This window comes from Delphinapterus leucas, chromosome 17 (assembly GCF_059928025.1).
Source record: "Delphinapterus leucas isolate spDelLeu-1000000601 "Yukka" chromosome 17, BTC_Dleu_Yukka2, whole genome shotgun sequence".
NCBI lineage: Eukaryota > Metazoa > Chordata > Mammalia > Artiodactyla > Monodontidae > Delphinapterus > Delphinapterus leucas.
The window spans coordinates 2,335,895-2,405,477 of NC_143145.1; the positions used below are offsets into that span (position 1 = coordinate 2,335,895).

The following is a 69,583-nucleotide window of genomic DNA, read 5'->3' on the forward strand; positions in this document are numbered from 1 at the left end:
CAGCCTCCACCACCCTGTGTCCCAGAGCTCAGAGTTCACGTTGAACCAACCTCCGCAGTGACAGTAAATGCTATGGGAGCCCAGAGGAATCAGGGATGGTGTCACAGAGGAGGTGACCTGAGCTGGGGGTCTCCAAGGGTGAATAGGAAAGGGCGAGGAGTTTCTTTAGGAAAGCAGGGCGGGGGGGGGGGGGGGGCGGGCTGACACTGTTTGAAGATGGTATGGCAGACTTATTCAAGGGTGGTTATCACTACAGGTGCAGGGACCACAGTGATGGGGGTGTACGGGGGAGAGACCGGGCTCAGCTCTGAATACGGCAGGGGCAGTGGGGACTTACGGCCGAGGAGAAGGATGGGGTGTGGGCGGGGGGGCGGGGGCCGGTCAATAGATGGAAAATTACTAAGAGGAAATATCAGGAGAAGGGGGATTCTAGCTAAATCGATGCACCAGGGTTCTCACTGCAGGCAGGCCAGGTGCTCACGCCTCACCTGGGGGAGGGTGGAGGATGAGAAACCTGATCAGACGCAGAGGGGAGGGCAGGGGACAGCGGCGGGGGGAGGTTCTTGCTGGAACAGTATTTTATGAGGAAGTGCACAGATGGGCCCAGGAGAAGGTTCTGGAACCCAAGAATCTTTGTCAAGGGCATTCCAGGAGGAAGGCACTGCACAAGCCTCAGAGGGCCGACCTGGCTGCAGCTGGGAACTGAGTTGCTGTGGAGGGGAGGGGGGCAGAGAGACAGGGGCTGGGTAGCAGGGCAGGGGCTGGTCTGCTGGGCCCCGGGTCAGGCCCCCTCCTCTCTGGGGTTAGTAACAGCAGCCTCCTGTCAGGTTTCCGGCATGAGCCGGAGCTGGAGGGAGCCCAGGAGGGGGAGGGGCCTGTGCAAAGGCTCGGAGGTGGGAGTGAGCCGACACTCTACCCAAAGCTGCCGTCTCCCAGGGGGTAGCGGGGTCACACCCCCAGGTGTGCCAGGTGCCTGGGCGGTGGGATGCCAGGGCCCCCTCCCCACGACCTGCTGCCTGGGCTCGGGAGGGCTGCGGAGAGGGAAAGAGCCCATCACTGCAGGAACGTCTCTTGCGCCCTCCCCTTGTGTCCCTCCGCTTCGGGTCCTGCCTGGGCCCGCAGCGCCATCTGCCGGCGGAACAGGGAGGCGCTGGCGGGAGCAGCCTCGAGGCCCCTGTGAGCTCTGCTCTGGGGAGGGCCTGGTACCCTGGGGAGGCGTGTGTGACATGGTCTGTGGGCACCATGCTCACCCTGAACTGAGGTTTGAGGGCCTGAATTTGAACCTGGCTCTACCACCGACTGCTGTGTGACCTCCAGTCAGTTCCCGACCCTCTCTTAGCATCATCCCAATCCCAGGGTGGTGAGCAATCTGGCTCCCAGGTTGCTGTGAAAAGTGGCCACCAGGCTGGGAGCCCACATCCAGCAGAGGTGGTTCCCCCAGTGCTGAAGGTGCTCCCCAATTCCTGAGAGGTTCGTGGGGGAAGCAGGCATGCGGCATGACCCAGCCAGGGACCTGCAACCCTGACATCTACCATTTTCAGACGTGGTGAGGGGTAGTGGGAGATGGACACGGGTCAGATCCCAGGTCTCAACAGGTGTCTCTCCCCGTGTCCCCTGGGGCTGATGTCAGTCCACAGAGGAGACTCATCCACTCCCACCCGCACCCCCTATGTAATGCTCAAATCCCCCCACCCCCCAACATCCGGCCTCCCTGGAACCCTGCAGAGATACGAGTGCACTCCCTCTAAGGCAGCTCATTCATTACCTGTCCAGGGCTTGTTGGAAAGTTCTCCTGTGGAAATGAGATTGCAGAAAACCTGCCTCACCGTAATCCAGGTGCATTCCGAGAGCCCAGAAGGCCCAAGGGGAAGGTCTGGGGCCAGGACCCACGAAATCCCCTGAGCTCGTCCCTCGAGCTCATCCCCCTTGGGGCCCAGCCTCTCTCTGTACCCCACTTTCTCCTCCCTTCTGCCTGGAACCCTCTATGGGCAGCCATAGAAGACCCCAACCTCAATGCCTCACTCTTGGCCCCAATTCCAAATTCCTAAGGGGGGGAAATGGTTGGCCCACCTTGCCCAGTCAGCCTGGTCGATGTCCAACAATGACTTGCCAAAAAGAAAAAAAAAGAAAGAAAGAAATCAAAGGCCCTGACTGGCACTGTTGCCCATGGCCCTGGTGTAAATGCTCCCACCACAGCTGATCTCCCTCTGCCACTGTGATGGCACAGCACGCGGAGTCTGGCAGAGATGCACAGTACCTCACCATATATAGACACAGATACAGCTATAAATTATCTCTAGGACATAGGTGACAGTGAAATATAGTCCAATAAGCAGGAAGTGATGAGTTTGGGGTACTTACTACCTCTGTTTCTAACAGAGTCCATTGAATTGTAAGCTTCTACGGCAGTATTTAACAACCAACTCTCAAAATCGCTGAGAATTTAAGCCCCAGTCACGCAAGCCTGTTGGCCACCAGGCAGAGAGGCTGCAGGTGGCACACCCTGGAGGCATGGGGGCACAGCTCTCAGAGAAGGGGCACAACCAAATGCCTGTTCTGGCCGGTGCAAGGGATCGGGCCTCCCAGGGACCCTCCTTCACAGATGGATTTATGGACCCAGTTTTCCACAGTCCCCTTCATGGTGCCGGAAGGATGGGAGAGCGCAAACTGGGCTACGTGCAGGGACCACCCCACCCCCAGTTACAGTGACCTGAGCAAACAGCTTGGAGAAAGTCCCAGCTCCCAGCTCCTGGGTGCGCGGTGAGGTGAAGACTCCAGGGGCCCTGGCGAGGCCTCCAGAAACCTGCCCTCCTGCTTACTTCGCCCTCGCCCCTCCCAGCCTCGGTCTCCTCCCCACCACGGGGTGTGAGCCCACGATGCGCATCTCACGGAAGGTCGTGAAGTTCAGTCGCATTTAGACCTGGTGAGGCCGCCCAGGAAGTCCGGCAGCTCTGCTGCACTGGGCGTCTGTCTCGTGCCAAGCACCTCTCAGGGAAAAGTGATTTAAGTCTCAGAACTAGCTGTGGAGGGAGTATTGTCAGCCCCTGTTTCTTTCTTTTTTTTTTTTAATAAATTTATTTTTGGCCACGTTGGGTCTTCGTTGCTGCGCAAGGGCTTTCTCTAGTTGCAGCGAGCAGGGACCCCTCCTCATCGTGGTGCGCGGGCCTCTCACTGTCACGGCCTTTCTTTTGCGGAGTACAGGCTCCAGACGTGCAGGCTCAGCAGTTGTGGCTCACGGGCCTAGTTGCTCCGCAGCATGTGGGATCTTCCCAGACCAGGGCTCAAACCTGTGTCCCCTGCAGTGGCAGGCAGATTCTCAACCACCACACCACCAGGGAAGCCCCAACCCCTGTTTCTAAAGGGGTCATGGCCTCCGAAAGGTCATCTGGCCAGCAGAACCAGAACTGGGGTCTGAACCCTGGGCCAGCTCCGGAGCCCCCAAGGCCTCGGCGGTGGGCAGTGGCCACCCGTTTTCTCTGTGGTTTCCCCCATGGTGGCCCATGTCCCCTCATGACTATCTCCAGGACGCAGGGGCTGCGGGCACAGCGTGGCTGCAAGGACTCCTCGAGATCGGGGTTGGCTGGGCAGAGGGAGATGCCCGTGGCCCCGGAGCAAGCTGGCCCAGCAGCAGGTCCAGGCACCAGCAGTCCATGGGCCCTGGGGCGTCCTCAATGGTAGGGCCTCCAATAGCCAAGTGAGGTGACAGGGGTCCATGCTGAGAGTCCCGGTCTGCCTCCTGGACCCAGCTTCCCCTGCAGCCATGGAACTGGACCAGGGGCCACAAGCGGGAACTCCACTCCAGAACCGCCCAGAGACAGCTTCTGCTGGGAGGCCATACAGAGTCCCAGCTCTGCCGCTTCTTCCCTGGCACGGGGCATGCATTACTTATGTATCGCTATGGAACAAATGACCCCAAACTTAGGGACTTCAGACCACACACGTTTACTGCCTCACAGTTGCTTGGGCTGGGAATCCAGGCAGGGATTAGCCGGGCCTTCTGCCTTGGGGCGTCTCAAAGGTGCATCAAGGTGTCAGCTGGGGCCAGCTCCACGGGTGTCCAGAAGGAGATAACTGAGAACCAGAGGTGGAGGGCCCGGGCCCGAGGCCACACTGGGGACATAGGTGTACACACACATGCACACACACACGCGCACATGCTGTGCCCAGAACACGGTGTTCGATTCCACGGCACTGTTCCTGCAAAGGTGTGCTGGGTGCTGGAACATTTGTGACCTCAGGGGTGAGGTCAGGGCTGGCTGGGGTGGCGGAGGGCATGCCCAGAGATAGGACTGCTCCGCCAGGCACGAGGACAGAGCTGGCAGCACCTCCAACCGCACCCCAACAGGGACGGGCCGCGTTCAGAAAAGCCACACAGCCACACCATGGCCGACAGGACCTCTTTAGCCAGGTTCCAGGGCCCCAGGTCAGCCCAGCGCCAGGCAGGGGCATGTGGGAGCCCAGGAGGGGACCCCCATGTGGTCTTCCAGGAGAGCACCCCCTGCAGGGCAGCAGGGAGCTGACTCCCAGGCCCTGAGCCGAGAGAGGGGTCCGGCAGCTGGGGTCCCCTTGACTTGGTGGAGAGGAGGCTGGGGGGTGATGTGGAGAGGGGTACTCGAATCCCAACACAGCCTTTGCCATCGCGCCACCTGTGGCTGCTGACCGCTTGTGGGAAACAGAGGTATGAGAACGAGTGGACGGATGGATAGACGACAGACAGACTGTCCATTGCTTCCCTGAACCTCGACTTCATCGAGAGGATACAGCAGCCCAGGACCTAACAGACTCAAGGAACGTACACCAAGGAAGGCTCCTCTGGGGACTTTGGTCTCGTGTCCCCAGCGCCCCAGGCAGGCACGAGGGCAGTTCCACCTCCCGTGTCCAGTCGCAGGTCGGAGTCTGGCCTGAAGGCTCCCTCCCCGGCCTCCTCGGCCCCCAGCCCAGGGTGTGCTCTGTGGGGACTCAAGCATGGCTCTCCAGGCCGTCCCTTGGGGTGGGGGTGGGGGATTCCAGGGCGGGATTCCCGCCTGTGTTCCCATCCCTGCGGCTGTCCCCAGGGCAGCAGCCCGTACCCGCCTCTGAACGCAGCTCCTCTGTTCTGCACTGTTGCTTCTGCCTGCGTTGTCAGGCCTGTCTCCCCCCTCACCCCGGCGCATCCTGCATCACATCTATGGCGAGAAAACGCTCCCCCTGCAGCTGTTTGCTAACTGCGTTCCTACTGTTTTTCTGTCTTTAAAAATACATTCAGTCCTGGTCGCCTTGGGGCTGGGATGCGTGTTTGTGGTGAGACAGGGGTCTCGCTTGTGACTGTGGCCATCACTGACCAGCCCGAGGCCCCTCCTGGGTGCAGAGGGAGGCCAGGCTCTGTGTGAATGGCTGAGCCCGCCAGGAGTGGCAGGGGAGTGAGTGGTTTTCTGAAAGGCCGTAGGAAGAAGGGCCTTCCGGCAGGGCTCGAGTGTGTACTGAGCCCCGGTGGCCACGTCCCCGGGAAGCAGGCTTTAGAATTGTGCAGATCTGAACGTGCACTGTCCTGCAGAGGCTGTGTTTCCTGGGACGGGTCACTGAACCTCTCTGTGTCTCAGCACCTCGCAGGGTTGATGTGAGGACAGTGTGGACATGATCGAGCCCCCAACACATGGCCATCCTCGTTGGTGGCGGTGGAGGCGCTGGTGAGGTGGGTGGCGGGGCAGAGGTGACGGGAAGGGACGCGCCCATCCTTCCCAGGCAGGGGCGAGCTGCCCTGTTCCCAGAATGCCTTCATTCATTCACCACTGAATTATTCAGTCATCCAGCACCCACTCTGGGTGCCTACTTTACCAGCCAAGCCTCCCTGACCTGCTTAAAATAACCTCCACAGCTTACCCACTCCCTGGCAGGCTTGACCGTCGTCCTTCTCACTGTCCCTGGGACATAAGTGCCACGAGGGAAGGAGCTTCTGGGTGTTTTTGTCCCCTGATGAACCCCCAGGTCCTGGAGTGGTGCCTGGCACACTGTAAGCGTTTACTAAATACTCACTGAGTGAGGGGAGACGGCAGGAAGGATGCCACTCAGGGCATTGTGCAGGCTCGGGGACTACAGAGCCCGTCAGCCACCCTCAAGCCAAGTGCCCCCCCGACCCAGTCTCTGTTCCCTGCACTTTATAAACGCTTTCATCCCAGCAAGTCCCCTGGTCAGGGCTGAGTCCTCTGTGTCACCAGCTCAGACACGCAGGAAAGCAACATCTCGGGCAACCCCGGGAGTGTCCCCTGCCTGGCCACACGGTCACTGGTCCCCAAAGAGGCAGATGGCGGGGGGGGAGGGTCCTCAGGCTGGGCATGGCCAAGGGATGGGGAAGGGGCCCCCACTCCGAGCAGGGACACCACGTGGGAAGGGAGCTGAAGGAGGCAGGGCTGCTGATAGCAGCTCCAGGTGGACGGGAGGAGGACAGTCCCGCTGTTCAAGGAAGGTCCTCCCAGGAGCACGCTCTCAGCAGTATCCACTTATTCACTCGTTCAGTCGACCTTTACTCAGGGCCTGCCCTGGGACACGTTGGGGACCCAGAGACAGCCAGCGCATCCCCAGGGAAACTTGCGAAGGCAAAGGACTAGGGGTTAGTCAGTGGTGCCACCAGGTTTCCAAGGAGCTCAGGGAGAGCCAAGGAGGGCCACCAGTCAGCCAGGGAGCCAGGAGACACACCTTAGGATGCTCTTACCAAGTCAGGAAGGCTGAAGGCTGACTTCACGTGGGCGTCACAAAGGGAAAATGAAGAAGGACACATGCTCTGGGCAGAGGGGAGAGCAAAGTCCCATGGTCAGGTGGAGAGGGCTCGGGCAGCTAATCCTGGCGTGGAGGCTGCAGGGGACAGACCACCAGGAACCTAGCGAGCTGGGAGGGCTGTCCCAGGGCTGTACCTAGAAGATGCAGGCAGGGCTGATGGCTGCTTTGGACACATCGCTCTACCATTCATTCCACAAACATTTGCTGAGCCCCTGCTAAGCATACCAGGCACTATTCCAGGCATTGGGGACACAGCTGGAAACAAGACATGAAGAGCCCTGCCTCCTGGTTTACATTCCAGTGGGGGAGACAGTCAATAAACCAGAGACATAGTACGGTGAGTTATATGATGCTACAAGGTGAAAAGGGATACGGAAAGAAATTGACAAGTTTAGGGGGTAGAGAGTGCAGGGTGAGGGTCAGATTTTAAAGAAGTTCATCAAGAAAGAAACAATTGAGCAAAGACTTGAAGGAGGTGTTAGACTGAGCCGAGCAACTCTGAAGGAAGGACGTTCCCCAGACCAAAGGAACAGCCAGTGCAAATGTCCTGAGACAGAAGTGTGCCTGGCGGGTGGCGGAGCCTCAGGAGCTCACTGTAGCTGGGGTGGACGGGGTTAGCAAGAAAGAGCAGAAGGAAGTGAGGTGGAGGGGATCCTATTTGTTCTTATTTCTTTGGTTCTTGGTTTTTTTTGTTTTTTTTTTTACTTACAGTATTTCTTTTTTATTTACATACATTCATTTCTTGTTATTGCTAAGTAGTATTTCTGCAAATGTAACACAGTTTGTTTATGCATTCACCAGTTGGAGGACACTTGGGGTTTGAGGTTATTATAAAGCCACTCTAAACATTCGTGTACAGATTTTTGTGCGAAGTTGTCATTTCACTTGAGTAAATGTCTAGGAGTAGAATAGCTGATTTGGATGGCAAATGTAGGTTTCACTTTCTAAGAAAGTACCAAACTACTTTCCACACTGGCCGTACCATTTTGCATTTTCACTGGTGATGATGGAGACTCCAGTTACTCTGCATCCTCACCAGCACTTGGTATTTTCTGATTTTTCTTATTTTATCCATTCTAGTAGATGTGTATTGATATCCCACTGTGGTTTTAATTGGTTTCCCTCATGGGGAATGATGTTGAGCCATTCTTACGGGCTTATTTGCCATCTGCTTTTTTCCTTTAGTGGAATGTTTATTTGAATTTTTTGCCTGTATTTTCTTAGGTTGTTTGTGTTTTGTTTTGTTTTGTTTTGTGAGTTATTTGTACATATCAGATATAGTCTTTTATCAGATATGTGATTTGCAAATACTTCCTCCAAGTCCGAAGCTTATCATTTCATTTTTTTATAGCTGCCTTTTGAAAAGCAGACGTTCTTAATTTTGATGAATTTATTTACCAATTTTTTATTTTATGGATAGTGCTTTTGATGTCATATACAACATATCTTTGTCCAACTCAAGGTCACAAAGTTTTCCTCCTATATTTTCTTCTAGAAGTTTTAGAATTGTAGGTTTTACTTTAAGGTCTATGATCCATTTTGAGTTAATTTAGGTATGTAGTGAAGTATAAATTGGGATTTTTTTTTTTACATGTGTATATCCAATTATTACAACACCATTTGTTGAATAGACTATCCTTTCTTAATTGAATTGGTTTTGTGCCTTTATCAAAATACATGTGGGTCTTTTTCTAGACTCTATGCTTTGTTCTATTTATTTATATTTCTGTGCTTTCATCAGTACCACACTGTCTTGATTACTATAGCTTTATAATAAATCTTCAAATCAGTAGTGTGGGTCCTCCAATTTTGTTCTTCCTCAAAATTGTTTTGGCTATCTTCATTCCTTTACTTTTCCATATACATTTTCGAAACAACTTGTTGGTTACTACAAAAAAATTCTTCTGGGATTTTGATTGGAATTGCATTGAATATTTAGATAAATTTAGAGAAAACAGACATCTTAACAATATTGAATCTTCCAATCTGTGAACATGGTATGCCTCTTCACTTATGAAAGTCTTAACTTCTTTCATCAATATTTTATATTTTACAGTATATAGATCTTGCAATTATTTGATAGATTTATCCCTAAATATCTCATGACTTTTAGTGCTATTGTATATAGTACCTTTTTTATTTTAATTCCCAATTGTTCATTGCTAGGTATATAGAAACATGACTGATTTTTGTATGCTGACTTTATATTTGCAAATTGCTGAATTCACTTTTTAGTTCCAGTAGGGTTTTTTTTAGATTCTTTGGAGTTTTCTATTTAGATAATACCGTCCTCTACAAATATGGATACTTCCTTTCCAGTCTGCATGCCTTTAATTTCTTTTCTTACCATTTTCTATTGACTAAGCCCTCAGTACAATGTCAAATAGGAATAGTGAGGGCAGACATCCTCACCTCATGCCCAATTATATGGGGAAAACAGTATCTTTCACTATTAAGTATGATATTAGCTGTAAGATTTTTGTAAGTACTCTATCAGATTGAGGATGTTCTCTTACTTCCTGCTTTTATTGTGAATGGATGTTGAATTTTGTCAAATACTTTCTCTGCATCTATTGAGATGGTTTTATGATTTTCTTCTTTAGTCTGCCAATACAGTGAATTACATTGATTGATTTTCTTTTTTTTGGCCATGCCACGTGGCATGTGGGGTCTTAGTTCCATGATCATGGGTTGAACCTGTGCCCCCTGCAGTGGAAGCATGGAGTCTTAACCACTCCACACCAGAGAAGTCCCCACATTGATTGATTTTCAAATGTTCAACCAGCCTTGTATTCCTCAGATAAATAACGCTAGAAGTTTATCAAATGTTTTCATCATGGGCTTCCCTGGTGGCACAGTGGTTGAGAGTCCGCCTACCGATGCAGGGGACACGGGTTCATGCCCCGGTCTGGGAAGATCCCACATGCCACGGAGCGGCTGGGCCCGTGAGCCATGGCCGCTGAGCCTGCACGTCCGGAGCCTGTGCTCCACAATGGGAGAGGCCACAACAGTGAGAGGCCCGCGTACCAGAAAGAAAAAAAAAATGTTTTCATCATTTCAAAGAACCAGCTTTTGGTTTCATTGATTTTCTCTATTGTTTTTCTGTTTTCGATTTCATTTCTGTTCTACTTTTTATTTTCTTGTGTTAGCTTTAATATGCCCTTCTATTCCTAGTTTTTAAGATGGAAGCTTAGGTCATTGATTCCAAACCTTTATTCCTTTGTAGTACTATAAATTTTAATGTTATAAATTTCCCTCTAAGCACTGCTTTAGCTGCACCCCATGCATTTTGATATGTTGTGTTTTTATTTTCCTTCAGTTCAAAATCCTTTTTACTTTCTCTTTTGATTTCTTCTTGGCCTGTGCCTTATTTTAAAATATGTTATTTAGTTTCCAAATGCTTGGGGATTTCCCATCTCTCTTTCTATTATTGGTTTCTATTTTACCAACTTGCAATTTGTTTTCTCTTTGTCCCATCTCTTCTTTTTTCTATTTTTCTTTTCTATTTTAAAATGTTGCTCCACTGTCACTTTGCACTGTTTCTGACAAGAACTAATTCTTAATCTTATGGCTCTCATTCTTATCTTTATACCTTTGTATAAAATGTGTCTTTTTTCCCTCTGGCTGTTTTTAGGATTTCCTCTTTATTTCAATGTAACTTAGTTTTCTTCATGTTTCTTTTCCTTGTGGTTCACTGAGTTTCCTGGATCTGTGGGTTTATGGTTTTCATTAACTTGAAAACTTCAGATATTATTTCTTCAAATATTTCTCTGTCCTCTTTTCTTCTCCTGTGAGGACTCAAATAGGCCCTTTGTAGTTGTCCCACAGCTCACTGATGCTGTGTTCCTTTTTTTTTTTTTTTCAATCTTTTTTCTATTAGTGTTACATTTTTGGATAGTTTCTGTTGTGTCTTCAGGTTCACTAATTTTTGCATCTATGGTGTCTAATCTGCTGTTAAACTCATTCTGTGTATTCTTAATCTTAAGCATATTGTGTTTTTCATCTTTTTAATATTTTCCACATCTTTCCTTAGTGTGCTTATGTTTTAACCTACCATGTTGAAAATATGGAATATAATTATAATAATATTTCATGTCCTTGCCTACTAATTCTCTCATTTGTGTCATTTATGTGTTGTTTTTGATCTGCTGATTTTTCTCCTCATAATGGGTCATATTTTCTTGCTGCTTCTGCATGCCTGGTAATGTTCTATTCAATGCTAGGCATTGTGAATTTTACCTTTTCAGGTGCTGGATATTCCTGTACTTTATAAATTCTTGAGCTTTGTTCTGGCATATAACTAAATTATTGAAAAACAATTTGGTCCTTTTGAGGCATTCCTTTAAGCTTTATAAGGGCAGGCCAAAGCATTCTTGTCTAGGGCTGAAATTTTTCCCCACTATGGAGATAATACCATTCATAGTACTCTGACCAATGCCCTATGAATTACAAGGTTTTCCACTCTGGCTGATGAAAACAGGAACCACTCTCAGACTGTGTAAACTCCAAGAATTGTTTCCTCTGCTCCTTCAGGTGCTTCCTTTTCACACGTGTGCTGATCAGCATGCAGAGAAAGACTTGGGGGGCAGGGGGTGCTCTGAAAATGTCCAGAGCTCACAGTCCCTCCCCATGCAGCTCTCTGCTATTATTCTTCCCTGCAAACTCTGGCCACTTTGGCCTCCCCAAACTTCCACCTCTATTTCCTCAACTCAAGTAGACCACTAGGTTTTCTTGGGCTCTCCCCCCCTGCACTGCAAATTAGAAAGTTTTCAGGCAGCAAAGCTGCAGCAATTTGGAGCCAGCCTCGTTGGTTTTCCATCCATCAGGAATCATTGTCCTGCCCTGCTTTCTGCCTAATATCTGTTATTCATGGTTTTGTATATTTTTTCCAGTTTTCCAGTTATGTAAGGCAGGAGGGTGAATCTTGTCCTTGTGACTCCATTTGGATGGAAGCACCAGTGTCATCTTCATCATTTTTAGGACTTTGGGTTTTTCTCTGAGTGCAGTGGGAAACCATGGGAGGATTCTGAGTGACTTTATCTGACACACATTTCATAGTTCAATATTAAGAGGGCTTGGCATGCCCTCCTCCCAGGATTCAGTCAGTCTATTAAACAGAAGGGTGGGTGCATGGAAAAATGTTGCCAAGCCTGATCCAGACCAAGGTGGCTCTCGGCATCTACTGCTCCTGCATCCATGAACGCACACAAGGGCACCCAGATGCATACACCCAGGAACCCCTTTTCTGTTTCAGAATCTCCTCCCACATCTCTGAATCCACGAAGAACCAGTCTTACATAAATGTGCCTCAGGATTCTGTCCCCAGGGACAGATGGATGCACCCCACCACCATCCTGCTCTGCAAGTCACAGAGCAACCAGGCTGCCCTGGTGCCCAAGGAACACAAGACATTCATGGAGGAAGCCTACAACGCAGGTGACCACTGGCCCCGGGACTCAGGCAGGGCAGTCAGGTTCCAGCAGACCCCCTCAGTCCCTCCACCCAAAGAAGTCCTGGTGACGAGGGCCAGAGGAAGTCCACTCTCTGGGACCTTGGGGTGTCAAGAAGTGTGGACATAGGCAGCTTTCAGCAGAGACTCCTGCCCATCCTCCTTGGCCTTTTCAAGTCTCCTGAGGCACCATCCAAAATGCCTTCCCTCACCCATCACCCTCCACTCTCCTCCAGCACCTTTCACACCTTAGAACCTCAGCTTACCCCTGGCCCTCTCACTGGAATGCTTTTCCCCTCATTCAAAGGATGACTTGCCCTCATCCTTCTAGGCCAAGTTAAAGTGCCACCTCCTCTGAGAAGACAGTCCCTACTCTCCACCTTAGTCAGGATTTATCACCCCTCCCCTCCCTGTGTGCCCAGGGCCTTTTATACAACTCCCCCAGAGAACTGAAGTCCACCAATACTGGGTAGGGCTCCCTTGGGCTGGAGGCTCCTTCAGAGCAGAGCTGGGCCTTGACTCCCCTTTAAGCCGCACACACAGCCCTATGACCACACAGTGAATGAACATCATTGAATGTTGGGTGACTGGATGGAGGATGAAAGGATGAAGGAATGAATAGATGGAGGGACAGAGGGATGGGTGGATGGATGGATAAATGGATGGATGGGTAGATGAATTTTTAAATGGATGAAGAGTGGGTAGATGGATGAATAGATGAATTTATGAGTGGATGGGTAGATAGATGGATACGTTTATTAATGGATGGATTGATGGATAGGTGGGTGATAGATGAATGGGTAAATGGATGCATGAAAAGGAGGATGAATCAGTGAATGGATGGAAATACGCATGGGTGAACAAGGATGCATTCCCTGCTTGCTTTCTTGCTTCTCATCCTACCTTGAACCCCGGAAGGACTGACAGAACAGTCAGGAGGCCCAGGATTTCCCAGTGTGTTCAGTTCCCAGTCCTCCCTTTCAGATCACTGTTTCCCATTCCCAGCCCTACCCTTTTGCTGCCCACCCAGCCCTGTTAGCACAATGTGACATTCCTACAGCACACCGATCCTCACACTTTCTTGCCATCTGCTTTAACCATCTGCTTCAAGACGCTCCAGGACCTGAATAGTTCAGACCCCCTCCACCTGAAGTACGTCATCGAGAAAATCAAGAACGTGGCTCACGGGGACCCCAACCTGGTGCTGGAAACCATCATGACTACTTTGTAGACAACCTGGAGGTGGGAGCTGCTCGGGCCACTCAGGGCAGTCGTGGGGAGCAGAGGGAAGGGCTGGACCCCAGAGGGGGATCAAACCTTGGTTCCTCCAGACAGCAGCGCCATGATTTGGGGCAAGTCAATCTCATGTGTCCAATGAGCCAAGGGGGAAGGGAGGAAAGTGGACGGATACGTGTGCACCATCCTCTGAACAGTCTCTCGATAAGATTATTATGATCCCCAGAGATGAGGAAACTGAAGCTTAGGGAAGGGAAATGATTTGCCTAAAGTCACAGGGGATGGATGGCTGGGTAGATGATTGGGGGAAAGCTCTGTCTGGCTTTTTAATGAATGAGTGAATAAAAGAATGAATGGAGGGGCTTCCCTGGTGGCTCAGTGGTTAAGAATCCGCCTGCCAGTGCAGGAGACACGGGTTCAAGCCCTGGTCCGGGAAGATCCCACATGCCGCGGAGCAACTAAGCCCGTGAGCGCTATGGTCGCTGAGCCTGCACATCCAGAGCCTGTGCTCCGCAATGGGAGAGGCCACAACAGTGAGAGGCCCGCGTACCGCAAAAAAAAAAGAATCCACCTGCCAGTGCAGGGGACACGCGTTTGAGCCCTGGTCTGGGAAGATATTGCTGCGGAGCAACTAAGCCCTTGCACCACAAGTACTGAACCTGTGCTCTAGAGCCCGCGAGCCACAACTACTGAGCCCACGTGGCACAACTACTGAAGCCCGCGTGCCCTAGAGCCCGTGCTCCACAACAAGGGAAGTCACCGCAATGAGAAGCCCTCGCACCACAACGAAGAGTAGCCCCCGCTCACCTCAACTAGAGAAAGCCCGCACACAGCAACAAACACCCAACACAGACAAAAATAAATAAATAAAACAAATAAATAAATTTTTAAAAATTTATAAATGATATAACAATTTCATAGGATGATCAAACAGCATCACAGGGACCAGCATCACATGGGGAGAGACCAGAGACCCCCTCACTTTCAGATGCCACGAAATGCAGGGCTAGGGTTTGCATAGACAGGGCAAGTGGGAACCGTAAGGCAGGCAGGAGGTACAGCATGAGCAAAGGCTCAGAAGCAAGAAGAATGACAATAGGTCTTGGACCAGTCAGAGGATCGGGGATGCTGACAGGCACGTGCAGCTCTGAGCCTGAGATTGGACCTGATCTTCACCTGCCAGCTATGCATGTCGGCCTTCCTCGGTCTCAGTTTTCTATCGAAAAACTGGGTGGACGGTAGCCGTCCTGCCCACCAAACCAGACCACTCTTCCTTCCTGCCCGCACCCGGGAGCTGGAGGAGGGCTACCGGGACGCGGCCAGCAACGTGCTGGTGGCCACCTGCAGGCACTGCTGGTGGCTGGTGGCCCGGCACCTGGAGACCGAGGTCCTGTCGGGCGTCTTCCCTCACAGCAGCCTCCTCTACGTGATGGGCGTCCTGACCTCTAACGGTATGTCCCGTGCTCAGGGCCTGGGCTTGGCCACCCTCTGTCCCCAGGCCAGCAGGTGGAGGGGGAGGTCATGAGGAGAGAGCAGGAGGGGGCATGCAGGGCTGCTGATCCGCGGGACACACGCAGGCTGTGCAACAGTGAAGCATCCCCGTGCCAGAGGGCCATGGGCTATGGTCCGAGCACTCCCGCAGCCCACCTCCCCTCGGCCAGCCTGGGCCACTTCGGGACTCCCAGGGTAGGGCACCAGCGGCTAGCCGAGCTGCCCATCCCCACTAGCCTGTGTTCCTGCTGTCAGCGTTTCGACAACAGGCCTGGACAGACTTGGGACGGAGCGAGGAAGCCCAGGAGGCAGGCCTGCCCTGCCACGTGGTCCTCTCCCCGGATCCCTGGCAGACGGGGAGGTCAAGCTCACAGAGGCTGTGCGACGGGCCTGGGACACCCAGCCGCACGTCCTGGGCCTGTGGGGTCCAGGTCTCTGTGTTTCCTCAGCAGCCACTGCCTCTGAGCCACTGGAAGGACGGCCTGGATAGCAGGGTCTCTGAGAACCCCAGAGAGGACTTACAGGGAAGGGTTTTGCCAGCCTGAGGCTCAGCTAATGCAAGACAGCAAACACTGAGCGCCTGTCATGTGCCCGGCTCTGCCCTCAGGAGCTCACAGCCTCCCAGGCAGGCACGCGCCAACTCTCATCCCTCACTCATTCATCCATTCACAAGCATGAGCTGAGCTCACTTCTGCCCAGCGGGGGAGGTACCGGGCGGCCCTGGTGGCCATAAGGGAGGGCTTCCCAGAGCAGGCAGCCAAGTCTGAGCCATGCCTTGAGGGATGAGTAGGAGTTTGAGGAGGGAATGGTGTGAGTACACCTCAGGGCCTTAGGGAGGAGCTGGTCAGCAGCCTCGGCGAGGGGTTGAGGTCAGGGGGAGGAAAGGGGGGTGGCAGGCCCTGCTCTCTACAAGGAAGCCGGCGGGGAGGCCTCAGAGGCCGTGCTTGGGAGAGTGGACTCTTGGCTCAGCTTTGCACCCTGTGCCTGGGGCTGGCAGGCTGGGTGGAGGTCCCTCTTTGCCTTGGGTGACCTCTGAAACTCCCAGGGCCATCCCTGAAGCAGCCGCTCCCCCTGAGGTTGGGTTTCCAAAGTTCCGTAAAAGCTTTGCAGCCTCCCAATGTGCCCCTCTCTGAGCCTCGTTTTCCCACCCTTGAGGGGACCCAAGTACATCCCAAGCAACCATGCCCAGAGGGAACCCTCCATTTACCATTGGTGAGCCTGAGGTCCAGAGAGGGAACGTGACCTACCTGAGGTCACACAGCAAGTGTGGCAGGGCCACAACTCCAGACCAGCTTTCTGGACCCTGAGCCCAAGTCCGGCTCGCCATCCTCCGAGCTCGCCTCCCCGATGGAGCCAGAATGGGCAGAGGCAGGACATCAGTCGTGTCCAAGCAATGGGGGAGATGGAGCCCAAGACCCGGTCCTGGCCATGGACATCAGGTCTGGCCTCCAGGGACCCGTCCTCCGTCCCACAGAGGAGATCTTCAAGGAGACAGAGAAGGCTTGCTGGGAAGAGCAGCTGGCCCAGGTAGGGAGGGAGCTCTGCCACAAGGCCTTCTGCGGGGATGATGGGGGATGGGAGGCACCCGCTCAGCCCTGGGAGGAGGGAGGAGATCAGGGAGGGAGGGGGAGGGAGGGGACAGAGGGGGAGGCAGGGCGAGGCTGTTACAGATGAGCAACAGGCTTGGAGGGGAGGGGACTTGACGACAGTCATGGGACTGGTCTCTGTGGAGTTGGGATTTGAACCTTGGTCTCTAGGCACCTGGCACAGAGTAAGTGTCCTTCCCACCCACCCTGGGGGCTGGATCTGTGACTGAGGGGCCCAGAGAGGATGCAGAGGCCAGATCTGAGACCAAGGGAGGAAAGAAGAGGTCGGCGTGGACTGAAGTTGCCACAGCCGAGGATGGGTGTCATGCTGGTCCATCTCCGACCACACACCACGTGAAGGTTTTGTGTGGCCGGGAAAAGGGACATGGGGCCCTGGCAGACCTGGGTTTAAGTCCAGATTCAACCAATCACAGCTGCGTGTCGGGTGACCTACTTTGCCTCTCCGTACCTTAGTTTCCTCGTCTGTCAAATGGGGGTAAAAGTACCAACCTCAAACGTTCATTGTGAGATGACAGGAAATAATCCACGTAGTGTTTGGCGCTGTGCCTGACAGACAGGAAGCCCTCACTCCCTACATTAGTTATTATTATCATATAGTAGCAGCAGAATAGTAGTAATTAAATGGCATTTAGTGGAAATAACACCAGCAGCAGCAGCAATACAAGTAATTAATAGAAAAATGAGACAGAAAATCACAAGGACACAGAAGACTTGAACAACGTAATTAACCAAATTGATCTAATTCACGTTCCTTTCAAATGTAAATAGAACATTCACCAAGATAGATCATTTGCTGGGCCATATATCAAGTTTCAATAAATTTAAAAGGACTGAAATCAAACAGAGTACATTCTCTGCCCAGAACATCAATTACAGAATGATAGCAAAAATACATCTGGAAAAATTCCAAATATTTGGAAGTTAGACAACACTCTTAAATACTCCATAGGTCAAAGAAGAAATCACAAAGGAAATTAGAAAATACTTTGAACTGAATGATAAGTAAAACACAATATGAAATTTTGACAATCTGTGGGGTTCAACAAAAAACAATGCTTAGAAGAAATTTATATTTTTAATGCCTATATTAGAAAAGAAAAAAGTGTATAAAATCTATTTCCTAAACCTCCATTTTAAGAAACTATCCCCAAAAGTGCAAATTAAGCCCAAAGTAAGTAGAGGGAAGAAAACAATAAAAAGTAGAGTAAAAATCAAAGAAATTTTTTAAACGGACAAGCAGTAGAGAGTGAATAAAACCAAAAGCAGGTTATTCAAAAAGATTGATACAATGATAAGCTCCTTGATAGGCTGATCAAGAAAATAAAAAATATTCAGTAACAGCAAAGAAAGAATAACACTGCACATCCTTTAATATGGGATGGTAATAAAATATGATTCCAATAAATTAGGCAATTTCGGTTGGATAGACTAACTCCTTAGAAAACACAAACTACCAAACTGACGCAAGAAGAAACAGAAAGTCTGAGAAGTCCTGTATTAAAGAAACTGGAATCATATTTTATAAAACTTCTCACAAAGAAAACTCCAGGCCCAGATACTTTTCTGGTTAATTTTCTATCACAAGTTAAGGCAGAAGTAATACCAATTCTATCCAAATTCTCTCAGGAAATAGAGGAAGAAGAAACACTTCCAAAATGTTTTCATAAGGCCAGCACAACTCTGACACCAAAGCCAGACAAAGACATTACAACAAAACTACAGACCAATATCCTTCATGAAGATGGACTCAAAAGTCTTTAACAAAATATTAGCAAAATAAATCCAGCAATATACAAAAATTCCACACATGTTCAGCAACATGAAATTTCTCAGATCCCAGTCCTTTGGGGCTTTTAACGGAGGCTTCGTTAATAGGCACGATTAATGAAATCACTGGCCACTGGTGATTAAAGTCAATCTCTAGCCCCTCTCCCCTCTCTGAAAGTTGAGGAGTGAATGAAAGATCCAACCCTCTAACCATGATTGGTTCCCCTGGCAACTTGCCCCCATCCTGTGGTTACCTAAGGGCTTTCCAAAAGTGGAACCGGGCTTGTTATGAACAACAAAAGACACCTTTACTGCTCTAATAACTTAGGAAAGGGTTTTAGAAGTTCTGTGCCAGATGAAAATAGAGATGAAGACCAAATATATATTTTTATTATAAATCACAATATCACAAAGAGAAAGGCTCTCAACAAAGTAGGAATAGGAGGAAACTGACATCTATGAAAACCCTACAACTAACATACCTAGTGACAAATAAATGGACACCTTCCTGCTAAGATCAGAATAAGGCAAAGATGTCCACCCTCTCCACTTCTGGTCAACGTTGCACTGAAGTCCTAACCAATGCCGTAAGGTAAGAGGAACGGGAACACAGACACAGATTGCAATGGAAAATGTAAAACCATCTTTCTTTGCAGACAACATAATTGTATACACAGAAAATCTCACAAAAGTTTTTTTTTTAATGCTAGAACTATTAATTACTAATAATTGAATTTAGCTAGATCTCAGGATACAAAATCAATATGCAAATGTCAATTGAATTTCTATATAATAACAACAGACAATTGGAAAGTAAGGTTTAAAAACACAATGACACAGCCACATGAAAAACATAAAAGACTCAGATAAATTTAACAAAATATGTGCAAGATCTTTACAAACATTGCAGAAAGAAATTAAAGAAAACCTAAATAAATGGAGCTATATGATCATGGATAACAGGAGTCAATAATGTTAAGATGTCAATTCTCCCAAAATTGATTTATAGATTCAATGCAATGCCAATCAAAATCCCAACTAACTTTATTATAGAATTAAACATAATCTATAAGTTAAAAATTTATATGGAAATTTCAAAGGACCTAGAATAGCCAAAACAATCTTGAAAAAGAACAAAGAAGAATTACACTACCTGATTTCCTATATAGCTATAGTCCACAAGACAGTGAGAACTGACAGAGATTAAACAAATAAATCAATGGAACGGAATAGAAACTCCAATATAAAACCACACTTATATGGTCGATTAATTCCTTTTACAATGGTACCAAAGCAATTCAATGGGGAGTCTTTTGAACAAATGGTTTTACAACAATTGCGTATCTAGGGGGAAAAAGGAACTTTAATGCCTGTCTCTAACCATTCACAAATATTAATTTTGAGATGGACCCAAGGCCTAAATATAAAAAAACGAAAACACTTCTAGAAGAAAACACAGGAGACAATCTCGCCAACCTTGGGGTAGGTAAATATTTCTTAGGACCCAGAAAGCACTTATCATAAAAAGAAAAAAAAATAGATTAATTAGATTTCATCTAAATTAAAGCTTCTGCTCATCAAACAATACTATGAGGAAAGTGAAAAAAGGGAAACCACAGACATGGAGAAAATATTCACAAGACATATATCTGACAAGGGACTGTATTCAGAATAAATGAAGAACTCTTACAAAATCAGGGAGAAAAAGACAAACAGACCAATTGCAAAAGTGAATAAAAGATTTAAATAGATATGTCACAAAGGAAGGCATATGAATGACCAAAAGCCAAAGAAACAACAGTCAACATCTTGAATCCTCAGTGAAATGTCAATTAAAACCCAGGAGCTGCCACTACCCACCCAGGACAGAGCTCAAAGGAAAGAGAAAGACTCGACCAAATGCTGGCGGGGAAACTCACACTGCTGGTGGGATGGTGAAACCTCCTTGGAAAATCGTCATTGTCTTATACAGTTATGACTCACCAGTTCCACTTTTAGGTATTAACCCCAGAGGCATGAAACATTCATACGCAAAATTACACATACAGGCATGTTCCCGGCAGCCTTACTCATAAGAGCCTCAAACTGGAAACAACCTGTACTAGGCAGACTCATTCCCTCCCAAAGATCCACCTGAGGAAACTAGAGAAAGAAGAGCGAGTTAAACTGAAACCAAGAGCGAGTTAAACTGAATTGGGAGATTGGGATTGACATATATACACATATGTATAAAATAGCTAACTAATAAGGACCTGCTATATAAAAAATAAATTAATTAATTTTTTTTTAAAAACTGAAACCAAGCAGCAGAAATGAAATAATAAAATTCAGAGCAGAAATAGAGAAGTGAACTTGAGAATGCATGCAAAAATGCGGACGAGGACTTCCCTGGTGGCACAGTGGTTAAGAATACGCCTGCTGCTCTGTGCCCAGAACTCGGAGGACATGAGGTGGAGGTGGGCGAGCATCACCTTCCTCCTGGCCTGTGGCCAGAGGGCGGACAAGGACAAGGCCCGCATCCTCCCATGGGTGGACAACGTCTTCTCACGGACGATTTTCTTCTTCCACTACAACTCCTGCGTGTGACCCCGCCAGAACCGGGGTCTGAGAATTCCAGACCTTCCAGGGCCTTGAAGCCCACCTCCCCACTCCCCCCCCACCCTGGGCTCCTACTCCATCGTTCCCACCTAAGGCTTCATGGGCTTTCGTGAGGACCCCCTCCCTCCACCGCCCCCCTTAAAGAAAACCCTGGGCTCTCACTCGGGGGAATTGGAAGTCCGGGTGACTGCCCATCACAGCCTGTGATGACGGTCCCCTGACTCTACACCCTGCACCAGGGGCTTCCACCCTGGTAACTCTGAGGGGCTATGCAGCCCTGTGAGACCACCGCACACTTGAGGCCTTTGGGCCTGGCGTGGCCACACATCACGAGAAGCTGAACACTGAGCTTCTTACAGGCACCTCCTGATGCTTAAGCATCATCCACGTGTTCGCACTGTTAAACAAAAGCACCGGCTCCCGCGTCAAAAAAACACCCAGCTACGTGACCCCTGAGCCGGAGGCCCTGCTGCCACATGTGACTACGGCTCTCCTGCCCCTCAGGTGTTCCCACGCCCCGACCCCGCCCCCTTGCCCCACCACCTGCCCCCTTGCCAGGACGAAACCCTGAAGCAGAGCTTCCTCACGGCCATCCTCATGCTGGTGGGGGCTGTCAGCTGCAACGAGGGCGCCCAAAGCTACGAGCTCTCCCAGGTCTCTGAGCTCTTCGAGTGTCTGATGGTGAGTGCAAGGTCCTGGGGCAGAGGAAGGGCTTCCCAGGACAGAGGGGGCACCTCCCTCAGAGCAGCAACATTCATGAGAGGCACCCACTGGAAAAGGTTGGGCCGATTGGATTTCTAGAGCGTGTACAAGCCCCTCACAGGCTTTCACACCTGGAAGCACATCCATGGCCCCCACATGACTTCGTTCCTACGGGGACCCTGAGCTGGCCAGTTACGTGCCCTGTGTAGCTGATGTGGCTGAGACCCAGAAAGCTCAGCACCATCCATCCTGCTAATGCTGACCTAGCTCACACCACTAGTTACTAGAGGTTTTGGCCTCACAGAATCCCTGGGGTAGTGGAGGAAACACACAAGTGATGGACGATTATATAGTGATAATAAAAATAATAACAGTTCTCATTTACTGAGCCCCTGCTGTGACTCAGACACTCTGCTTCTCATTCCTTGCTTCATGTGTAACACAAGGGCAACAACGTCATGTTTTCTGTGAATAAAAGAAGCTCAGAGCAGTTTGGAGACTTGCCCAAGGTCATGCAACTCGTATGGGGGTAGCCAGGATTCACACAAGACTTGTCTATTCTAAAGTCTATGCTCTAGTTGTCTAAGTGGGGGCCAGGCCACAGAGACCCTCTTGGGTAGGTGAGGATCTAGAGCATAATCCTGTGGGTTACAGGGGTGCTGGGCACCAAGGTCTTTAGGCAGGGTTGAGACTTGGTGGCGGAAGTGAGATAGGCCCAGGTGTGAGTGACTCAGCCTTCACCTGGGATTTCCAGCTTCTGATGGAGAAGGAGCCCCAGGACATGCTGTGCACATCGACTCACCAACAGGCCATCCACATCATCTCCAGCTTCTGGTAGGCTCCCCAACCCCACACAGGACCTTGCTCAGCATCAAACAGCAACCTCACAGCTCAGGCTTGGTACCAGCAGGACAGTGATGGGGGAGACATCAGACAGCAACACCCTACTGGGCAGGGCTAGGGACCTGAGCCAGTGCAGGCCACAGTAGGTAGGGGGTGGGCAGCTTATGGAGGCCAGAGCCACTGGGGCACAGCCACTCTCCAGAGTGAGCTGACCCACCCAGACACTCAAGTTCAGAGCAGTTATTCATGGTAACACCCCAGATTCTATGGGCACTTGAAAAGGTGTTTTTTTCTATTATCAGGTGTAGGACTTGCTATATACCTGTAAGGTTTACTTTACTGATTGTGTTGTTTAGGTCTTCTACCTCCTCACTTAATTTGTGTCCATTTGATCCGTCTTGTACTGAGAATGGTGTGTTAATGTCTCCTATTATTAATGTGTTTCTATCTATGTATCCTTCCATCTCCTGTAGTTTTTACTTCATAAGGTTTTTACTTCATAAGGTTCATGATGTTATATGGTGCACATATTCATAAGTGTTATATCTTCTTTACGAATTGTGACTTTGAGCATTAAAAAGTGCCCTGCCTTGTCACATTTAATGCTTTGAGGGCTTGAATTTTCTTATCAGGACCACTACCTCTTCTCTCCTATTTTTTCCCATTTGCCCAGTATGGATTTGCCCATGCTTTTATTTTAACATTTCAGAATCCATTTGCTTTAGGTATCATCCTATATATAGCATATAGTTTGGTCTTGATCTGTAATCCAAATTGAAAATCTTTTTATTTTAATAGGTGAGTTAAGTCCATTCACATTTATTGATATGACTGATATGCTGAATCTCAACTCTGTCATAATATTTTGTAATTGCATGTGTTTTATTTGCTGGTTTTTTTTTTTCTATGAGATGTGTATTCTTTGAGCTTTAGTTGTTTTTTTAATTTAGGAAGGGTTGTATTTTTGTTCTAGTTGCTACGTTTGTACTCCTAACCGATTTTAATGCCCTTAGTCCCCTGTTTTCTTATTTAACCTTTTAACATCTGGTTTACCCATTTTTATTGATATCCTTAAACTCCCATCCATTGCCCATATAACAACCAGTGAGATTATTCGTCCCTTCTCCTTCTATGTTTTCATTTGCACACTTCAAAATTTGCAGTGTAGTCATCCACCTTCCTCCTTACATTTGTTTTGAGAGAGTACACACACTCACCCTAAGTCCCTTTGCCAAAGATTTCTAGTCACCTCTTAGCTTGACAAAGCTCATCCTCTGACAGATTCCTCAAGAAGGTTCATGGATTCAGAACACCCTAGGTTCTTTTATGAAGGACAGCTATCCTACTTCCCAGACCAGGGATTAAACCCGTGTCCCCTGCATTGGGAGCACAGAGTGTTAACCACTGGACTGCCAGGGAAGCCTGTAAGTACTTTTTTAATGCTGCTCAATTGTTGCCTTGCTTTGTTTTTGAAAAGTCTGATGAAAAAAAATTTTTTTTTTTGCCTTTGTAAGTTATTTGATCTTTTTGTCTGGAGACCTTGGAACTTTTTTCTATATCTTTGAAATATAACAATTTTACTAAGAAATGTCTCAGAATTGATCATTCTGTGTTAATTTTCCCAGGTACCCGGTGAGTCTTTTGAATATGTAGATTTAAGTCTTTTGTTGTTATTGTTTCTGGAAAGTTCTCTAGGTTGTAATTTTTTTCTTCCAGTTTTATTGAGACATAATTGGACATACAGCACTGGATAAGTCTAAGGTGTACAGCATAATGATTTGACTTACATAGATCATGAAATGATGACCACAGTAAGTTTAGTGAGCATTCACCATGGCATATAGATAAAAATAAAAGAAAAAGAAATTTTTTTCCTTGTGATGAGAACTCAGGATTCACTCTCTTAACAAGTTTCATATATAACATGCAGCAGTGTTCATTCTATTAATCATGGTGTACATTACATCCCTAGTACTTCTTTATCTTATGACTGAAAGTTTATACCTTTTGACCACCTCCATCTAATTCCCCCTCCCCCAACCCCTACCTCTGGTAGCCACAAATCTGGTCTCTCTTTCTATGAGTTTGTTTGTTTGTTTGTTTTGAAGTATAATTGACCTGCAACACTGTGTTAGTTCCTGGTGCACAAAATAGTGATTCTATATTTCTATACATTTCAAAATGATCACCATGATAAGTCTAGTTACCATCTGTCACCACACAAAAATATTACATTATTATTGACTGTATTCCCAACACTGTATGTTTCATCCCTGTGATTTATTTATTTTGTAACTGGACGTTTGTACCTCTTTATCTCCCTCACCTATTTCTCTCTTGGTTATAGTTTTAAATAGTAGTTCTGTTCCATTGTTGTTTTTCTGCTTCAGAGACTCCAGTAATTCAAATGCTAGTCTTTCCTTGCCTGTCTTCCATTTCTCCTACTTTCTCTGTGACCCTTTTTACTTCTCTTAAATTCATCTTTATTCTCTTGGTGGTCTTTCTACTCTTCCTCAATGCCCCTTTCTAATTTTCATTTGAGTCTTCTCTCTCTTGAGCACCTTGAATTCTTTTTTTCACTTCTGAATTCAATCAACTCTCTTTTCCTTTCTTATTAGAGGCTTTTTTTTTTTTTGGTCCTTTTTGAATTTATAATTCAAGGTGGTTTTTCATATCTTTAAAGGCTTGCTTGAGTATATTGGCCTGCATGTGGGGTGTTGTCTTACACTTTTATCTGAATCATGGTTGTTTTCCAGAGGAGGAATTTTCTCATTGGATGTGTGCTTTTTTTTTTTTTTTTCTGCTGTACGCAGCCCTCTCACTGTTGTGGCCTCTCCCTTTGGGGAGCACAGGCTCCAGACGCGCAGGCTCAGCGGCCATGGCTCATGGGCCCAGCTGCTCCACGGCATGTGGGGTCTTCCCGGACTGGGGCACGAACCCGTGTCCACTGCATCGGCAGGCGGACTCTCAACCACTGAGCCACCAGGGAAGCCCTGGATGTGTGCTTTTGTTTTCCAGGAGTTTTTGCAGTAACTCTATGGGTCTAATAATTTTTCTCCTGTTTATATACAACACTATTAGACTGTTCTGTAGAATTTCAAGTTCAATGGCACCCTCTTCTGTCAGTATACCAAAGTCCAGGTAACTTAGCAGATTTTTAGTTTTGGTGGTAGGTGAAAGGATTATGTATCCTCCAGTATGGGGTGTCCTTTTTCTCTTGTAGGACCTTAAATTTTTCCTTTTTGTGCCATTACCTTTCACCAACCAATTTCAAAGGGTACTTCTTTCTTTTTTGCCCCTTTTTTCTCCCCAAAGCTGTGTGTGTTGAATGCCGCCCTTCAAATGAACATTCTTTTCAGTCCCTTTCTTGTGGTCAGTGCTCTGGTTTAGTTGGTGTCTTTCTTCTTTATTGTTTCATATTTTCAGACTTAAGATGGACTTTGTCTTCCTGAAGGTGATTTAGATCAATTCTGAGCCCTGTTGCCAGGTCCTGTCTCCTCTCCTCTCCATAGTTTCTCTCATCCTCCTTTTATCTGCCACAGAGCCTCATGGTGGAACAGGGGTGGGGTGGGAGTGTGAGAGACTGCAGGCCGGGGCTGGCATAGCTCTCTTCCGCTTATACTGTTGAAGTCTGGGTGTTCTCTGAGGTCACATTGTGTGGTTTTACTTTTCTCTTCTTCCTGCTGTGTTGTTTTTCAAGGAAATTTTGAGGGGGGGGCGGGGACCCAGGCAGCCACAGTTGTCCTCAGCTGCCCAGGTCTATAGTTCAGTTTTATCTGTATTGGAATTTATACCTTATTTCCTCAGTTCTAAGAAGCACATTTTTCACACATCAACATCTATGAAGTAGGAGCACATTTTACATTGATGGTGCCTTACACCTGGAATGATGTAGGGTTCTCAGTCCCCTGGGGGCACTCTCATCCCGAGACCGCTTCAAATTTAAAAGTCTCTGCTGGAGGGTGTTTGGTGGGGGGCACAATGGTGGTGCGATTCAGACCCCAAAGTAGGTTTTGTGGTTTGGATTCTCAGGAGCGCCATCCTCCTTCCCCACAGTGTGCTCAGTGAGCACCGGTTTTCTTGCTGTTTTTCTGCAAGGCAGGGGTTTTATTTCCTTTTGTTTTGCTTTATCACATTTACACTGTACACACAGCCCTCGGGGTCCAACCATTTTGGTGGGGCCCCTATTAGACTCCCATCTTGGATACCTTTTCTTTCTTAGTAGTGCGTGAAATAATGGTGGCGTGTCCTAAAATATAAACAGAATTGTGTGATATGAGCCCTCCCAGTATTCTTTCGTTATCTGGCTTTTTCCCTCAACATCTTGTGCTTAACCCTCCTCCCGATATGTTCCATGTAGCTGGAGTTCATTCATTTTGGTCGCTGTGTAGGATCCCATCCTATGAACACCAGTTACCCTTCTTACTCTGGATGGACATTTGGGTTTAGGTCTGTGGTTAACGCTGCTGTGAATTTGGTCACACATGTGCTCTGAGGCACATCTGCATTCAATTCCCATAGTGTAGGCGTGGCACCAACACTAACACATGATGCAAAATGTGTCTAACGCACTTAAACCACCTCTCATTCCCACAGTATGTTTTAAAGAGTTCCTGTTGCTCTACATCTTCACGAACACTTAACATCAACTTTCTAGTCAACCATCAAAATTTTAGCCAATCTTGTGGGTAGCATTAATCATATTTCCACGTTAATTTTCACTTTGCTGATTAAATAAGGAGGTTGTACATCTTTTCATGCCCTTTTTGGCCATTGGAACGGCGTCTCTGGTGATGCCTATTCAAGTATCCTGCACATTTTTCTGTTGGGTCGTCCCTCTTTTTCTTATCGATTTCTAGGAATTCTTTATGTACAGTCATCTGGATACAAGGTCTCAGCTGATTCTATGTTAAATACCTTCTCCCACTTTGCAGCTTTCCTTTCGCTCCCTTACTAGGTCCTTTGATGAAAAGGAGTTCCAAGTTCCATCATTCATTCTCAGACATTACCTTATAAAAATCCTAGAGTTTGCCTTTCTCATTCAGCCCTCCAACCACCCACATCACGGAGGTGCTAATCGGGCTCCAGTTTCTTCTAAACGTCCAGCATCCTTTATCGAGTTCCCCACCCTGTTCTTGCAGCTCTGGGTGCTTGCTCCCTGCAGTCAAGGTTTGTGTGCTGAGGGACTTCCCTGGTGGCGCAGTGGTTAAGAATTCGCCTGCCAATGCAGGAGACATGGGTTCGAGCCCTGGTCCGGGAAGATCCCACATGCCGCAGAACAACCAAGCCCACATGCCACAACTACTGAGCCCACGAGCCACAACTAGAGAAAGCCCGCACGCAGCAACAAAGACCCAATGCAACCAAAGATAAATATAAGATAATAAATTATTTCTTTTTAAAAAAAGAGCTGTGTGCTAGGGACCTGCTTTTGGGCTCTCCCTGCTCGGCACTGCTCTGCTTATCTGTGCCTAGGCCAACACCCAAGGTTCTCATTCCTACAACTTTATATTAATTCACCTCCCCTGATCCAGAAAGGCCTCCCCCTCCTCCTTCCGCAAGACTGTCTTGGCCATTCTTGGCCCTTTGCATTTCTACATAACTTTTAGAATCATTGCCCAGCTTCCTCGTTTTCTCTTTTTCCTCTTTCACCCTTGGGCAACTGCTTTTACTGCCCTGGCCCTCAAAGCTGGACTAGGGATAATCCTTGCTTTGTCACACTCATCCATCACGGCTCTATGCATGGCCTGCTTTAATTTAGTTCTTTACTTAGAGCAAGGATTCTTCTCAGTAATCGAATGCACACTTGTGAAGCTGTCACCCGTACAAAAGCCAGGGCCCTAGTTATGAACTACATCTAAGGACAGGGCTGCCCACCGTCACTGCTTCCATCCTCCTGGCTCATCCACCCTCATTTTTTTGCTTTCTTTTTATATAGTGAGATTGCATCTAAACATATTCTTAAAAACATTTTATTTGTAGTTTCAATAATTTTATATAAAGAGTATCATGCTGCTTGTAGTCTTTGGAGACCTTTTTTCACCACCCTGATATTAATGTAGATTTTTAGATCTTGATTGTCTATTCTAATCTAAATCTAGTAACACCAGTTTTCCTTTCTTTAGTATTGCATTGTATGTCTCTTTCCATTTTTTTAAATAGACTTTTCTTTTTTTGGAGCTGTTTTAGGTTTGCAGAAAAATTAAGCAGAAAGTACAAAGTTCCATCTACTTCCCTCCCCTGCCAGGCTCCTTTCTTGGTAACATCTTGCCTTAGTGTGGTATGTTTGTTACAATTGATGAGCCAATATTGATATATTATTATTAACTAAAGTCTATAGTTTACATTACAGTTCACTCTTGGGGGTGTACATTCTACGGATTTGGACAAATGTACAGTGAGTGACAAGCATTCACTATTACAGCATCATACAGGTTAGCTTCACTGCCCCCAAACCCCCTGTGTGCTGCCTATTCATCCCTCCCTCCCACTAAACCCCTGGCAACCACTGATCTTTTGACTGTCTACATGGTTTTCCCTTTTTCAGAATGTCACAGGGCTGGAATCATACCATACGTAGCCTTTTCAGGTTGGCTTCTGTCACTTTCTGACATGCTTTCAGGTTCCTCTGTGTCTTCATGGCAACCACTCTCACTCCTAGGAACTCTTTCTCTTTCTTATTTCTTTTTTTTGGGAGGGGTGGTGGGGTGAGATGATCACCACAGGAAGTTTAGCTAGCGTTCATCATCATTCATAGCTACAGATTTTTTGTCCTTGCGGTGGAGCCACTCTCTCAGCAAGTTGCAGGTGCACAATACAGCGTTAACAGCTACGGCCGCGGTGCGTACATTACGTCCCCGGGACTTAACTTATTTTATACCTGGAAGTCTGTACCTTTTGACCCTCTTCACCATTTCGCTTACCTTGCCTGCTCACCTCTAGCAACCACCAGCATGTTCTCCGTAGATATGAGCTGAGTTTTTGTTTGTTTGGTTTGGGTTTTGTTTTCATTTTGGATTCCACATGTAAGCAAGATCATGTGGTATTTTTCTTCCTCTGTCTGACCTATTCCACTAAACCTAATGCCCTCAAGGTCCATCGATGTTGTCTCAAATGGCAAGATTTCCTTCTTTCTTATGGCTGAATAATATTTCATTATATATATATATATATATGCGCTACATCTTCTTTATCCATTCAGGTGCTGATGGGCAAATAGGTTGTTTCCATATCTAGGGAATCGTAAATAATGCTGCTATGAACGTGGGGGTGCATATATCTTTTCAAGTTAGTGTTTTCGCATTTTTCAGATAAATTCCCGAGGGATTGCTGGATCACGTGGTGGTTGATGAATCTGCATACTGTTTTCCATAAAGGCTGCACCAATTTACATTCCCGCCAACAGTGCACAAGGCTTCCCTTTTCTCCACATCCTTCTCAGCACTTGTTAGTTCCTGTCGTTTTGATAATAGGTGTGAGATGATGCCTCATGGTGGTTTTGACTTGCATTTTCCTCATGGTGAGTGATGCTTGAGCATCTTTTCACGTACCTGTTGGCCACCTGTATGTCTTCCTTAGAAAAATGTCTATTCAGGTCCTCTGCCCATTTTTTAATCAGATTGTGTGGGGAGTTTTTGTTTGTTTGTTTTTGCTATTGACTTGTGTGTGTGCTTCAAGTATTTTGACTATCAACCCCTTTTCATAAATATGATGTGCCAATATTCTCTCCCATTCACTAGGTCGCCTTTTCATTTTGTAGATGGTTTCCTTTGCTGTGCAGAAGAGTTTTAGTTTGATGTTGTCTCGCTTTGTTGATTTTTGCTTTTGCTGCCTTTGCTTTCGGTGTCGGATCCAAAAACATGATTGCCAAGACTGACGTCAAGGAGCTTACCACCTAGGTCTTCTTCTAGGAGTTTTATGGTTTCAGGTCTTATATTCAAGTCTTTAATCCATTTCGAGTTAATTTTTGTGTGTGCTGTAAGATAGAGGTCCAGTTGCATTCTTTCGTACGTGGCTGCCCAGTTTTCCCAGCACCATTTGTTGAAGAGACTGTCCTTTCCCCATTGCATGTTCTTGGCTCCTTTGTTGTAAATCAATTGACCAGGTCTGCGTGGGCTTATTCCTGGGCTGGGAACACTTTCCTGACTTGGCTCCCAGAACCCACCCTCACCTGGCTCCTCCCCCACAAGCCCAGCCACTCCTGCACAGCCTCCTGGCTGCTTCCTCCTGTGCCCCTGGCTTCTTAACGCAGGGGCCCCAGGGCTGAGCCTCAGGCCCCATCTTCACTTACACTCCCTGCCCTGGTGGCCACTTCCAGCCCCCTGGTTTAAATATCACCTAAGCCCAGGCGCCTCCCGAATGTTCTCCCTGGCCGGATGCACGGGGATGTCTAATGGGTGTCCACTTGCCACGTCCAGGCCACCCCCTGACCCTGCTCTGCACCTGTTCGTCTTGCCAGCTCCTGTGTCAGACGTGGCGATTCATCCTCCAGCTTCAGGCCAAAGCTCTCGGTGTCGCCTTGGCTCTCTTCTCCACCCCTCAGCCCATCCTCTGGGAAGCCCTGCGGTCCACCTGCCTCCATCTCCCCCAGCCGCCGACACCGCCACCCTAGTTAGGACATAACGAGCTCTCACTGCGCGTCCTGGCCCGTTTCCAGCCCCTCCGTCCCAGCAGCCAGAGTGGTCCTTTAAAACTAGGTCGGATCACGTCTCTCCTCCACTCCAAACATTCCAGTGGCCCCCATGTCAAAACCTTTACGGCACCCAACAAGTTGTGACGCTGCCCCACGACCTCACTGTCCTCCTGTCCTCCGCTGCTCAGGCCACGCCGCCCACGCTGGCCCTGAACACACCACGCAGGCCACCATCTCAGAGCTGCAGCCTCTCCCATTGCTCTCAGGTCTCCGCAGGCACCCCCCTTCTCAGCGGAGGCCTCCCGACTGCCCTGCTTACAATCGGGGACACCCAGATGCCCCCTCCCGCCGTGCCCCCTCCCGCCCTGCTTTGCGCACGTGGGATAGCGTCTGACGCACCATTGTTTGCTGCCCAAGTCAAACCCTGGGGGGTCACGCCCAGGATTCTTACTGGTTCTGTCTCTGCCCAGTACCCTGGGACGTTGCCTGACCGTGACGGTGCCCAGTACAGAGGTGCCGACTGAGTGATAGACACCCACAGGGAGTAGAATAGAAGCCTTGGCCCTCTGTGCACCCTCGCTCCTGGGGAGCCATCTCACCTAAGCCCCTCGAGGCAGCTTTGCCCTCGAGAGGTGAAGTGACTTGGCCAAGGTCACCCAGCCAGCACGGGGCAGAGCAGGGATTTGAGTCCAGGCCCTTCTCGCTGCAAAGGTGCCACTTCTAGGTGGGTGGTGACCTCACTCTGGAATCTCCCAGAGTCCTCTGCGCCCACTCAGCTAGGGTCAGATGGGACTGGTGTGGCCTCCCCAGTGCTCAAGGGCAGCCCCCCCCCAGGGATGTCTCTGAAAGCTGGGGGTTGCAGCTCATCAAACCCCCCAACTATGCCCTCCCCGCCCACACCCCATCATTCCAGGGTCCCTCCTGCCCCTCCAGCCCCTTCCACCCAGCACTGAGGCCCAAAGACACCTAGCACAGAAAACAAGAGGGCCGTCATGGTCACTGACACTGGAGAGCCCCGGTGCCCCCTGCCTCCCCCAGTCTTGCAGGGCCATGCTTCCCCCCGACCAGGCAGAAAGGCCATGGGACTAGGCAGGCCTGACCTGCACCATCTCCCCGTCACGAGGCAGGGCCCTGATCAGAGCACATCCTGTCTCCAGTCCTCAGTTTCCTCATGTGCAAAATGGGCACAAGGACACTGAAAAGCTCTGCACACACCAGTGATGGCCCCTAAGTTGACCCAGGTTGGTGCCAGGGGAGCTGGACCCCAGGAAACCCAGGCTTAGGAGGAAGCAGCCACGGCAGGCTTCCAAGAGGAAGTGACTGTAGGGCGAGCCCTAAAGGCTGAGAGGGAATAGGCCAGGTGAGGAGACCAGAGGCAGGAGAGGAGGCTTCCTCTGAGCCACACAGAATGTCTGTGCATTGCTGAGCTAGAGCCCATAGAACGGCAGGGATGCCTGCCCAGCCACCACTCGGCCCCTGCAGGCAGACACCCTCCGGGTTCCCTTGCACAGGGCGCCGGACCCTGGCACGTTTTCGCTCTGATGTGCTGGACAGTTGTCAGCCTCCCCCCACCCCCCTCCTGACCAGTGTGGACTGGCCCCTTGTGGGAGGGTCATGGCCCGGGCTGGCAGGCTTGCCTTCCTCTGCACTGCGGCATATCTGGAGAAATCCATTAAGCAAGTCTTTAAAAGCCTCGGGGCGACCTCTTTTCATTTGTTGGTATTATGATGAGCTTCACACAAGCTGTCAGTTTTAACAGCTCTCCCCAAGACACTCACTGAAAAAAACTGTCACTTCTCTCATATTGCTTCTGAATTCGAATATGCACCAAGTTCCTTTTTTATTCAAATCAACCATGCAAAATGCATGAATCTTCCCTAATAAGCTATTAAAAAGTTCTCCTTCCAGAAACAGGAGGGTTAGGAGAAAGCTATGATGAACTGCCTGGCCCATCAGCTTCCCTCCCCCGCCCCATGAGGTCCAGCCTCCCCTTCTCCCCCTTACCACCCCCCGACTGCCCTCCACCCCTAAGTCAGGTCAGACCTCGCCTGTGCTCAGAACCCTCCCTGCTTCCTCCCCCTTTAACTCTGAGAAGGGCCCAAACCTTCCGGTGGCCCACTGGTCCTTCCTCATCTGGGTGCCTGTCTCCTCCAGGACCTCAGTTCCTGCCACAGGCCCCCACCATCCACGCACACCCTCTGCTCCAGCCTCAGCATCTTCCTGCCGTTTCTCAAACCCAGCACACTCCTGCCTCAGGACCTTTGCAGCTGCTGCGCCCTCTTCCTGGGGTGCTCTTCCCCCAGTAGCCTCACCTCCTGCTGTCTCCCAACCATCTTCTCTAAAACAGCAGCCCTCCTCCCTCCGTGCTGCGTTCTCCCCCAGCCCATCCCAGCTACAGCTGTCATCTGTGCCCCATATAATGGGGGCTCCGGGGAGCAGGGACATATGTCTGTCTCACACAGGGCTCCCCCAGAGAACAGGATGGCTGTCACCTCACGGGGAGCACCAGGGGGCCTTCTGCTCAGGCTCAGCTGTGTCAAGATGCTCCAGCAGCCTCAGCCCTCCCCCCTCCCACCTCGCAGGTCCTGGCTTTTCCCTGGGCGGGTCCTCCCGGAAGAGAAGGGCGGGGCCCCAGCAACCACAGGACAGACTCCCGTCCTGGGCACGTCTATTGGCTCTAATTGGCCCAGCTTAGTTCACAGGCCCACGCCTGAACCAACTGCCTTGGCCACAGGGGCATGTGGGGCTCTGACTGACCAGGTCTGTCTCCCACACCTTCCCTGGAGCTGGGATGGGACCTGGGCCCCTTGCCCAGAGGACAACGGCGATGCGGATACCACCCCAAGGGGCCCGAGAGCACAGCAGGCCAAGCGGCAGTGATGTCCGCCAGCCATCAAGGACAGCGAAGAGGTCAGCAGCCGCTCCCGGGCCTCAGAGGGCAGCACCACCCAGGCGCATCACTGTGGTCCCAGGTCTGACACTAGGTGGATGTGGTGGTACCATCAAGGGGGACGGGGGCCGAAGAGGGATCTGGGCACTCACTACCGAGAGGCCCACTGTCTTGTGGGTGCCCCCGGCAGCATGAGGGTGGCACGGGACACCTGTGGCAGCCACGCAAGGCTCAAGGCAGAGTCAGACTAGTCCTGGGCCTCTGAGGTTCCTGACGTCCTGCTAAGCTGTGCCGGCCCCTGGAAGCAACAGGTGAGGGTTTGGCAGGGCTTCCTGCCAGGGAAGGAGCAAGCGTGGACGGCCCTGCCTTGGGACTCTCCCTTTCCTTTGCATCTCTGATGAACAAAACCCCTTCTTTTAGAGACGTTTCCTGCTTTGGTTGGTTCTCAGCAAGGTCCTCCTCCAGGCAATGTCCACCCTGCCCCACAAAGGACTTCCCATTCCTCTTGTTTCATCCATTATGGGCTGAATCTCTTTAACTCTAATAGGACATCTCATTTCTCTTCATTTCAAAGACACTCCCTTCATCCACTTATAGGTATAATCCAGCATATTTTCCTTCTTGCCCTGGCTGCCAGGAAGCTCACATAAAATTAATGTTCAGTCATCTCTCACTGTGGCACGGGGGTGCTTCCTTTTGTTTCTCACTTCCTGATTAGTCCTCTTTTCGACTTAAAGCTTTAAGTTTAATTTAAAGCTCTTTTATTTAAAACACTGTTCGTAGTCCTGGGTTTTGGCAGTCGACAAGGAACAAATAAGCAGTTAATAATGATATGCTGTTTGGGGCCTGGATCTGAGATCTAAGATCTCCTCCTAACCCCACTGTGAGCACTCTGAGCTGGTCTCTCCATCTCATGGTCTTGGTTTCTTCTTCTGTGCGATGGGGTTGGTCCCTCCCCAGGTGTTGTGCGGGTCAGGCGCCGCAGAGGACTGGGTAGCCTCTATGCTAGGGTGACCCTATGCAAGTGACCAACACTTGGGGCCTCAGTTAAGGGTTAGATCATGACCCCAGCCCAAACGTCTTCTGTTCGATTTGCCCAGTTGGGGTGCCGTGGTCTCAGGCCCAAGGGCCTCCTGATTCCTCGGACCCATGGGGGTTGTGACTTCCCAGGGGTTGAGCAGGGATTCCTGAGCAGGAAGGGACAGACGGGAAGGTTGGTGCTCTGCCCCGGTCTGGAGTCCACACGGCCCTGCTCGGACCTGCCTCCTTCCCTGGCCCCTGGCCTCAGCCTCGGCCCCCCTTCCACTCCGTGCTCCCCACAGCTCTTGGTCGAAAAGAGGAGAGAAAGGACTAACGGCTTATGTATTCTTTGGCCGATACTTGCTAAGTGTCCTGTTTGTCCTGCTCTCATTATTTAGTGAATACGGATGGCGCTTGCTGTGTCACAGACCGTGCTCAGTCACCAGAGAGCCATCCCTGCACTCAGGAGCTCAGCCCCATGGAAATGCAAATGGGGTCAAGTGACAGCCCGGTGATGCATGATACACCCTGGAGAGTGCCCTGAAGGAGAGGCACAGCCTCTGCAAAGGATGACCTAGGGGGGCGCCCCCAGCCTCTGAGGACAGACCTGAATGGTGGTTAGAGCTCACTGGGTGCGGAAAGGAGGGCAGAGAGCCTTCCAGGCAGGGGTACCCCAAAGAGGAAGGGACAGGAAGGAGGTGACCCCACGGCTCAGTCCCAGAACAGTGGGGAGCTACAGGGGGCTCCGTGCCGCGGAAATGACAGTATCCGGTCGGCACTGGGGCGACATACAAAGATGAGAAGACAGAGCCTCCTCCTGCAGCTCACGTCAGATGGGGGGACCCCAGGAGGGAAGGAAAGGGCCACGCTCCATTCCCTCGTCCCCCCGGGACAGCAGCGGTCTGTGTCCCGTGGCACTGATGCACAGAAAGCCCTAGCTCTGTGTGAACCCCGCAGGCTCCCTGCACCCCTGCAGCCCACCCTCCAGCCCTCCCTCATCTTCAGAGTCGTTCTGCGCCAGGCATCCCTGGGGTGAGGCTGAAGGAGAGCACGACTTCACCCCAGGAGGAAGGGAGGGGAGTCCTGCATGGCCGGGCTCGGACCCGAGGGCCTCCGTCTTCTGTCGGTCAAGGAGCTGCATGGATTTCAGGCAACAAGGGTTCCTGTGCATTGCCCGGGGTCCTGGGCTGGGGATGGTCTTAGGCTTTAGGGCCCCACAAGTGATGCTGTTCACCCCGAGAGTCAGCAAGGGAGTCCCAAGAATGCCCAAATCAGCCAAACGCCATCTTTCCAGAAGCCCTGGTGTGGTGCAGGGACACAGCAACCGTGAGAGGAGATGCCCAACGTGCCCCAGGACCAGAAGCTTCCGAGAGTCATCACAGAGCAGACAAAATGCCAGTGTGCCCGGAGTCGCCTTCTCCTGAAACCGGCATCACTCTGGCTGAAACCAGTGACCCGGAAAACTCAGCCTCTTTTTAGCGGCACGGCTTGGGGGCAAGATGACAGGCCAGCTGACATTTGAGTCGGCCCCACTGGGGACTTTCACGGAGTGGCATTTCATCCCTTCACATTTGGATTTGCAAATCTGATCAGAGCTGTGCCTGGTCCAAGCTGACAGCCTCACTCTGGGGGCGCTCACACATCCAGGTGACGCCACCAGGCGCGGGGTGGCTAGGCAGGGAGACGGGCCACCGAGCTATTCCCGGGCCCTCCGCCCGTGCACTGCCTGCAGGGCCTGGGGCAGCCCAGAGCCCGTGGCTTGACACCACTGTGCAGGTCTGGAGCCCGCGGCCTAGCCGCGCTTTGCTTCTGCGGCCCCTGGCCAGGCTGTGTGACCCGGACGGGGCACGGGCAGCACGGTCCCTGACCCGCACCCTGTCCCACCGTGCTCCGGGTCCAGCTCTCTTTCTTGAGTCCACGCAAGCACGCGGCCGGTGGACCTGGTTTCCCCGCATCCTCAGGAGCTGCAGGTGGACCCTCCTCCAGGCCCCCGTGACACACACCCCCACTGTCCTCCTCCCCTGCCGGGACCCCTCTGCATTCTCAGCTCCACTTTTAAACGGCAGTGTCCATCGAGGCTCTGCTGGGGCCCCCTCCACCCTGCAACTGGGGAAACCACCTGTCCCCGGTGTCTCCTAGTTCTCTCTCTCCAGCCCTGGAAAGCCAGCTGTGGGCACCTCACACTGACCATGTGCCAAACCTGTCTCGAGCTTCCCCCTGGACCCGCCCCTCCCAGGAGGCCCCCTCCAGTCTCCTGCTCCGCCACCGGGCGCACACCCATCCCACGCCCCGACATCTCTGTTGAAGGAGGCCGGGAACGAGCTGCCCCCGGGAGGCCCCAGTGCTGCCGGGCCCTGAGTGCAGACGGGAACCACAAGGCACCTTTCCACCTGCGATGGCTGGGCACCCTCCCCAAGGGCGAGGCTGGCTGGGGACCCCTCTGCACTGCCGCAGCACGTCGCTGGAGGCGCTGAAGAGCCTGCTGCCCGCCACTGGGCACTGGCAGGACTTCGCCCACCTGGAGCTGCAGGGAGCCTGGGACCTGTTCGCCACCACCCACACCGACCCGCAGGGCATGGGCCTCCTCGCCAGGTAGGGGCGGGGCGGGGCCAGGGGAAGGGGACTGCCCGGGTCACCCCTGCCCAGAAGGCTAGGCTGTGGACTTCCGTACCTCCAGGGCCTGCCTGCGAGCACAGCCCCACGGACTCACGCGTGTGCACGCAGGGCACGGAAAGCACGGGCGCCCCGCCCCCGTCTCACGCGCACACACTGGAAGCCTAGGATGCAGGCATCTTCCTCCGGCCCCTTCCACAGCCTGAGGCCTCCTAGGGGACAAGGGCCAAATCTGCTCCCCTGTCCATCCCATGCTCAGCCAGGGCCTGGCAGCCAGTGAGTGGCCAGTGGGTGCAAAGGGAGCAGGAAACGGTCGAAGAGAGATGTGCCCACCCACGCTCAGCAACACCTCTGGCCGCCTGGCCCCTGGGTTGGGGTGTGTGGGGAGGGGGACACGGGGCTGTGTCCGCAAGCCCAAGCCCTGCCCCTGCCCTTCGCCTGTGCCCAAGGCCATGGTGCAGAGCCGCTGCAAGCAAGTCACGGCGCTGATCACCCAGCTGCTACCCAGCCTGCAGAGCCAGGAGCAGCGGGGGAGGAAGGCAGCCATCGTCATCCTCACGGGGACCTGCGTGCGGCGAGGGGAGCCCCTCAGAGACAGCCTGAGCCCCTCGTCCGGCTGCCTCAGCCGCCGCCAGAACCACACCAGCACCTCACCTGCCCGACAAACCCCTCACACCCCTCCTTCCCGCTTCCAGCTCCTTGGGGCCCACGGTCGGGGGCTTCTGGCTGGGTCCGCACCTCCCAGCGCCCCCTCAGCCTGCAGCCTGGGGGGACTGTCTTTCCACGCACCCTGCTCCCTGATGACTCGAGGTCCCACCCCTGGGACCGTGAAGCCAAAAGGGCAGTGAAAGAGTAGAAGGAGACCCCAATCAAAGCCTGTGCTTCTCCCACCCCACCCCGCTCGAGGAACGTCTGGGCCTCCCTCCACAGGGCTTTGTCCCCAAGTGCCCCACGAGCCAGACTGTTGATGTATGCTGCTCCCAGCCTCGCTGTGTGACCTCAGACAAGGACCTTTCCCCCTCTGGGCCTCAGTCTCCCCAGCTGTACATTGAAGGATCGAACCAGCTTGGAGGTGGGTTTCAAATACCCATTAACCAAGATACCCAGAGGGAGCAGGTCAGCCACCCTCCCCAAACCGCCTGCCAGGCCCTGGTCCTACAGCCCTGCTCCCAGACACAGATGAAGGCCCCTAGGAGAGGATGCCAGGACTGACCCGCCTGCCCCGGGGGCCACCCAGCTCCTCTACAGCCCTGCCCTGCTGGAGGTGCTCCCCAAACAGGCCGCCCTGACCATGCTGGCCCAAAGCCTCAGGGACCCCAGCCCTGAGGTCTGCGTGCTGAGCCTGTAGGTCCTGGGAAACATCCTCTTTTTCCCAGAGAAGGTAAGAGGGTGAGGGGAGCCGTGGCTGGAGCAACCCCCAGAGCGGCCAGGTGTGCGGGGTGCAGACAAGGCCCACTGGGTTGGAATCCCGGCTCTAGGGACACAAAATCACCTTTCTGGGGCTAGGTTTCCTCACTTGCAGAATGGCGCTGGTGATGGCCTCTTGGCAGGGCCGCGGGAGGGGTGCAGCATCTACTCCCGAAGGACGCTGTCTCCACCACACCCGGGAATAGGCGGACGCTCCTGCAGACCTCCAGGCACCTAGGAGGAGCCCACCAGGTGGCACCCCAAGGCTGGCCCGCAGACAGGAGCCTCCCCTGAGAATCTTATGGGCAGGTACCCCCGGTCATTGCAGACTCAGCTTCACTCCCTCCCGATTGCACCCATCACCGTGCAACCCACATCCCATAATGAATGAACAGCTGGAACATTGCCAAAGAGGCAGAAGGGAAGGTCTGCAATGCTGCCTTAGGGGGATCTGGCCGTTCCATCTACAGCCCCCCAGCTCATCCACCTACCTACCCACTCATCCATTCATAAAGTCAGCCATTCATCCCTCCATCCATCCATCCATCCATCCACCCACTCATCCATCCACCCATCCACTTGTTCCTTGGGTCCTTCATTTATGAGTCATTCTTTTATTATTTCTTTCATTCATTCATTTCACTCAATCAGTTATTCACATTTGCTTTGTCACTCATTCATTCATTCTGTCAGTGGTCAGCCATCCAGACACCTATCCCCAGGTGTTCTCCCAGACAGGCAATCAGTAGGAAGTGTCCATGTGCTTCCTCTCTACCCCGCACTGAGTGTGGACCTGCAGGAAGAGAGAAGACAGAGCAGAGGGGGCTACCAGACCAGCACGGCCAGGGCTAGGGAAGGTGGATGGTTCCCAAGGGGGGGTGCAGCCACAGCAGGGCTGGGGGAAACAACACACCCTGAGCCCCCCAGCCAAGGAGACCTGCTTCTGTGGGGACACGTTGAACTGGGCAGGGATGGAGCAGGCCCCGGGGCTGAGGGAGGGGCCGCGGTCGCTGCCCTAGACGCCAGAGAGGCACCCTCCGCTGGGGCCCATGAGAACAAATGGCCCCGCAGGACTGTCCACTTCTGTCTACCGTCAAACACAAATCGCACTAACTGGGTGCCGGTGTGTGCACTGGGAGACCGGAGAGTAGCTACACGCAAAAGACCCAAACCGACCGCTTACACACGGTAGAAGTGCATTTCTCTCCCGCCGCTGTGGCTGTCCCGCTCTGCACTCCCCAGGGGAGCAGGCTCCTCGTTTGTTGTGCTCCATTCTGGGTGCTGCCCTCCTCTGCAGGGCCTGGGAGGCCACCAGCATGCCCACTCCAGCCAGCAGGCACACCCTGCCCCTTGAGGCACGACCTGCAAGTTGATCACTCACTTCTGCTCCAGTGGTCACGCGAGGAGGCCAGGGAAGTCCACCCCTGCCACAAAGGGGTCCTCTTACCAGGGAACAAGGGGCCAGCTCGGCAGGCGGAAGGAGGGCCCCCTCCACCAATCCCACTGCTCACCTCGGGGGAGGGGATCCAGACAACTAGGCTAAAAACGACTTGACAGTCATGGGACAATCACGTTGAGAACCTGCACGCTGCTTTCAGGACTGGCGCGCAGCCATGTTTGTCCTTGTTAGAAATTATATTTTGCTTTTAGAAGATGCTACCAATGTCATGCCTACATATTAATGAAATAATTCAACTGAAAACGCTGCAAATGTAGCCATCGAAGGAAGGCAGACACGCTCCAGTTAGCATGCCTCCCACCCACAGCTGACCTGAAACCATTCCCGTTCAGGTCACCTGTGACCTCCCCGCAGTGGACCCGTCAGCACATGTGACTGGGTGACCTTTCCGTCCACTTGGCCCCAGGACCCCTCCCTCACTTGGTTTTCCTCCCACATCGAAGGTGGTGCCTTGTCATCTTCACCAGTCCTTCCTCCTGTTCTTGGACCCCTTCCCGCCGTTCTCCTTGGTCTACACTTGCTCCCTTGGTGGTATCCTCCAATCTTTATGTACCGCCTATAGGCCAGTTGCTCCCAAACCTGTATCCCAAACGCGGACCTGAACTCCAGCCTCGACCCTCAAACTGCTTGGATTCTAGCAGCATCTCAAGCTCAACCTGTGCACAACGGACCCCTCACCCCAAACAGGCTCCTCCTGCAGCCCCCATCTCAGGTGATGGGGGCTCCACCCGTCCAGTTGCTCCAGCCCCAAACAGTAAGGTCGTTCAGCCAATCAACAAACCCCACAAACACCCAGGCGTGCTCCTGCCTCAGGGCCTTTGCACTTGCTGCTCCTTCTGCTGGAAAGCTCTTCCAGCACCTCTTTGTAAGAATTTGCTCAGCTGTCACCTTCTCAGTAACAAATGCTCTGATCCTACTTAAAATTAAAACTTTAGGGACTTCCCTGGTGGTCCATTGGTTAAGAATCCGCTTTTCAATGCAGGGGGCAAGGCTTCGATCTCTGGTCGGGGATCTAAGATCCCACATGCTGTGCAGCACAGCCAATAAATAAATAAATAAATAAAATAATTTTTTTAAAACCTTCATAACCACCACCTCTGCTGGGACCTCCACCCCTGCCCTGCTGTATCATACCACTCGTCACTGACTGACACACGCCATGTTGTGTGTTTAACTTTGGGTCCTTCCCGTTAGAATCCATTCTGCCTGTCCAGTCCACTGCCAGACCTGGGTCCCAGCACCCTGGCTGCACCCAGTTGGTGCTCAGAAAGTGTTTGTCACTGAAATTAATTTAATACAGCTTAGGAAGCCAATGAAGTTGCCAAAAACTTGCTTAAAAGTTGTAAAAACAGCCTAGTTTGCACAAGTCATTGATAAGGGGCTTGATGGTGGGAAACATCCATTTGCTGACATGTCCCTTTCTGACATGTCCATCCAGACAATTCATGAGCACACTGCACACAAGAGGAGCAGAAAGAATTGGCTGAAAATGAACTTAGCTTTTTCTTTCAAAGTAATGTAAAAATGGGAAATGGTCATTGCAACATAGAAGGTCTGGAGCCACCACTGGTGCACCCAACTCCCCATGACGTGATTCGCCAGCGACCTCAGTGTGTGCCCACCTGACCAAATTTGTCTCCTCCAGCCCCCCAGGCGCTCTCTGACCCATGGGGAGGCTAGGAATGGGGGTAAAGGCAGGGTGGGGCGGAGGAAGGGAAGGGTGGTCTCCAGGACTTGGTGGGGGCGCTCTGGCCAGCACGGAGCTGGACAGGAAGGACCTGGGAGCCAACTAGCACGGGGCTAATGCTCCCCTAACCCCAGGAGGACCCCCAGTGGCTCAGAGAGGAGAAGCCTGTCCTCAGTCTGTCCACAGCTCCCAGTGGACAGACCAGGGCTCGGAGCTCATTTCCCTCATGGGCAGAGCCAGGGCGGGATCCAGCAGGGCGCAGGGAACAGTGCAGGTGCCCAGGCCTGGATGGGGGTCTGGGAAGGGCAGAGTCTGTGTTGGCTCTGGGTCTACCCGGCAGGGCTGGGGTGCGGGGTGTGTGCAGAGGCAGGGGTCCCACTGCCCACCGGCCCCACCTCCCCCAGGGACGCCTGCTCCGTGGACTGCTGCCACCCTTCCTCGACGGCTTCTTCCACAGCGGCGAGCCGGTGGTGGTGCGCATCATGGGCACCGTGTCGGACATGCTGCACCGCCTGGGCGCACACAGCACAAAGGCCCAGAGCTTTGGCATCGCCATCAACGCCCGCTTCTTCTCCGACGACGTGAGTGTGCCCAGGGAGGGGCGAGTGCCCCCATCTCGTGCCCCTCCTGTGCCTCCCCCGCTCCCTTCCTCGAAGGCGGGGAGGACCCCAGGCCACGGTCCAGCTGGGGCAGGGAGGTGGAGGTCCAGGGCAGCTCCCTGGGTGTGCACCGGCACAGGTGGACCAGCCGGGAGGCCACCAGGTGGCGCTCGCCCCTCTCCATGGGGCTGAACTAGCGCCGACATCCAGTCTCTCCAACCCCACCTGTCCTCACCTTCCTGACCTGTCAGCACGTTTGCAATGGCAGATTTTCCTTCACTGGTAAATTAGAGTGATAAGCCCTGCCCCCCCCCAGCTGCATTCATGACACTCAGGTTGTCAGGATGTGATTGTGAGCATGAAAGAGAAACGATTTCAGGTCCCTGAGGATGGCCTGTGACCCTCCCCAGGAGCCCTGTCCCTGAGAGCCCTGAGCCCAGGTGAAAGGGTCCCGCTGAGGGGACTGAGCCCCACCCCCACCACGGAGCGGAGGGTCAGGAGCCCCAGGCAGGTCTGGCTCTGGCCCTGAGCCTCTGCCTTGCAGGAGCGGGATGGAGTCCAGGCAGCGGCCATGGCACTGTTCGGGGAGCTGGTGGCGTCAATGACAGGCAGAAAGCTAAGTGGCCTGAGAACCCAGGTGCACCAGAGTATGGTGGCCCTGCTGCTGCACCTGAAGGACAGCTGCCGGGCCGTCGTCACGGTCAGTGCCTCCCGATGGGCCTTCGCCTTGGCGGGGCTGGGGACCCACAGGTGGCAGGGGGCTGGGGGGCTGTAGATGGCAGGGGGGCAGGTTTGGCCCCCTCCTTGGTTTCCCTGCCCCTCCCCATGTGCATACACGTGCACTCACACACACGTGCAAACACGTGGCCGTGCCATCTGTGGTCAGGACACTGTCTGTCCTGCTCACTGATGTGCCCCCAGCGCCTGGCCTGCAGTCGGGGCTCAGGTTGTTCGTTGAACTTGCTGAGATATGGGCTGAGCCCTACTGTGTGCCAGCCCGTGCCCCACGCCAGGCCCCTAAGACACAGCTCGGCCTTCCTGGAGCTCCCAGCGGCCAGGGAGATGGACAATAGCGGCCAGTGTCCAAGCCAATAGGGGCTGAGCGGGGCCTGGTGCCACGGCCAGGGAGGTGGGCGGGCTGAGCGCAGCCTCACAGGCAGCGGGAAGGAGCCCAGGAGGGGCCGCGCCCACGCTGCATCTTCCTCAGACCCTACCCGAGCCCGGGCCCTCCCCTGCGGTCCCCACAGCAGGCCAAGCTCGCCTTCCACCGCGGTGCGGCTGCGGCACACCCTCTCCTGCACGCTGGCCTGGGAGGCGAGACTTGGCGCCAGCCACTTCCTCTGGAGCTGCCTGGTTTGGGGCCGCAGCGGGGGATGGGAGGGGAGGGGGGCCAGGAGCCAGGCTCCCCGGGCCTGGGGCTCCGGTCCATGCTCTGTGTGGGCCCAGCCCTCTGGCCCCAGCGAGTGACAGGCGTGCTCCCCAGATGACCCACAGCCAGGAGGGGCTCAGCATCCACTTGGCACAGGCCCTCGGCTACCTGCACAGCCGCCGTCGTCACATCAAGACCTGGGCAGCGCTCTTCATGGGTGAGCGGGGGCCGGGCTTGGGGACCCCCGGGCCTGCCCCGCCTGAGCGCCCTGAGCCTCACCCGCCCACCCAGCACCTGCCTCGCCACTGCAGCTGGAGCTCGAGGGCCACTGGCAAGAGGAAAGGTGGCGAGGGGGCCAGGCCTCAGAGGGTCAGGAGCGGGTCCGAGCCCCCTTCCACCGGCCAGCGTGCTCCTGGTTGTCACACAGGTTATACCATCTGCCACCACCCCCAGGCCGTGTCCCAGATGGTCAAGGACATGGACACGAAGCTGCTGTTCTGCAGAAAGTGGCCCCAACCCGTCCACACCCACACCCGTGTCACAGGGAGGGTGGACCCCCAAACACACGGGGCTGAGAGGGGGTGGGGAAGGGGAGCGCCCAGGCCCAGAAGGCCCAGGAGGTGGGGTCTGGGTGCCAACCTGCCCCCCACACACCAGGTGGGAACGAGGGCGCTCCCCTGTCAGGGCGGGGCTGTGGGCAGACGGACCGCAGGGGGCACCTCTGACTTCTCCCTCCTCTCCTGGAGCTTTTGAGGATCTTAAGAATGACCCAGAGCCCAGCATCCAAGAACCTGCCACCAGGCAGTCCTTCCTTCAGCAGATGGCAGCCGGACCGCGCTGACGTCCAGCCGTCCTCCCTCACCTTCCTGCTCACCCACCCCCAGCCCCGGGCCCACCGTGTCAGGCAGCCCTGCTCTGTCCACACAGCGCTTGGTTGCATAACATTTTTCCATTTGAAAGAAAGATCCAGATTCAACAAAGATGTGTCACACCTGTACGCTGCCTGCCCACCATTCCGTGGGTCCCCAGGGGAACCAGGCAAGCCCCAGGAGGCACTGGCAGGCCTGGGTGAGGCCGGGGAGACCGTGTCCCCCAGAGACAAACTGGGAAGTCTGTGCAGCGCCCTGCAACTGACAACCCCTCCCCTCATGGAGATCAGGTGGGCTCCCCTTGGCCAGAGCCCAAGCCATGGCCTGCCAGTGTCCTGGGCGCTGGGAGGGCACTCCCAGGGCAGCCTTGGCCCTCGGGGCTCACTGCTGAGGGCAGCCATTCACCGGGGCACTCCGACGGCATTCAGCTTGTCTCTGGTTTAGAGCTCCGTAGTCACGGGGGGTGCTGACGGTGGGCAAGAGGCCCCTTGGCTGGTCTCCCTCAGCTCCTGCGACTCAAGGTCTCCCTCCACCCCCATCTCTAGCCTCCTGAATCCAGTCAGGGCTGGCACCCGGGGTTGGCAGCGGAACCAGCCTGGCCCAGAGGCAGACCTTCCTGGTGGGCCTGGCCCATCCTGGATGAGCTGTGTGGCCTTAGGCGAGGGTCTCAGCTCTCTGAGTCTCAGCTGTCCCATCTGTAAAATGGGTAGTAAGACCTTCCTCCAAGACCCCTTGGAGGGCTGAGTCTAGAAAGGGTCCCCTGACTCCCAGGGAGCCCCTGGAGACCCACCTGACCTTCAGGAGGTCCTTCCCCTCCCAGTCTTGGTCTTTCCACTTGTGCAATGGGCAGGTGGGCCCTTTCCCTGCCTGTGAGACCCTCCCTTGCCGGAGTCCTCCCTAGGGCTTCCCCCCAGGGTGTCTCTCTCGGGACCCCAGCCGGCCGCCCTCCAACAGGAGGTCCAGCCCAGCCCAGCCTGCCCCCTGCTTTCCGCCCCCACCGCCCCCCGTGCCCTTCCTGACCCTCCCCACTCCGCCCAGACAGAGCTTCCACCTGGAGCGCCTTGTCCACATCCCCAGCCTCGACACCTCCACAAGCCCCATCCCTCGAGGCCCTGCCAAACAAGGTCCCCTGCCCCTCGTCAGCCCCTCCTGAGGCCGGGCACCCCCCTAGCCGGCTCACCACCCCCCTTAGACTGTGAGCCCCTCGGGGCAGGGATGGGGCTGCACACGGCTGGCACCCAGGAGACCCCAAAACCTGGATGGTGGGTTGAAAAAATACAGCAACTTCATGGACACGCCCCAGATTCACTTGTGTTCTTGGGTGTGTTTGGGGAAAGGAGGAAATAACTCTTGGTAGAGCTGGCGGCCCCTCTCCACCTGGGAGCCCCGTCTCCCCGTCTGTGCATCTCTGAACAGGGCACCTGAGGAGGAGCTCTAGGTGGGTTTGCCTTTTCACAACTCTCCATCTTGTCCACAGACCTCTGCGGGTGCCCCCCCATCTCTCCTCCGCTGCAACGCCCTGCCTGGGGGGGAGGGTTGCACTCCTTCAGGACCAAGAGGCCTGAGGGGGAGGGTCCCCTCGGTCCAGCTGGTGGGTAGGAGTGCCATCTCTCCTGAAACGGGGGGACTTCCCTGGTTTCACCCAGCACTTGCCCCCTGGCCACCTCTGGGCAGTGGGCAGGCACGCCTCCCACACATCCCTCCACCCGGCCCCAGTTCACCCTCCCTCTGGGAAGTCTGGTTTAGTAAAAGCTTAGAGCTGGGTGGGCCTGGACCCAACAGGTTCCTGGAGCCAATGGTGACCGGGCAAGCCCCCAGGGGAACTGAGACAGGAGAAGTCTGAAGTGGTGGGAGCCCAGTCCTGGCCAGCAGGGCGGGGGGCTCTAGACCCGGATTCACGGGAGGTGCGCCATTAACCGTACCAGCAGCAACAGTTCACTGCCAGGCCGGCCAAGGCAGACCAGGGGCGGGGAGACAGGGCCTGTGACCTGGTGGGTGGGCCACCCTCCCACCTGGGGAAGGTGCAGCCCACCCGACCCAGGGAGGGGCCAGCCCCCAGCTCTGCGAGAGCTGAGAGCTGCACACAGGGTGGCTGGGAGCAGGGCAACCCATGCCCCCAGGCAGACCCTGCCCCTCCCACACACACTCTGACCTATCACGGCAGGCCCAGTCGGCCACCATCACCCGCTCCCTGCTCTGGGCCTCTAAGGACACCTGGTGGGGGCAGCGCAGCCATCCCACTGGACACAAGCCCTGAGGAATTACCAAATGACCCACCCTGTCCTGCACAGGAGCAATGCCGTTGACCCAGCCTTGAAACAGCACCATGGCAACTGGGCAGAGCCTGCTCAGGCCACAGCCCTTGTTCTGGTCTATCTGGGATGGCCCCTGCCCCTAAGCCAGGGAGCGCAAGGACTCGGCGTGGACGCCAGGGGGCGCCCCAGCACAGCCGGCTGGAGGGGCTGCCGGCCCCGTCCTGTTCAGGGGCCTTCCCGGGGCCCCGCCTGCCCACTCGAGGCCGCCTGGCCCCCACCCCACTCTCCAAACACACACAGCCACAGGGTCCGGTTTTATTGCCTTCGAGTGTCCAGAACATCTGACCGCCCCAGACCAAATAATTTAAGGTGCCAAGAACAGGTCAGGGTGAGGGGCTGCAGAGGAGGGGCCGGGCCCAGTGGTTAAAAAATACACCAGCCCCCAAACCAACGGGCCAAAGAGGAGAGCTGCCCAGGGGCAGGGGCAGGGCACTGGCAGGAGAGCCAGGGACACAGGGTGAGGGGGAGATTAGGGGGAATTAAGCTTCAGAGGGACAGGAGCCGAGGGCACAGACAGAGACACACGGGGCACAGAGGAAGAGACAGACACGGGCATGTAGACAAAAGGAAGGATGGACCAGACAGTGGTGCGAGCACACACACACACACCTGCACGCGCGTGTGGACAGAGACACAGGGGGACGGTGACAGGAGACAGCAAAGGGCGCGTGGGGTGGGCCGGACCGTTGGTGGCGGGTGTGCTGAGGCATCTGGAGAGGAGGGAGATGGAGCCCCGCTGAGCCCGAGGCCAGGGCGCCAAGGTCCTGAGCTACATGACACAGCACTTGGTCTTGTGCGCGTGTGGGTCCTTGAACCGCAGTCTCTGCTTAGGCCGGTATTTTTCCAGGTAGGTAAGCTGTTTGCTGTTGATGGCTCCACGCCGCTTCCTGGGCGGACGGAACGGGGGGGGGGGGGGGGGGGGCGGGGATCAGGCGGGACCCGGGCTCGGCCACCTGCCCTGCCCCAGGGCCTCGAGGCACCAGAGTCCAGTGGGGCTGGAGCGGGTCCTCGTAGCCAGCAGAGCCCGTCCCGCCTCTAGGCCTTTCCCCGGGCTGTTCCTGCGGCCAGAATCACCCTTCCCCCATCACCTGCAGTCACCGCTGCTGGCCTTCGACTCACCTGGCTATCACCTCCTCCAGGCTGGCTCCCTGACCCCCACCCACAAGGTCCCCGTGTCTACCTGGGCACCACCTCACCCCCAGGCCCTGGGACCCCAGAGGCCGCAGGGGTGGAGCCTGGGCATCCCGGCTGGCTGGGAGGGGGAGTAGAGGAGGGGGGAGGTGGACCTCAGGTGCCCAGGTGTGAGGGCACCTAGGGCTGCCCACCGGGCGCTTCTGGAGGCCATCTGTCCCCACCCGCCCGTGACCTCAGACGTGGCCACAGACTTGCTCTGGCCAAGGAAACGTGAGCGGGGGAGGTGCAAGCCTGTGCTTCTCTGAGTCACCAGGTTGGGCCCAGCCCCCAATCACGGGCCTCGGGCCTCAAGCTGGGGAACCACCAACGAGGTGGGTGCAGGAAGGGCTCTGGTGAAGGCCCGGCCCTCGCCCTGGTGCCCCTTGGATCTGCACCAAGGCGCAGAGCTGCACACAGGCTCACGGAGAGAAACAGCGTGTGCCTGTGTGTGCGCGCGTGTGTGAAGGAGTGCCGGGCTCCCGAGGAGGCCTGAGCTCCCACGGGTGCACGCAGGCCTGGCTGTCTGGCTGGTAAACAAGCCTGCCTCTGGGAGAAAGGTGGCTGTGCCCTGGAAGCCGCCACCGGGGGAGCAGCACAAGAACACACACAGGCAGAGCGTGCGTGTCTCTCACACACACACACGCACGCACGCACACACACACACACACACGCACACGGCGGCTGGGCTGGGGGCGGGGGCAGGCCCAGTGCAGGCCCAGGTCCTCTGCCATCCGCCCCACTGTCCCTGCTGACACCCCAAGACCCTGCACCACCAGGGCTCTTTTCCCGGGAGCAGTGGTAGAGACAGGAGCCCCCCACCCGAGGAGGAGGAGGGGGGAGACCCCCGTGGGGGCTGAGAAGCTGGGGCAGAGGCCCCAGGGGCCAGGGCTTCGGAAGGGCAGCTCTGAAAGACCGCCGTGCGTCAGTCGTCCCTGGGGTGTTGGGGAAGGTGGGCAGATGCCACAGGAGGTTCCTTTCACAGAGGGGCTGGGCTGGATGGCTTCTGGGGGTCCTTCCTCTCCCAGGTAAGGAGAATGACACCCCTCATCAGGAGTGCTGGAGGCTTAAAGAGCTGTTTGCCCCAACTCCCTACGCGGGCCTGCTCGTTACTCAGCACAGCACAGCCTGTCTGGACTGCCCTGCGCCCCAGGCTGAGGGAGCCGCGGGCCACGGAGGTGGGACCAGCCAGGCCCTCACTGGAGCCTCTCCTCACTCGTACCTCCCAGCCAGGGGAGAAGGCCACACTCAGACACCAGTCCTCAGTCAGGGCCAGGCGGCCTGAGCGGTACGTTGGTACCACAAAAGGAGGCTGCACTGGACCGGGGGATGCCTCAGAGGACACCCCGGGGCCAGGGGTCAGGAGTGCCCACTGGCAGGGCACTGGGCCCTGCGGGGCGGGGAGCACAGGATAAGGGCCCCCTCAACCCGGACCCCTGAGCGCTCACCACCGCCCTCCCCCACCGGCCACTCACTGTCGGATGAACTGGATGGCGTCCTCGTACTTCATCCCACTCTCGATGAGGGCCAGAGCCACGAGGACCGGAGCCCTAGAGCGGACGGCAGAACGAAATCACCCGAGCCTCTACTCCCAACCCCTCCCCTGACAGGCCGCCTACTGAAGACACAGAGCAATGCCTTCCCCCTTGGGGCCTGAGGGCTGCCCAGACTCCCCCAGTGCCCTGCCCTGCCCTGTGGAGGGCACAGGCTCCTCCCGACCCTGCTGTGTGACCTCAGGTGAGCCAGGCAACCTCTCTGTGCCTCAGGCTCCTTGTGTGTAAATATGTTGGTGGGAGGGTTGAAGGAGGGAGAGTAAAGCGCTGGGCTTAGGTCTGGTTGTGGATAAGAGACTGACTCTTGGCTATCGACCCCACTCAGCCAGTCCCTCTGCAAATGGGGATTCCACCACCTGGGTCCGTCAGTGAAACCCAGGCTATTTGCCGGGGGCAGGGCCTTTGTGCCTGGAGAGGGGCGGGGCTGGCAGCTCCTTCCTGCTCAAGTGCACAGTCCCAACCACAGCAGGAGGGAGCAGGGTCAGACTCTGGGAAGGACTTCCTCCCCGCCCAGGTCTGGGAACTTCCAAGGAAGGAGGTCATGTGTGATGTGGGCTCAGCACCCACATCCGAGAGTGAGCCAGGCCACAGGGTCCCCAAGTTCAAGCCAGCTGCCCTGCCCCGCCAGCTCACCGTCCCAGGCCGGCCACGCAGTGCACAGCCACGCAGCTGCCGGGGTCGTCACAGAACTTGGTCTTCAGCAGGCTCAGCCAGTCCTCCACCACTCTGCCGGGTGGAGGCGCCCCGTCGTCAAACGGCCAGTCCTGCGGAAGGAAGCAGCCCGTGAGGGCCCTCCACACCAGAAGGTGGGGTGAGGGGCACAGGCTGGCCTGCACACGGGCTCTCGGGAAGCACAGAGGGTGTCGGGAGCCCACGAGGTGAGGGCCAGGGCACAGGGCCAGGGAGCTCCCCACTGCGAGGCTCCTCTTCATCCTCTCCGCTCCCTCAGCTGCCCTCTCCTCCAGGAAGCCTCCCCGGAACACCCTGCTCTTTTCTTCAAGGAGCCCCGGGAGCCCTACCCCCCTCCCCATCAGCCCACACTGCGATTCTGGGGCCAAAGCCTGACCCTCACCCAGCCTGAGAGGTTCTGGGTCAGGAGGCCCAAGGGGTCTGGCCCACAAACATGGTGACATGTGCCTGTCTGTGTCCCCAGCCCCCAGCACAGCTGCACAGAGCAGGCCGGGCCCAGTGAGGATGGAAGCACTTAAGTCCCAGTGGAGCAGACTTAGTGCCGTTGAGTACATCCACATGTGCCCACCAAGGCTAGGCCCCCGGGTCACCTAATCCTGTTGCCGGACTCCAGATTCAGCAACCCCTGGAGGAAACCGGTCTGCCTGGCGGTTGTAAGTCTAACTCAGATCCTTCCTGCTGCAGTGAGAGGGGTGCGAAAGGCTGCGGACTCCCTGTGCCACGGGTCGCTTTACCACGTTCACCTGGTGCTTTTCAAGCACCCACGCTCTACAGGTGAGGAAACTGGGATCACTCAGCGGGGAAGGGGCAGAGGCGGGACTCAGGCAGGCCCGTCTGACCCTGAGGCTCCGACCCTTCCACCACTCTCACCACGGTCGCCTGGCTCGGCGTCCTCCCCAGAGGGCCGGCCCCAGGGCTCTGGTCGAGGCACCGGGAAACCCGTGGCCCATCCCACAGGGCCTGCCGCCTAGACGCAGGTCCCCAGCACCGGGGACCAAGGAAACAGCCCCCAGGGTCCCTCCCCACTGCCTCGGTAGAGCCTCCCCAGGGGCCCGCCAGGTGGCCCCAGCCCACCCTCCCGGAGGCACCCGCTGCCCGGTGACAGGGCCCCGAACGCCAGGCAGGGAGACAGAGGTGCGCCCCTGAGGCAGCCCAGACCCTTAGAAGTGAGGCCCGGGCACGAACACGGCGAGGGGGGCGCAGCAAGGCGCACGCGGAGAGGCCACGCGTGCCTGCTTCCCGGTGCGGGGCCCCAGCTCCCTGCAGCCCCGCCCCACGCGGCAGCCTCACCACGACGGTGATGCCGTCCTTCTCCAGCGGGGCCTTGTCGTAGGTCACTTCGCACACACGCACCACGGTGGTGGCCCCGTACTTCTTCAGGTCCTGGCAGGGGAAGGAAGGCAGGGCTGAGCCGGGACTGCGGGGCTCAGGGCTGGGGACCCCCTGACTAGGCAGAAAGGCTGACACCCAGCGTGAATCACCAGTGGCTCACTGACTTTCAGGCTCAGTGACTTGCCGAGGGTGGGACAGTCTTTCCTGATGCTCCTGGGGCAACTGTCCCTGGGCCCACCCAGCAGCAGGGAGGGTGTCCCCACCGACCCTCCTTGCCATCGTGGCTACCCAGCCGGGAGCCAGCTTCCTAGCACTACCTCCCTCCTCTCGGGTGCTCAGGGCCCCAGATCACATCAGCAATTTCCAGGCAAAGATCCTGGGTCCCCAGGCAGGGATAGGACACCACCAGCCCACACATGAGCCCCTGCACGGTCCCTGCTCTGGGCAGCCCTCCCAGCCAGGGTTGCAGGGACAAGTCCAGTCAAGGGGCACAGCCAGACCCCGAACAGAGGCTTTCAGAGTCTCGGCAGGGCAGGCCTCGGGGCGGGGAGGGCAGGCGCCTGCCCAGATGGCACCCAGGAGGGAGCCAGGCCCTGCACACCAGCGGGGAAGCCCCGGGCTGCCAGGGAGAAGGTCACAGCCAGGCGTAGGGATATTTATACACTGGGGCGGAGGGCTCCACTCCACGGGGTCCACGTGCCGGGGCTGCACCCACCCCGACCTGCTCCCAGCAATTTTAGGAGCAGTGAGGAACCGGCTGCTGGACCTTGCTCATCATGCGACGGGGACACTGGACGCAGTGAGGACAGCACAGAGCTATTCTGAGAATGCGGGGAGCAGGGGGCGGTGGTGCAGGGCTCTGAGGCCAAAGGGGCGCCTCACATCCCTCTGTGCCTGCAGCCGAGGGTGCTTCCACCCAGCCCAGGGCTGGGCCCTGACCCTCATCACAGACTGAGCGCTGCCCCCGCTCACACACGGAGCCCTGCCTCTAGTGACAGACTGAGCTCTGACCCTGCTCCCACACTGAGTCCTGACCCTCCATCACACACTGAGCCCTAATCCTGGTCACACTCAGCCCTGACCCTAATCACAGGCTATACAGGGGGACAGCCCTCCCCTACAGGGTCCCACCTCAACATCCAGGGTCCAGGTCCCCCAATGGCAGGGTGCCCACTGCCTCTCTCTACGGGTGCTGAAGTCCTCTCATGCCCAGGCCCCTGTTCAACCAGGACAAGCGCTCAAGGAAGCTTATCTCATGTTGCAGAGGGAATGGCTGGAGGCCTGAGGCCACAAATGGCCCTGCACACAGCCACAGGCTCTGCAAACAGGAAGGGGCACTACAGAGGCCAGTCTCCTGCAGGGGCCAGGTGGAGAGCTGCGGGCTCTGCAGACACACCTGGCCCCATCTGCTGCGGCCACGAGCAGCGCACACCTCAACCTGCTGGCTCCAAGGGTCCGGCGGTCACTCTATCCCGGGGCCGCCTCGGACTCCCGCCCAGCCCCTCCTCACACAGGTATCTGTGGCCTGAAGCCCCCAGCCGGCCTGTTCCAACCCAAGGATTCCCCCACTGCCGGTGGGCTTCCTGCGGCCTGGGCTGGCCATGCAGCTGGCCTTCGTGCCCTGCGACCGCCTGTGTCCAGGCTGCTGAAGCAGCCAGTCCTCACATGGGGGACCCTCCCTCCTCCTTCGCTCAGCCTCCTCACAGAGGCCAAACGGCCAGCAAAGGCTCGGGACTGCGCCGGCCACAGGTGACGTCCCGAGGAGGCGAGGCCCATTTCTCCTCCTGCCTCGGAACCTGCCTCTGTTCGTGCAGCGTGGACTCCCGCTGCCCACCCTGCAGGCCCCAGCGGGCCCAGCGGATACCCCCGCAGTCCTCACCCCAGCTCTGCGGGAAGGACACCCTCGGGTGCCCCCCGGGGACCCTGTAACCAGGCTGGCAGCTCCGCTCCCAAGCGCAGTCCCTGGGCCGACAGCTTTGCGTCTCACTGCGGCCCTCGGGAGACCCCCGGCCGCGCGGCCGGGCGTGCTGGACACTCACCGCGATGAAGCTGCTGAGGGTGGCGTTGGTGGGGTTGTGCGTGATGAGGAAGCGCATGTTCTTGTAGCTGACCTCCACGGGGGCCGGCCGGTTCATCCGCGCCATGGCTGCACCACGAAGGCGGGGCGGCGCCCAGGAAGGGCTGCAGGCGGGGCCGGGGGCGTGGGTGGGAGAAGGCCCCAGCAGCCCCCCAGAACCCAAGGAGAACGAGATCCCTGTGCTTGTCCAAGAGAGAGAAAATGCTTCTTTAAAAACCTGCCCCCCAACACCGCGCACAAATATTGTGCAAATACTTGGGAGGGGGGAGGATGCTGCCCGGATTAACGGGTGGATAATTAAAAAAGAAAACCCAACTCTTTAAAAAACGAAAGGAACGAAAGAGCCCCCCGGAAGTAAAATGGACCAGTCCAAGCTCCTGCCTCTCCGTGCTGGATAATTACAAGGGGGCAAAAGCAAAAATAACGACAACCAAAAACAGTCAGCAAAGAAATCTTTAAGAAGCCCAAAGTGAGTCCGACCGCTGCGGCCGTGGCCAGCGCTCTCCTGTCGCTGGGGACGCCCCGTCTGCATCCGTGGACAGGTCGACGGCCGCCTTCACTCAAAGGCCCCAAACCCCCAAGGACCAAAGGAAGAATGAACTCCAACTGAACCAACGGGGCGGCCTTGGGGTGGGAGCAGGCGGCTGTGACACGGGGCCTCCGTCACGTTACCCCATCGGGGTACGGCGAGTCCTGGAAGGGGGCAGGGGGCTCAGGCGGCAGCGCCGGCCCCGGGCCGGGCGGCGGGGGCCATGGGCGGGCGAGGGCAATGGTGAGGGCCGGGGGCGCGGGGTCTCAGCAGCAGGCGCGGCGGCGATGCTGGCCGCAGCGGCACTCAGAGTGGCCCTCTGAGGCCCTCTCCATAAATCCCGGGCTGGTCAGCGGCAGGCAGCGTCTGGGGAGGAGGGGAGAAAAAGAAATGAAAAGGGAAGGGGTCCCCGGGCGCCCCACCTCCCGGGAGGGGTCCCGGCCGGTGCTTCTCCCGGGCCCTGCTACAAGGCCGCGCTGAGCGAGCCACCCTCCCTGGGCCTTGGTTTCCCCATCTGGGAGCACAAGGAAGGACGGCTCCTGCTAGGGCTGACCCAGGGCCCTGAGGTGACAGGACAGCCACCAGGACAGGGCAGAGAGGGACGGAGGGAGGGACATACCCCTCCCCCGGGAGCGTGCTGAACCCCGAAACACGGATTTCAGGGCAGTCTGTGGTAACAGAGGCCCAGCCCCCATCCCCTGAGCCCGGGCACCCCAGGATGTCCACCCCCGCCCCGGGACAGTCACCCCCTCCTCTGCAGAACGCCGGCCTCTGTGGCATTTCCAAGCCCACGCTGCTCTGGGCCAGCCGGTGCTCCGGGAAAGGGGCTCAGGCGCAGAGCACGGTGGGCTGAGGGTGCGGCAGCCTCACTCACAGCCATGCACCGCCTTACGCATCTCTCGAGGGCTCCCCGGGGAAACCTCCGGCTCTGGTCAGCCTCTGCCCTGGGCCACCGTCCACCACTCGCCCACAGGGCTGGCCACGCGCCGGAGGTAAACAAGCGGCTCTGCCCTCCAGCAGCTCGGAGAAGCGGGGACACACCACAGGGGCCAAATGGCCAGGACCGGCCACCAGGTGCTTGCCAAGATGGTAACAGTGCAGGTGGCCAGGAGTGGGGTCCCGCTGTGACAGGGCCTCAAGGAGGGATGCTGCTGGGCCACAGAGACAGCCATCAAGCACCTCGTGCCTGTCTCTCACTCTCTAGGCCCCAAAGGGCCAGGGCCAGGGGCCCCGGCAGGAGCACCCAGCCAGCCTCACTCCCACCCACACAGACGGGCTGGGAGGACTTGGGCACATCACTGGCCTCAGTTTCCCCATCTGTACAGTGAGGGGCCAAACGAGATGCTGCCAAGGTCCCTCCAGCACAACCCAGTGGTCAGCGGACTCCCCCGGCCACGGGGCTTGGCCCAATCCCACCTGCTCACCCGGCAGGTCCTCCATCCCCCGCGGCAGACAACTCTTACCTCTGCCCCGCCCAGCACCCCGTTCCCCAGCTGCCCACCAGGCCGGCTGGGCCCCTGGAGCCTCAACCTGGGTGCAGACAGGGCCCGCAGCTGGGACCCGGACGCGGTGGAGGGCCTCCAGCGCCGCTCCCAGGCTCACACTCTGCTCCGTGCCTTGTCTAGGAGGGTTACGCAGGCGTCCCCGGGGAGGGGGCAAAAGACAGGGAGAAGGGATCCCGCACCCTCCCAGAGCGAGCTTCGCTCCCAGTACAGGCAAGGAAGGAGCCAGCCGCGGGCGCCCTGAGCAGCACACAAACACCTGCTCCTCCTGGGGCTGCGGGCTGTTCCTGTGTGCGTGCGTGTTTACCAGGAAGCCACAGGACTACAGGCCTCTCCAAGGGCCTGACCCGCCACCTCACCGCGCATAGCTGCTGGACACCTGGGGAGACCCCGGGGGCAAGGGCACATGGCCTGGCTCTTCTGCCAGTGTCCCTGGATGGCCCTCAGAGCTGAGGGCCCAGAGCCACACTACACTGCTGCCCACGTGAGCCTCAAGGGTCACCCGTTGGCAGGGGTCAGGGGGCCCGGCCCTAGCTAGAATGGGGTCAGGGTCTGGGCCGAGGTTGAACCGAGATCACTGCCCAGGCCGGGTCGGGCTCTAGCCACACACCCCACTTGTCTCCTCCATGTCTAGGGCCCACACCCCCAGGTGAGAGCAAAGCAGTGAAAGCCCCCTTTCCTGCCCCGGGCAGCCAGGCCTGTGGCTCAACCAGGCCTGTGGCCTCCCCCCAGGGAGGGGCCCTCCCTCCTAACCACACCCCCTCGGTGAGGTCACTGAGCAGGCCCCCAGGCAGGGCTGACCCAAGTCCACCAGCCACTGCTCCTGGCCGCCACCCCCCATGATGCGGGAGCCCTTCTGGGAGCCCAAGGCCCCTCCCTCTGGCCTTCCTACCACCGGCCCCACGTCACTGCTGGGCTGGGACCCCAGCGGCCTCCACCCGGGCCGGCTCTGAGCCCTCTGCTATGTCCAGAACAGTCCTCCTTTCCAGACCCGTTAGGGGCGGCCCCATCCTGGCCCCTGCTTGCAGATAAATAAACCAGCCAGGGAGAGCTGGAGGGCCTTCTCGGGGCCCTGACCACGCCAGGCCCCGGGAAGCGCTCCTCGCGGGCGTTCTCAATCTCAAGTCCAGGAGGCTCATTCCCGGTGGCACAGCTGGTTGAGAAGCTGGAGTTTGCAGAGGGCTTCAGAGAGCGCCAGCCTCTCTGCACCCCGGACCCTGTATGATATTGGGGGGAGGCTGGAGGACCACGGCTCAGTGGGGTCCCAGGAGAGCTAAGGAGGGGGGGCATGGGAGCACCGTGGGCGGGGCTGGGACCAGTGGGCTGGGGTGGCGCCGTGGGCGCGCAGGCATCCTGTCCCGCGGTGTTCGAGCAGCAGGGCGAGGGGGCGGGGGAGACGGGCGGGGGAGGCTGGTTCCGAGGGATACGGCCCCCTCCCCGGGGCGGGGCTGGGGTCCTCCCGGCACGGCCCCCGCCCTCTTCCGCCCCGGCTCACCGGCGCGCAGGCGTCCCGCCTCCACCGCCTCCATTCGCGCGAGGCCGGGCAGGGCCGGGAAGCGGTGGCTGGGACGCGGTGGCTGAGACCCAGTGCGCGGGGCGCGCCGGCCTCCCCACGGATGCTCCGCGGCCAGACTGCCGGGGGGCTATTTATAGCGCCCGGGCATCACGTGGGCGGCGTGGCCGGTGACCGGCGAGCGACCCGGCTTGTAGTGGCTCCCACACCTGCCGCCTAAATATAACCACGACCCGGCCCGCGCGCAGGGGCAGACAAAAGGGCGGCGGAGGGCCGAGCCGGGAGAGGAAACGCCGCAGAGGAAAGGGAAACGCAAGGGCGGGGGCGCTGTTCGCGCACCCCGCCTTCCTCCCGCCGGGCTCCGGCGCCCTCCTGAACCCTCTGGGGCTCCCCATGGCCTTCCTTCTCCAAGGAAGGATTCGCTCTGCGGAGAGGGAGCGGCGCCAGGTCGTGAGGAGCTCAGCATGGAGCCAGGCTCCTGGCGGGGACCGCAGCACAAGCCAAGGCCCAGAGGGCGAGCTCCCTACGTTGCAAATGGGAAGGAGGGTGCCTGTGGCCCAGGTGGGTTCCCGAGGGTGACACCCACAGGATGGTGGCCCACCACCTGGTCTGGCCCTGAAGCCCTCCTGCTCCAGCCTCAAACCCGGGGGCCCCTCCACTGTGTGCCCCCTTCGTGGCCCTGGCAGCTCCTCCCAGATGCTGCTGTCCCGCACTGAATCGTCACCACACCCCTGGGCGGGCGCTGGCACCCCGCCCCAACCCCCCCGCCCCGCCCCCGCCCCCCCCCCCCCGTATGCAGGTGAGGAAACCGAAGCACCCGGACACACAGGGAGCGGTCTCCACATCCCGGCTCATCCTCCAATGCTCAGTGCAGACGCCCCCTCCCCAGAAGGCCCTCTGTGATGGGAAGCCCTCCCTGGGTCTGGGCCTGCCCCCCCCACAGCAGGGTCCTGGCTTCACCTCCTGGAAGCACCATGTCAGGAACACGAATGCTCCCCAGCCTGTGAGCCCCGAGAGTGCAGCCTGGCACCGCAGTCAACCCTGTACCTGCCCCGGCCCAGGCGGAGGCCCTCGGAAGGGGGTGGAGCAGGGTGGGGAGAGCCCCCAGCACACAGGGTCCCCAGAGGCCTTGCCTCGCTGGGAACCCGGCTCTGAGCCCAGCTCCCAGACAGCCAGCCTGGCCCCTGCAATCGTCGGTCAGCACCGCAGGGGCGGGGTGGGAGGAACTGGCCAGGGGCCCAGCCCAGAGCACGGCCCCCTCCCAGGCTCTCCCCACACACATACCCAGAGAGTGTCAGTCATGCCGGGACCCGCACTCTTCCCACCCTCAGCCGGGCAAGCAGGCAGAGGAGGTGAGGATAGGACAGCTGTGTACAGGGCAGAAAGGCCCGCCGGAGCCCCCTCCCAGCCAAGCCAGGTGGCCTGCCCACCGGCTCACAGCAAGGGCTCCTCCACCCAGAACCAAGGCGGGCTCGAGCCAGGACTCCCAGTCCAGTGCTCTTAGGTCCCCACTTGCAGCAGCCTCTTCCTAAAGGCCAGCTTTGGGAGCTCAGGGCCCCACCACTCTCCCACCTGGACCACTTTCTGAGAGTGTGTCCCCTCAGACACCATGCTGGACACTGCGCCCCATGAACAAGACACGTCGGCCACACTGTATTAATAAAACTGCAGCTCAGAGGGGTCGAGGGGCTTTGCCCAAGGAAACAGAAGAACCAAAGCTGGACTGTTTTGCTGGGCCCCAGAGACCCTGCTCATCCTGACCCTGGCCCTCTGGGAGAGAGGAGCCCTGGGCAAGCTGCTTCTGCCACCCCACACTACATCCTCATCCGTACAGGGTGAGAGGTCCCAGCAAGCTCTGTGACACTGCACCCAGGACCCAGAGCCCACCGTGCTGCCGAGGCTGCACCCCTGTCCACCCTCGCCTGGGGCACCTGCTGCAGCTGGCACAGTCCCAAGCCCTTCAGAGAAGTCTATTTTTATCAAGGCAGGAGCCGTTCCTGGAACCCTCCCAGATGAGCCCAAGTCCACACGCTGCTCGGGGGCCGGGAGGGGAGACCCCACAGGCCGAGTCCACGCTGATCCCCCAAGAAACCTTCCCAGAACCCTCCTGCCTCTGGACCCGTGGCACCGAGGGTCCAGCCCCTATCGCTGGCCAAGCTCCACCGCCTCCCCTCCCACCCACCCCGCCTCCCTGCAGCCACATGCCCTTCGGAGCAGAGAGTCCTGGCCCCAGGGTAGGTGTGTCCTGAAGGAGGAGGGGTTCAGAGGCTGTCGACTCCACCCACCTCCAGCACAGGGCCTGGCACCAGGAGGGCTCCCCACTTGTTGTGGAAGGAACAAGTGACCCAACTGTTCTGGGCAGAGGTCCAGATCCGGGAGCCATCCAGAACCCATCACAGGATCCGAGCCCCCGAAGTCCAGAGGAAACTCAAAGGTCACTACGCCATCTGATCGCCAGCCTGTACACCTCCGGTGACAGGGTGCTCACTGCTCCTGGGCAGCACCTTCCACTCTCGGGCAGCTCCCCGAGTTATGAATCCCTCCCTCTAGGGCCTCCTCAGTGCCCCCTGCTGGGATGGGGACCAGCAGCAGGAAAGTTTTGGGGCCGAATAAGCCAGCACAGCAGGCACTGTGAAGGGCAGAACTGGAGGATCAGGTGGTCAGGGAAGGCTTCCTGGAGGAGCTGGCCGACGAGGGGAACAGGCATGCTCCTCGTGCCTGGAACTTCATCATCAGGGCTTGACCAGCTGCCCTGACTCCCTGTGTAGCCCGGGGCCAATGCTTGCTCTCTCTGGGGCTTGAGGCCTCCTGTATAAATGGTGACACTGCCAGGAAGGGAAGGCACCTTCCGATGGGGCCCGCTCCAAGCCGGTCATGGGGTGCCCAGGCTGTGACCTGGAAGCAGAGCTGTTGGGAGCAGGCTTGAGTTTCCACCCGGGGAAGGCACCTGTTCTACCCTCCAGGATCTGGAGATGGGGAAGAGGGCTGCAAACACACTCCCCGGAGCTCCACCACTGCCCCTGGGCACTGCATGGGCCGCCCTCACCACACCGTGGCTTTAATGGTGCCTCGTGGGGCGTGGTACCCACTTGCCAACCCAAGTGGCCCGCCCGCACGTACCATCAGCCGCCAGCACTGACCGGGCCGCAGCTCCAGTGCAGACCCAGGAGGCAGAACTGCTACCTCCGTGGGCAGTCGTGGGTGTGGCCAAGGCCGCTGTGCTCCACCCTGGCTGCCACCAGGCACCCTGGGTCTCCTGAACCCCAGGGGCACGCCAAGCCCGCCAGGCCCACGCTAAGCATCCCTGGCCTCAATGGCACCCACCTGGCCGGCACCCACATGGTGAAGGCTGCCTGCCACCACTCTGCAGGCTGCCCTTGCCCCAGTCCTGGCGAGGGCTTGGGCCTCCCCACCTTGGCCTCAGCTGGCCTGGCCACACCCTGCTGGGCCTGGACACTCCCCTGGAGGGACCTGGCATGAGAGGAAAGGAGTAGGGCCGGAGGAGGGGGGCTGAGCAGAGGAGTGACAGGAGGACAAGGGCCGATCTGCCTGCAGAGCTCTGGGCTCGCCGGTCTGGGGTTGAACCCAAAGCTGTCTGTGACCACCCGCCCCTCGGAGCCCCGGCTCCTCACCAAAAGGTATGACAAGCCCTGCCTTGCTGGGGTGTCGAGGGGACAAAGGGACGGGCACTGACGGCTGGAAAACGGGGCCTCTATGGCCACCATGCAGCCGCTCAGACGAGGAAACTGAGGTGCAACAGGGAAAGCAGGACTGCCAGGTGCCCTGCAGGTGCCCCTTCCGCCACCCCGCTGCGGGGAGGTCCCCCGCCTGGGTGCCAGAGACAGCACCCCTCCCTCCCAGACCCAGCTTCCTGCCGGGGGCTTACAGCTGGGGGCACAGATGGCTTGGAAGGTGTGGCTACTGCTGGCCAGGCCGCCTGTGACATCACACAGGGACACACTGGCCGCAGCTCACGCAGGTGTCCAGGTACATGGGAGACTGCACCCCTGGGGCTGCCTGCCTCTGCTTGAAGCTCCACTGTTCACCCATCATTGCCCAAGACACCCCACTCCCACACTTCCCCCCTACCGAGCCCTCAGCACTGGCTCTGAGCCCATTCTGCCACCGGGGTCCTCCCTGCGGCCTCCCCTGCTCCCGGCCCAGAGCTCAGGACTCCCTCCAAGGGGGACAGAGGAGCCAGCATCCGTTCATTCATTCATTCATCCAACTTACGAATGTTCATTGAGCATCTTCCAGTGCCGGGTGCTGGGCTAAGCTTGGGGGACACAGGGGAAGAAGTCACCGGAACAGGCATAAAGCCGGCCCACCCCCAAACGGGACTGCTGACCACCCTCCACCCACCCCCACCCTGAGAAGCCACCTCCCACGGGCATGGGCGGGCCGGCTAATTACAACACTGCGGCTGCCCCAGGAGGGGGTGGAGGTGCCCCCCATGCAGGCAGCATTACTGAGCCAGGGGTCACCTCGCCCCTGGAGCCAAGCCCCTTGGGTTCCTCGCAGAGACCTCCCTCCACCCTGTGCCTCAGCTTCCCGCGCTGTCACTCACAGGGTTAGAACGGAGCATTTTCGCAGCGCCACCTGTCGCTGGGCTACCCAGGTCCCACCTGGGCCACACCTGCCACCGGCCCAGCCTCCCCTCCCCTGGCTCCTGCAGGGGGAGCATCGCCCCCATGGAATTCCAGGCACTTGACCGCAAGCCTCTTTCTCTGGGACCACGCAGGGTTCCCCTGCGGCACCCCTCCCCCAGCTCCAGATCAAACACCATCTCCTCCAAAAATCTTTACTGACCAGGTGACCTCCGCGGTTACTCTCTGTGCCTCAGTTTCCCCATCTGCAAAGAGGGAAACGACCGCAGCTGCCTGACAAGGCCTGGCACGAAGCACCACCACAGCCCGGCCGTCAGCACTGCCTGTGGTACCCTCACCCGGAGCGCAGACGCCGCCCCCTCCTCCAGTCTCAGCATGGCCACCTGCCTCCGCCTCCTCCAAGGCTGGACGCAGAGCCATTGACCCCCGTCCCCCATGTCAGGGCCTTGCCTCCCCGGGTCCCTCCCCCGTGCTGCTATGCCCCTTCCACCCCAGCACCCCCAGGCAGCTCAGGACCCCACCTGAGACCCAAACTCGGGACACAGAGCTGTCCTCAAAGGAGGCCCGCCCACCCTGCCCCCCATCAGGGGAGGGGAATCGCAGGGACCTCCTGCCCCCCACCCCTCCCTTCTCTCTCTTCCACCTCCATCCAACCAGCTGGCCCACCCTCCCCACCAGGGTGGGTAGCAAGAGACATGTGTGTTCTTATCTCAGAGGGAGGCTCAGCACAGGTTTGATGGGGCCTCCAGCCCCAGACTAGACCCGGGAACAAGGTCCCATGTCATTCACCCACCCCCAACCCCCCACCCCCAGTGAGTGGTCACCACAGCGAGGCCTGGCCTGGGGCTGGAGATGGTATGGTGGCGCCCACCCTGCTGCTGCCCACACAGCATCCATGGCTCCCTATAGCCTAGGAAACTAAGTTCTGAATTTTCAGCCCTGCCCCTCTACCCTCAGTAGGGGGAGGGAAGGAGGGGGCTATAGGATTCATGCCTCCAATCTCCCTTTTCTTTCTAGGACCCAAAATGCCCCCAGACACTCCTCACCCACAAGACCAGGTGAAGGTGCCCTCCTCCTCCAGGAAGCCCTCGGTGCCCTCCAGGCCTGGGTTTTCATTCCTATGTGTACCTACCCAGCATCCATGTGGGCACTGGGGGTCAGGGGTAAGTGAACCCTCACAACCCTACCCTCAGGGCAGGGTGGGGGTCGGTGGGGGGACACACAACCAGGCGGTGGACTGAGGTCGACAGAAAGGACATTGACTGGGGGGTAAGGGGGTAGACATGGAGGCCTCTCTGAGGAGGTGGCTTCTGGGCAGAGACTCAGGACCCACACCCACGGCAGGGGCCCCCGAGCGGGGACACATCAGACTCCCCGTGAGCTCCACGAGAACAGCGTGCCCCGTCTAGCACTGCTCGCCAGCGCAGGACCCCTTCCACCCCCGCTGTCTCCGTCACCCTCACTGCTACACACAGCCCCATCAGAGGCCAAAGACTTATGAGCCCCATTCCACACGGAAGCCAGACAGAGAGGCGGAGCAGAGCCACCGAAACCCGGTTTTCCGGTTCGAAGCCCAGGGTTCCTTCTCTTCACCCCAATGAATCAATGCAAACGTCATCCAGTCAGAGCCCGGGCCCTGGGGAGTGTTAATACAGACAAGGCCTTCAGAGCAGCGGGAACGGATGCCAGGAGGCCCAGCCACAAGCATCCGCCACCGAGCTCCCGGCCCTCAACTCAGAGCCCAGCAACTCTTGCTTTGCACACAGTTATGACCGACCTAGAAAGCGGGGTACTTCCAACCCCCTCAGGGGGTTATTAAAACCCAAGACAACAATGGATAACAATCTAAGCTACCACTTATTAACAATAAATATTAACAACAGCAGTTACCACCTGTCGAGAACCTGCTTTCTGACACAGCCTAAAGACTGTTAGGGTCAAACAGGTGGTGAGGTCCTCTGTTCATCGGCTGGGGCTTCTGCGTCCCTGAAAGCTCCACTGATTCATTTTGTACGAGGGGACTTAACGCGGCCCGACAGGTTGCTGTGAGGCTCAAACTCCGAATCTGCACTGATGGCCAAACGAACCACAGACTGCCTGGGGGCTGGGCTCTCTCCAGCCCCCGCAGCACCTCCAAGGGCACCTGCTGGCCAGGTGGCCCCGGCTCCCTTCACGCCAGCTGGCGAGGAGTGGTTATTCACAGCACCTCCTCCTTTCACTCCCCAACGTGATGATACATGATCACCCGTGTGGTCACTGCATCGTGACCCTCATTTAACACGAGGACACGGGTGCAGAGGAGGCTTGGTCACTACCCAAGGGGCAGAAGAACCAGGCTGGACCCCGGCGGGGCCTGAGTCCCTTCTCTGCACTGTGACCCCGTCCCACCTCTGACCGTGTGACCAGGACCGCTGGTCACCCTCCCCCTGTACCGCCGAGGCAGAGGGCGCCAGAACCCGGAGGCCCGGGCTGCACAACATCACAGAGCCTGGGAGGAGGGTGTACATTCCCACGTGGGCTAGTCTGGGCTCTGGAAGGAAAAGGACCCCTCGCCCCATTTGACGGAGGAAACCACCGAGGCTCCCAGCTGAGCTGCGAGCATGAGCAGGAAGGCCTGGGGACCCCCGGGCCCCGCCCTCTCTTGGGGTCTGCCTACTTCCCGGTCCCCACCCCACCCAAGCCTGCCACGAGCCGCGGACACTCACCCTCCGTCCTCAGTCCTGGAGTCGGCAGAGGCCGGCCCCCAGCCCAGCTTTATCCCCGGCCTGGCCTCCCTCCCAGCCTCCGGGCCTCCCCGCCCTCCCCACGTCAAAGGCCCTGGAACCACCCGCCTGCCCGGGAGGTGGGGGCTCAGGCAGGGGCAGCCCTGGAAGGATCCCGTCTCCCAGGGCAGCCCCGGCAGCCGAGCAGGGGGGCTGGGGCACAAGTCTGTGGTCACGGCGGGCACCCTGGTCCCGGGAAGAGGGCAGGAGAGCCCCCCTCCCCTGCTGGGCCGGGCTCCGGGGCCCGCAGGGGGCAGGACAGTCCCCAGGGCCCTGTAACTGCTGGCAGCCAGAGCTGACGGGGGCAGCAGGGGAGGCGGGGCCACCTCAGAGATAGCGGGGAGGGGTCAGAGGCACCAGAGCCCAGGCCCTGCAGCTGGGAGGGTGGGGGACCGGAGCGACAGCCTGGAGGCTTCCCGGGTCTCTGGCGCGTCTCCGCACTGCCTGCTGTGGGCTGGAAAGGGGGTCCCAGGGCCCTTCCCTCGCGGGGATGGGGAGCCCACCGCACCCCCATCCACCCCCAGAGAAACAGCCCAGCCCTGTGCAGCCCGCCCCCAACCTAAGCAGCCCCCTGGTGCCCTCCCCAGCCTGCTCAGGGGGGCAGCCAGGTTTGCCCAGAGCCCCACTGAGCCCGGCGCTCAATTCCTCCTGTTTCCTCCGCAAGGAAGCCAGCGAAGAAGCGAGTTAGCCCACCCGGCCCAGGCCTGGGATCCTCGGCCCTACAAAAGCACTGAGGAAGTGGGAACCCCACCATGGGGGAGGGGCTGTTCCTGCTTCCCAGATCAGGGTCACTTGCCCCTCCCCCACCAGGATGCTGCCCCAGTCACGGTGACATCAGGAGGGGTGGAGCCCATGGGGGGGGGAGGCGGTATCTCAGGCCCACCCAGCCCCCAGGGCTGTACTTCTAGGGGGCAGAGGGAGGCCACCAAGAAGTCCACGCTATACCTGCTCCCTGCCAGGTGAGCAATGGGGGCATTTCCTAGCTGTAGGAGGGGCCTCTACCCCATGCCACCCAGACGGCTACCCCATAACCTCCCCACGCCCTGCCACATCCACAGGTCCCCACTGGTTCCCACCGGCTGCCACCCCCAGACGGAGGCCCCTCCTAAGGGCCCGTCACCCAGGCTCAGCCCGTCATGGCTACCCGGTGCCTCGGCCAGTCCCCAAAGCCCTCCCCAGCCACCCAGCCCTCCAGCCTCACAATACCAGGGACCTCCACACACAGACGGGTTGCCCACCTTTCTGAGGCCCAGGCCTCACCACCCCCTTCGGGGCCCCGGCATCTGTATTCACACACGCAGCTGGGCTGACCCGGGCAGTTGGGAGCAGTGTTCTGTAGGCCCTGCCGCGCCCCCGGCTCCCTGCTTGTAGAGCCCCCAGTCCCAGGGGTCTGGTTGTCTGAGATGCAGAGCCCATCACTCTGGAGTGTGGGGCGCTGGGTTGGGATTCTAGCCAGGGGGAGCAGAGCTTCAAAGCCTGCCCCACCCTCGGACTTGGACCGGCACCCACAGTCCCCGGCGCGTTCCTCCCGGGCCCCGTGGGGCTGGCACCAACTCCTGGCACCATGCCGCCCCGTCTCCGAGGCCCCTAAAGGCCGGTGTCCAGAACAGGCGTGGCGTCCCAGCAGGGCATGGAGTTTCACGGATCCCCTTGAAGCTAATGGCCCCTGTGAGGCGCTCGCACCCCCCAGGCCCCCCTGCTCAAGTGAAGGCCCCCAGGAGGCCCAGAGGCGGCCCCCGATCCTGGCCTCCCCGAGAGCTAAGTGCTCCCCAGGCAGAGCCCCAACCCCTCTTGTTCCATGAGCGCATACACGGGACCCTCAACAGGCAGAGGGAACCCCGGGCTTAAACTGGGCTCCCGGGCTGGGGCCTCAGAGAACAGGGGGCGGTGGGTGCCGGGGCCCTCACAGAGGGTCCGTGTGGCCTAACAGGCCTTCTCACTGGCCGGGAGGAGGCTGCCCACCAAATCCTCACCCACCAGGATCAGCTGGAGACCCCACAGGATGCTCAGCTGGCAAGGGGACAAGGCCCGCAAGGAGCACGCACTGGGATGCCCACAGCGGCTGAGAAAGTCCTCCCCGGCTGCTGTGTGCCCTGGGCCCATCGCCTCACCTCTCTGGGCCTTCTGAGTCACCAGCACAAAGCAGGAGTAACAGGCCCGTTGAAAGATAAGAAAACAGAACTGTACCCCGTAGGTGCCCACGGAGTTTTCACGTGGCCTGCAGGGCAGGAGGTGGGGTGCACACGCAGGTTCCAGTGAAGCCCGCCCTGCAGAATGAAGCCTGATCAAACTGGGCCACGGCCCCAAAGCCCTCTTTGCGGAGGAGTGGCTATGGCTAACTCCTTGGGACCCCTGGCCGGTGCGGGGACGGCTCCCCGGGGGCGGGGAGGGACAGAGGAGGAGAAGGGCTGTGAGCCGCAGCCAGCACCCCGCAAGTGATGCTGCCCCTGCCCGCCGCTCCTGGGCACCCCAATCCCAACGGGGAGCAGGGTCGGCTCCCACCCCAGCACCCTCAGCAGGGAGGTTCTGCCCCCAGACAGGGCAGCCAGTCCCCTGTGCCCACCCAAACACTCTGCACCCACCAGGGAGGTGGGAAGCAGAACTGGCCTGTCCTCCACGGCTGGACCCTGTTAGCACGGTGCCCGGGGAGCTTGTGGGCCCCAGGGGCGAGTGGACCTTGCAGCATCAGGATGTGGTGGCCACTTCTGCTCACCACCACACCCAGGAGCCTGGCTAGAGCGGGAGAGAAGCACACTCTGCCCAGGTCACAAGAGAGGAGGCTGCAGCCCAGCTGAAGCCAGGTCCACGGGCCACCCAGCAGCCTCAGGACACACGCAGCCACCGCCCAGCTCAGCCCTCCTCTTACCTCCCATGCAGGTCCCGTCCCTGGGCCCAGCGTCCAGCCCCATGAAGTGGGAGAAGGCCCAAGGACCCCTCCGTGCAATGGCCCCGCGCCATGCCCTCGTCACAGGCTGCTCCCCACATCCATCCCCAAAGCTGCACCGGAAGACACCCACCACCCCATTTTACGGATGAGGAAACCAAGGCTCAGACCATGCAATCAGTGACTTGCCTGAGGCTCCAAGCCAGGATTCCCAGCCAGCCCAGGGTGGGCACTTTCTGTGTACATTCTCCTTCAAACAGCCCCTGGAGGGAAACTGAGGCCCAGCCTCCCACAGATGTCAGGGCTCCAGGAGGCGGCCCTATCACCCGGCGCCTGCCCCAGTCCCCGGGGCCCCCCTCCCCTGCTGCGCCCGGAGCACAGGGCCACTGATGGTCAGGCGGGCAGGAAGGGGGCACGAGATCACAGAGGTGGCCGGGGCCGCTGGCCAAGGCCCTGGTGGATGCACGTCAGAGGGGCCTGCAGGAGCCGCGGGAAAGAGCTCTGACCTGGCCTCGGCAGGCCACGTCCAAAATAACCAGCCCCACCGCCCTGCAAGGACTCAGCCGGGCGCACGTAGGCCTCTCAGCCCCAGACGCTGCCAAGCTGGGCGCGGAAGGTCACAGCTATTTCTGGGCCAGCCTGGCAACAAGACGCAGCCCCCCAGCGCCCCCAAAGAGCCGGCGCAAGAGGGGCGGTCGAGGCAGGCCCCAGCCCCAGGACGCGGGGTCTCTACCTGTGGCCGAGGGTCTGCTGGGGGACCCCATGCTGCTGCCTGTTCTCTCTGAGCTGGCTCCCTTTCAAAAAGCCCATCGGGGGCTTCCCTAGTGGTGCAGTGGTTGACAGTCCGCCTGCCAATGGTGCCCCGGTCCGGGAAGATCCCACATGCCGCGGAGCAGCTGGGCCCGTGAGCCATGGCCGCTGAGCCTGCGCGTCCAGAGCCTGTGCTCCGCGACGGGAGAGGCCACAACAGTGAGAGGCCCGCGTACCGCAAAAAAAAAAAAGCCCATCGGCACCATTAGTGTGTCAGGGTCACGTTGGTCCCACTGGCAGTTAAGGGCCTTCTCGGCCACCAAGCTCTGTGCTGGGCCCTTGGCCGGACAGAGAACCACATCCGACCCCTGAAACAAGCAGGGGCTCTGCCTTCCGCTCTCCAGTGGCTCCGACCCTAAGCGCACAGGGCCGCAGGAGGCTTTGACCGTGGCAGGGACCCCCCCCCATGCCCACACGGGCACCCCCTGCCCTGCCGGGCCACACCCCCGGAGATGCCAGCACTGCACCCTACCACACACAGCCTCCAGCCTGGGGCTCCTCCTGCCCCATGTGGGTCACCACCACCCCCATAACTTTGTGGGCACCAATGACCATGTGGCCCATGGGAACCTCTGGCCTCTGGGCCAATGAGGCCCAGAGAGGGCAGAAGACCCTGAGGTGCAGCCTCACTCAAACCGCCGGGCCAGGAAGGTTCTCTGGGGGCCGAGGGGGAGGGGACAGTCCCCTCTTATCACCCCAGGCCCAGGCTTCTGCCCCACAGCCTTGTTCAAGCTGTTCCTGCCCACCGAGTCTGCCCTTCCCAGCAGATCACGAGCTCGGGAGCCTGGCCTGGTTCCCATCCTGGCTCCCCCCTGCCAGCCGTGTGACGCCGGGCACACCCCTCAACT

General features: G+C 56.9%; 2 protein-coding genes across 3 annotated transcripts; one reads left to right on the plus strand and one right to left on the minus strand.

The window, feature by feature from the left end:
- Positions 1–3,366: 3,366 nt before the first annotated feature.
- Positions 3,367–45,026, plus strand: LOC111165056 (maestro heat-like repeat family member 5). Its single transcript, XM_089899194.1, is given in 21 exon segments — positions 3,367–3,452; positions 3,525–3,674; positions 4,346–4,423; positions 12,008–12,189; positions 13,300–13,413; positions 13,416–13,444; positions 14,574–14,889; positions 16,404–16,594; positions 20,635–20,883; positions 21,460–21,582; positions 22,358–22,437; positions 37,296–37,580; positions 38,050–38,170; positions 38,839–38,982; positions 42,559–42,735; positions 43,298–43,453; positions 44,001–44,023; positions 44,025–44,106; positions 44,237–44,339; positions 44,550–44,624; positions 44,869–45,026. Coding segments are annotated over 21 exon segments (2,859 nt in total). The 3' UTR covers positions 44,964–45,026.
- Positions 45,027–47,547: 2,521 nt separating this feature from the next.
- PTP4A3 (protein tyrosine phosphatase 4A3) lies at positions 47,548–58,374 on the minus strand. Of its 2 annotated transcripts, XM_022555515.3 has the most exons (6): positions 57,655–58,374; positions 54,091–55,023; positions 52,010–52,102; positions 50,663–50,793; positions 49,952–50,026; positions 47,548–48,193 (listed from the first exon to the last, which is right to left on the minus strand). In XM_022555515.3, the coding sequence occupies exons 2-6, from the start codon at positions 54,193–54,195 to the stop codon at positions 48,076–48,078; spliced, it is 522 nt and encodes a 173-aa protein (XP_022411223.1). In that variant the 5' UTR covers positions 54,196–55,023; positions 57,655–58,374; the 3' UTR covers positions 47,548–48,075. The 2 variants fall into 2 exon arrangements, with proteins under 2 accessions (XP_022411223.1, XP_089754782.1); XM_089898656.1 differs by lacking the exons at positions 52,010–52,102; positions 54,091–55,023; positions 57,655–58,374 and having other exon boundaries at positions 50,663–51,994.
- Between the last annotated feature and the right edge of the window lie 11,209 nt (positions 58,375–69,583).

What these genes read in the sequence shown, in the direction of transcription:
- PTP4A3 (XM_089898656.1), bottom strand. Translation starts at nt 51,279, where the DNA reads ATGTGGATGTACTCAACGGCACTAAGTCTGCTCCACTGGGACTTAAGT. An exon ending in TGCGTGGCCGGCCTGGGACG is followed by an intron (nt 50,027 to 50,662) that starts GTGAGCTGGCGG and finishes CGTCCGCTCTAG; the next exon opens with GGCTCCGGTCCTCGTGGCTC. An exon ending in GCCATCCAGTTCATCCGACA is followed by an intron (nt 48,194 to 49,951) that starts GTGAGTGGCCGG and finishes CCGTCCGCCCAG; the next exon opens with GAAGCGGCGTGGAGCCATCA.